General features: G+C 39.8%; 3 protein-coding genes across 8 annotated transcripts in view; 2 read left to right on the plus strand and 1 right to left on the minus strand.

Moving 5' to 3' along the window:
* Nucleotides 1-12,515: 12,515 nt before the first annotated feature.
* LOC119723604 (microtubule-associated protein 11-like) lies at nucleotides 12,516-30,285 on the minus strand. Its single transcript, XM_038194338.1, has 10 exons — nucleotides 29,836-30,285; nucleotides 22,974-23,190; nucleotides 21,440-21,526; nucleotides 20,727-20,853; nucleotides 19,792-19,936; nucleotides 18,678-18,838; nucleotides 16,542-16,636; nucleotides 15,625-15,758; nucleotides 14,390-14,730; nucleotides 12,516-13,952 (listed from the first exon to the last, which is right to left on the minus strand). Exons 1-10 carry the CDS (start codon nucleotides 30,262-30,264, stop codon nucleotides 13,829-13,831), a joined length of 1,860 nt encoding a protein of 619 aa, XP_038050266.1. The 5' UTR covers nucleotides 30,265-30,285; the 3' UTR covers nucleotides 12,516-13,828.
* Nucleotides 30,284-56,225, plus strand: LOC119723603 (glycerophosphodiester phosphodiesterase domain-containing protein 5-like). 4 transcript variants are annotated; one of them, XM_038194336.1, is made up of 17 exons: nucleotides 30,284-30,473; nucleotides 36,837-37,404; nucleotides 38,449-38,552; nucleotides 40,131-40,224; nucleotides 42,061-42,219; nucleotides 42,782-42,875; nucleotides 43,379-43,524; nucleotides 43,751-43,833; nucleotides 44,929-45,079; nucleotides 45,927-46,148; nucleotides 47,132-47,289; nucleotides 48,859-49,006; nucleotides 51,235-51,317; nucleotides 51,844-52,006; nucleotides 53,464-53,505; nucleotides 54,353-54,447; nucleotides 55,713-55,846. In XM_038194336.1, exons 2-16 carry the CDS (start codon nucleotides 37,279-37,281, stop codon nucleotides 54,413-54,415), a joined length of 1,836 nt encoding a protein of 611 aa, XP_038050264.1. In that variant the 5' UTR covers nucleotides 30,284-30,473; nucleotides 36,837-37,278; the 3' UTR covers nucleotides 54,416-54,447; nucleotides 55,713-55,846. The 4 variants fall into 4 exon arrangements, with proteins under 4 accessions (XP_038050264.1, XP_038050262.1, XP_038050265.1 ...); XM_038194334.1 differs by lacking the exon at nucleotides 54,353-54,447 and having other exon boundaries at nucleotides 55,713-56,225; XM_038194337.1 differs by lacking the exon at nucleotides 53,464-53,505.
* Nucleotides 56,226-61,599: 5,374 nt separating this feature from the next.
* LOC119723605 (cytoplasmic protein NCK2-like) overlaps nucleotides 61,600-72,089 on the plus strand; it is a 19,004-nt gene continuing 8,514 nt past the window's right edge. Inside the window, exon 1 of one of the 3 annotated variants that reach the window (XM_038194341.1) lies at nucleotides 61,600-61,657. In XM_038194341.1, the coding sequence (XP_038050269.1) occupies nucleotides 61,615-61,657 (43 nt within the window). In that variant the 5' untranslated portion in view covers nucleotides 61,600-61,614. Of the gene's footprint in view, nucleotides 61,658-63,578; nucleotides 63,740-68,898; nucleotides 68,980-72,089 lie in introns of those variants that run through there. The other 2 variants (XM_038194343.1, XM_038194342.1) reach the window with 2 other exon arrangements.

Below are 72,089 nucleotides of genomic sequence, written 5' to 3' on the forward strand. Positions count from 1 at the left end.
AACGCACCTTTAAAGAATACATAACCAGATATACAAACAGCCTTTAAAAATGTCGCTCTCTCCATTAGATTGGTGCAGAAACATTTCCTTGCGCCCAGCAGCCTTCATTGCATACAGTGAGTTAGCAAGCACTCAAAACAATATACCTGGATGACTTGACCATGATTACCTCTGTAGTCTGATGATGGCCATAAAATGCCATCTTCTGTTCATACATGCGAGTCCATTCTAGTTAATGGTCATCCCTCACATCACAACAGAACATACTTGTTTTCGGGTTAATAACAGATGAACTTGACAATCTTGATAAGGATTAAAATGAAGAACCTGAAATGTCATTACAACATATGGAACTGCCGAAGGTGTAAGTGACTTGGGCACATACATGTACGTTATACATCTACATGTATGTGCTTAACAATGTAAATAGGTGATGCTTTGGGTTGCTTGCCTTATACGTAGTTGATTTGAGGCGTAAATACTCTCTTCCCCTTTGTAGAATTTGTGACCTGACCATTACGTGGTCAAGATAGCTTCTTATAAATGTAAAGTACCTGTTTTAATAATAATAATAATAGTGGATATTTATAAAGCGCACGTATCCACCAGGACTGGTGCTCAAGGCGCTACATCATTATTACCCCTGCTCATTGGGCACATGAAACATTCCCTGTTTTCTACAGCTTTCATTGTAATTGTTCATGAAAACGTACATGTAGGTCTTATACTCTTTACAAAATGTAATCAAGATACGTTCTTATAAATGTAAAGTACCAGTTTTCTACGGCTTTCATTGTAACTTGCTAATGAAAACGTACATGTAGGTCTTATATACTTAATGTAATCTAGATACGTGCTTATCAATGTATAGTACCGGTTTTCTACGGCTTTCATTGTAATTGTTCATGAAAACGTACCTGTAGGTCTTATACTCTTTACAAAATGTAATCAAGATACGTTCTTATCAATGTAAAGTACCGGTTTTCTACGGCTTTCATTGTAATTGTTCATGAAAACGTACCTGTAGGTCTTATACTCTTTACAAAATGTAATCAAGATACGTTCTTATCAATGTAAAGTACCGGTTTTCTACGGCTTTCATTGTAACTTGCTCATGAAAACGTACATGTATGTAAATCTTACTCTTGGTGAAATGTATAGCGCGTATATCATTTTTTAGCTGGATCAAGATACTTCTTTTAAGTGTAAAGTACCAGTTTCATTGTACATGTAATTGTTCATGAAAACGTACATGAAGGTTTTACTCTTCATAAAATGTATATCTTTTTTTCCCTGGATCACTATAAGTTCTTATAAATATGAAGAACAGGTTTTCTGCGGCGTTCATTGTAATTGTTCATGGAATCTTACATGTAGTATGTCTTACTCTTTATAAAATGAAACTACTTTTTTTAAAGGCCGGTCGGGCTTGGCATTATTAGGAGCAACAAGCCTATTCAACCAGTCATTGAATATGAAAAAAAAACCTATCATTTGTATTTGGGCATGGGTATAGTGGCCTACTACATTGCACTGTATTCAGGTTTTCTATACACCGCGATAGCGCAAAGCGTGATATAGGGGGATTTCCCAGTGGGAGAAATTTCACGGGATTTCCCAGTGTGAAGTCAAGTTCTCGTTCAATCTCGTGCGTCGAATGTTGAATATGTGGTATCTTTGACTTCAATCAAATAAACTTTTGAATTTTGTTGATAGCTTGAAAAGTTCTCACACCAATGTGACCAAATCACATGATCTGCGATTTAATTGTGCTGTGTGCAACTTTGATTTACAGACCATCAAAGAAGAGATATTCGATCATCAACCATAGTTTTTTGCCAGTTGGAATATTCTTAAACCCAAAATAAAAAAAATTAAAAAAAAGGAAAGTTTGGCACTTTATTGTCAGTTGCCCTTTTTTTGTTGACGCAGTTCATTGTTCCCTTCCTTTTACAAATGTTGCAGGTTAAAGCCCTTGGCATTTATAGAACACTTAGTGCAAAACACTTCAGCAACCCATATCAATTGCGGCATGCAAATGTTTTAACTGGCGCACTCTGCACGCAGTTATAGCTGGCAGTTTCGAATATCCAAATATTTGGTCAAATGCAGTTTCAAGCACTAACCCTAACGTACTTTAATCCATCAACATCCACAACCCTGTTTGGGAGGATTTCGGCGAATCAGGATACCTCCATATTGAAAAAGTTGAGGGATTTTGATAGATTCAGGACATGAAGCCTAGCGGTACGTGCAGGATTTTGATGGATTCAGAATACCTCCATATTGAGCAGTTGGGGGACTTTGATGGATTCAGGATCTCAACAGATTTACTCCCACCTAACTGGTGGATTCAAATGCACTCACTGGCCACAAACATTTTTTTTGCATGGCAAAATTATGGATTTCGGTGGATTTGGGGGGGGGGGGACACCTCCCTCATTTTTCAATTAATCGAGAAACTAATTAATCGAGAAACTACTTTTTTTAAAGGCCGGTCGGGCTTGGCATTATTAGGAGCAACAAGCCTATTCAACCAGTCATTGAATATGAAAAAAAAACCTATCATTTGTATTTGGGCATGGGTATAGTGGCCTACTACATTGCACTGTATTCAGGTTTTCTATACACCGCGATAGCGCAAAGCGTGATATAGGGGGATTTCCCAGTGGGAGAAATTTCACGGGATTTCCCAGTGTGAAGTCAAGTTCTCGTTCAATCTCGTGCGTCGAATGTTTCTATGCAACTCCTTGGAGCCACGTTGCAAATGTTGTCCAAATAGTTTCTTTTAATTGTTCCCAACATTTTGAACAATTAATCCGCCTTTCGCATTGGGGGAAAAAGGGAGATGCCTCCCTGACTTTTAGGAGAAATTTCCATCCGAAGATGATCACCTCTAAAAATAGTCCTGAAGCCCATCGCCATTTTGAAAAACAATGGCTACACTCCATTGCAAAAAATAGAGCGCTTTTAGGGTCCAAATTACATCCAAATTACACACAACTGCAAGCTCCCAGTCCTGTGCACGGCTTCCACCCATATTTTTTACAAACCCTCAAGTTCATGGCCCACAATACTCTCAAATACTGAAGATTTTGAGGGCTTGCAAATCGTGATTTGGCCGGCGTAGGCAATTTGGGGCCTATTTACTGGTCTGCGACCTTTGGAGCAACAAGCCCTATTGACATTTTCACTCAACCAGATATTGAATTTGAATAAAAAAAAATTGTTTGCATTTGGGCGTTGGCTGGCCTGCATAATATTATCGCACTGTATCTATAAGCGCAGCAATATCCAGGCCACACTAGTGGAGCTGCAGGCGTTGGCATAAGTTCTGAAATAGGCTGTTCCTTGTTCGGTTGAAGGCTGGTGAGTTGTACGTATAACTTTATAGTCCATGATGTGTAGAATCCAAGTTCAGTCAGTCTTTACAAATGATACAAAGCTGTTTTTAATAAGCTGCTGGTATGATACGCATGTACTCATTGTAGACAGTAAACGGTAATTCTCAATTTTCTTTTGTTTCTTCTTCTCTTTTTTGAAATGAGCCTAACACTGTCAACTCTCTACTAATTTTACCTTTTTTTCCAACTGAGTTGTTTTAGATTAGCACGTGTTGTGTGTGTTGAGCGCAATCAATGCATCTGCGCTATCACTTGCATGGTTGGTCTATCAGGAAATCGAAAAAAATACTTCCCTTTTTCAAAACGTTCCTCGAGAGCCACGAATTGAAAAGAAACATTGATCGACTAATGGCATCGCAATCAACCGATGGCAGCAGGCAGGGGCGTCAATCGCTTCTCAAAAGTGGGGGGGGGGGGGGGGACACAAGGGCGGATCGGGGGGGGGGCCAAAGGGGGCCATCCCCCCCCCCCAAAAAAAACCAATTTTTTTTTTATTTGACGTCGCAATAAAGGCAGGCAATGAGTACACCACCATCTTTTCCTCAACAAAAACATTGGTTAAAGTGGTCAGAAATTACCTTAGCCCGACTGCATCTGGCCGCACAGTACTATCGCAAGCTCTGTAGTACGGCCAGACCGCCAATGCGCCCCGGTCCTACACGCTAAAGTCTGATGTAGCGATTTTGCTACCGATTTTGATCTAGATTATCTTTTCATCCGGGACAGAAATTTCCAAAGTTAAGGTTCCTAGTCGTAGAGGAACTCATACCTTTTCGAAAAAAAACCGTTCTTTTATCCCAAAATTTTCATCCATCTGGCCAAAAGATGACATTCAGTCATCATCGCCCACGAAAATCGTCCCGAAAATTTTCCTCCATGCGATTTCAAAATGGCGGCCGCATTGTAATGTATGCATTTGCGGGCGCGCTTGGGCAAGATTATGAATATGCATTATTAAGTTCATGACCTCGTGTTTGTATGGCCAGCCGCGCCGCGCGCCCGACAAACGTCATGAAATGCAATGCATATTCATAATCTTGCCCAAGCGCGCCCGTATAACGAATTGAAAAGAAACATTGATCGAATAATGGCATCGCAATCAACCGATGGCAGCAGGTCAACTGATGTCGGCATCATCAACTGACATAATCAACTGATTATGTAGTGCGATTGCCGGTTGTGAATATCCACACATTGCAACATGAATAATCTCTAATATAAGTGTACATACATGTACATGCACTGTCTGGCTGTTAATGTTACGTACGATGTTATTTTTTCTTTGCAGGTAAAGTGGGCCAGGACCTCATAATCTAGACAGGGTACCAGACCAAGATGGCTACCTTATCATCAATGGAGATGGAGCAGTAATAGTGGTAACGGTTTAATTCATTATATCAGGAAGATGATTTATGAGAACAGAGGGCCGGTCCACGGGTCACGTTTTCCATTGCAATAATTAATGTTTTTACTCTATAAATTCATCTAGAATAGATTGCAGAATTTATGTTTTTCATATTTTGATGAAATTGTTGAAATAAAAATTATGGTAAAGCTTATAGGGCCAATATTTGTTCCAAATTTCACTTGACAAACCGAAAGTATACTGCTTGCAAAAAAAACCCCACTTTCTGTAAAGGGAATGAAGAATGTTAGAATACTTGAATTAGGAAAAAAACAACACTTTTTAAACAGCCATTTATTTGATTTTCCCCCAGTCTTCTGGTGATTTTGGACAATGAGAGAATAGCTGGCATGGTCCGTCTTGCGCAAATTAAATCCAGACAAACCGGAACTATTCAAGAGATTTCAGGTAGAGTATTTGTGTCATTAAAAGATATTTTTATGTTAAAAGATGCTACTTGCACATACTTAGTCCAATTTTTTTTTAAGGAAAGGTAATTTTTGTCCATTTTTATCTGTGGTGCATTTTTGTGTAGGATTTTTTCCCTTTTTCAAATACCATATTATTTTACCACCCCAAGTATTGTTTTTGTCTCATAATGTTATAATTTTCAAAAGTCATGTTATGTTCTCTGTGAAAATGTCATCATCATTATCTTTAAGGGGGGGGGGGTATTTTGTAACGAGTGCCCCTTTCTCACGAGTGCCCTTGTGAATACTCATAAAATAAAATTGGTGGCACTCGTGAAAAAAGGGAGTTTGTTTTCACGAGGGCGTAATTTTCATGCGGCGCTTTTTTATTTGGCGCATGAAAAGCGCCACCTAATGCCCGATCACTCCGATGGTGTCGTGTACAGCTCTTTACCTCCCCCCCCCGCCCCCATTCAACCTTTTCAGCACGTATACGGCGAGTTTCCCTTTTCACATCTAACACCCCGCTCCCCCAATCAACATGACCTATAGCCATACGCCCCTGAACTTATGTTTATTTTTCATGCCGTTTGTATTTCAGATGTTTTTGATGACTTCGTGAATGTAGCCACCATTTCCAGCAGCAAGGTTTATGTGAGTAAACGACGCCACAACCCACAGGAACCTGTTTTGGCAGTGTATTATAGTTTCTATTCAATCGCACCATCTTACCTGTTTTGTATACATGTACACTGTACGACTTCAATTGGTATCTCAAGATACTTTGTGTACTACGAACAGGTCTAAAAAAAAAAAATCATCTGATTATTCGCATTTATCAGTGAGGAAAGTTTCTTCCATTTTATAGTACTCAAGACAAACTGTTTAAGCTTTTTGATTTATTGCTGTTTGTCTGCAAAACAAAATTCAATTCCCATGGGCACTTTTGTTTAAGAATTCTATATCCTTCAAAATTCAACATAGATAGTACACTAGATCCAACTTATCATGAAACACTGGACTTTGCATTATAGGAGGATTATAATGTGCACATTGAACTGCATGTAAAAAACAGTGATTTACAGTGCTATAAGTTGCCCTCTGTAAAACCATCTAGATGTTATCCTTTGGTACTATAAACAGCCTGGTAAAACAGTGACATTGCATCATTTGGTCAACTACATACACACTATAGCTTCACCGTCTACCTTGATGAGATCAAACTAGTTTTAGAATTCACACACGTTTCGGAGACCAAGACTATTGCAGTTGGCTTACTTTGTACCTTCCGCCATGGCATCAAATCGTGACCCTTCCAAACATGAGGGAAAAAAATGCAAAATGTGTGAAAAATCTGACAACTTGAACCCACTGGTCCCCCCACTTACGCCTGATCAAGATGAGCTGTACTGCTCTAGGTGCTTGCTTGTAAAACAAATCGAGAAGCTCGATGCGGTAGAGAAGCTGCGTCATGAAATGAAAACAGAAGGGACTGGATTTCTCAGTTCACACTGGATTTCTCAGGCTTTCACAGCCCAAAGTCAAGAACATAGGAGTAAGGCCCGTGGTGCTATCACATTAATGATGAGTCTGCATGTCCCAAAGCAAAATGAAGAGGAAGTAGGAAAATTTGAGCCAACTTTTGGGGATGTTCAGGTGATGGAAGCACTGGCTCCAGATGTTTGTCTGAGACTTCGGAAGGGCTCAATCCGTCACTTTCACTCAATACTTCATCCTGAGTGGAATGGCGAAAGCGAATTTGAAGGGACACTCTTTCAAGTATCTGATTCAAAAAAAAGATACATGGAGGAATACAATGACCAATACAAACGGGGTGAGAAGTTGGTAGAAGAAATGACAAAACGCCACTCCAAGAAGGTATTCCTATTGGATGGTCATGGCAGAATGCTCCTGTCAATCGTACATGCTATGCTTGAGCGAAAATTAGATCCAGACTCGTACAAGTTTGTAGTAGTTGATAAAAGCAAGGAGTGTCAATGCTTTCACAAGCATTTGTTCCCCCAGTCAGTATCATGCAGACGCATGAATATTTTGGACATTGAGCTCGGGGAAACTGACATGCTTTACATGAACTTCTGTAGTATACTTCCAAGGGATGCATATATCTTCTTCAATAAAGAAGAAGTTCTAAAGTGGGTGTGGGAACGCATGAAAACCATGAAATGTGGGATAATGATCTCAGCAATGATTCGTGATGCACGAAAAGAGAACGATAAGAAACTGAAAGTTGTTGGCCCAAGGAAAACGGACTTTCACCTTTGTCCAGCAGGTTTTGAAGAAGTTCTTGAACGTGTACGCGTTGGAGAACAAGACCTTTTTGGTGCTGGGGTAGTGTCTACGCGTCAAAACTTTAAGACATGGCTCATCACACCTGAACGCTGCGCTGCAAAACAGAACCAGCGGCAAAATGTCCACCCAGACAATCTACAACGCTGGTTTACACAGGAGAGAATCACCTGGGATTACAAACTTGAATTGGTTCCTGGTGTTTGTGTAAGTTGGGACGGAAATCCTCATCAAAAATATCGCATTACAGAGCGAACACCATGTATGGTGTATCTAGTGGAACATTCCCGCAATGGTCGGTGTTTAGGGCGTAGAGACATCAAGCATGTTCACATATGGAAAGAGACAATTGAAGAGGTCTTGAGACGCAGGTTCCAAGAGACTGAGCAGTAATAGTGAGACAATACATGTGTACTGGGGCTTAGGCCTACAGAAGGACCTGACGCAGAAAATTGACACAGGGTTACAGTCTGTAATCAAGAAAACGCGTCTATTAAGCGCAATGCTAGTATTCAACAAACACAGCCGTTCAGTACATCGCATATATGGGCGTATGCATTTTTAAAACACTCATTTACCGGTCGAATTTGTGGCATATCAGTTTTGATAACGCAAATTTATATAGAATACAAAACCAAACGTGCAAACAGCCTTCTTAAAGGTTGCTAGGTTCATATCGTACACAACCGTTTGATTTTTACACAACCGAAATAACAGACGGTGTATAGTCGAGTCCTTTTTCCCCCGAGTACCGAGTACTGCCATTAGGTTAACGAGTACGAGTACGAATACAAGTACTTCCGAGTAGAAGTACAGGTCTCCGAGTACGAGTATTTTATTTCCGAATACGGCCATACGGCAAATGGTTCATTGTGCGTCATTGGCCCAGGCCCAGTCAGACCGATATACAGACCCTCTCACAGCTAGATGTTAAATGTGTTTGTCTGGAAATGAACAGATGGGAAAAAGAAACTTTGATTTCTCCGCCAGCCAATCAACCATTTCAAAATGAAAGTATCGATAAAATAAGGCCTTGGTAATTCAAGCTATACCATTTTATTTTTTGAGCACTGCTATTCGAGTACGAGTATTTTGATGCTTGAGTACAATTTCGGCACGGTCGGGTACGAGTACTTTGCTGGCCAAGTACGAATACCGTCATTTCGAGCACGAGTATACTTTCACATTAAAATAAGAAAGAAGTACTACAACACTTGATCTAGGGCCACCAAGTGTCATCTATACAGTGTTCATACATGGGAGTCCATTGTAGTTAATGGTCATCCCTCACATAACACAACATACCGTAACTTAATTGTTCTTGGGTTAACAGACATTATGAGCTTGACAATCTTGATATGAATTCAATGATGAACCTGAAATTTCATGATAACATAATGGAACTGTGCGAATGTATACTACACGTGACTTGGGCACATGATTTGAGTCGTATTATACTCTCTTCCCCTTTGTGGAATTTGTGACCCGGTTGGGGGATGGTGCAGGTGGGGGGATGTTAGATGCAGACCCAAAATACCTGTCAATAATGTGAAGTACCAGTTGTCTACGGCTTTCATTGTAATCGTTCATGAAAACGTACATGTAGGCTAGGTCTTACTCTTTATAAAATGTATACATTAATGTTTACCTAGATCAAGATAGGTTCTTAAAAATTTCAAGAACCAGTTCTCTACAGCTTTCGTTGTAGTTTTTCATGAAAACATATATGTAGGTCTTACTTTTTATAAAATGTATATGTCAAATTTTACCTGGATCAAATAATTTCCTATAGTTATAGAGCGAAGTACCACTTTTCTACGGCTTTCATTGTAATTGTTCATGAAAACGTACATATAGGTGTTGCTCTTAATAAAATGTATGTCGATTTTTGCCTAGATCAATACGAGTTCTTACAAATGTGAAGTAGGCCTACTGGTTTTCTGTGGCGTTCGTTGTAATTGTTCATGAAAACGTACCTGTAGGTCTTACTCTTTATAACATGTCAATTTGTGTATAAATAGCAATGATGTGAAGCTTTAAAAGCAATTTCCAACACAATAACTTAAATGTTTTTAAACTTTGCGTGATCTTAAACAAATTCTCTGCCATCATTGTTAACTTTTTATTCTCTATGGAAGCACACGTAATTGTGATAAAGTGCCTTGCCTAGGGACACACGCACCCAGGGGAGTCAGAAACAATAACCATTTACTTTGTTGGAATATAAGTGATCCCATAATCTGTAAAAGTTGTGAGCTTATCTTCAAAAGTTTTACAGAGGCCAATCCGGTTGTGACCCTGATCATATGACGTTCCAACGATTACTCCTTGGACTGAAATAAAGTAGTGTTTGCTTGTATTTTATCAAATAATTGACCAATTCAGATAAACTGTGTATAGGCAAATGCCTGGTTTATTACTACAAAGATGTGAATTCATAGCTTGAATATGCATGTCACCTCAAGTACAAATCTACATGTATACACACTGTGCATATTTTTGTATCAATTAAACAATGTGTTTCTAACAGGTGCATTGTCAAGATAATTGCAGGTGCGAAAGTAACTGCTAAGATGCAATCAGATGAAAGGTCTAGGAAACCTGCACTAGAGAAGTCTTGCCTTTCAAGTTTTTGTGTGTGTATTGAATTTGTGGTATCTTTGACTTCAATCAAATAAACTTTTGAATTTTGTTGATAGCTTGAAAAGTTCTCACACCAATGTGACCAAATCACATGATATGCGATTTAATTGTGCTGTATGTAGCTTTGATTTACAGACCCTCAAAGAAGAGATATTCGATCATCAACCATAGTTTTTTGCCGGTTGGAATATTCGAGAACCCCCCCCCCCAAAAAAAACAGGAAAGTTTCGCACTTTATTGTCAGGCCCTTTTTTTTGTCAACAGCGGTTCATTGTTCCCGTCTTTATACAAAATGTTGCAGGTTAAAGCCCTTGGCATTTATAAAACACTTAGTGCAAAACACTTCAGCATTCCATATCAATTGCGGCATGCAAATGCTTTAACTGGCGCACTCTGTACGCAGTTGTAGCTGGCAGTTTCGAATATCCGAACATTCGGTCAAATGCAGTTTCAAGCATTCGAACAGTCCATTATTCGAATAAAAGACAGCCCTACATGGGATTTGGTCACATATGGGAGTAGGCGTTAGTTTATACTGTATGGTACTCCTTTTGAAATTTTAAAATATTGCAGTGTATCATAGCTTCAAATTGATTTTTTTTTTCAAGTAAATAGTGAGTATACAGTGTTTAAAAACGTCGGTGAAGGGCAAAACCTAATTTGATAAATGGTGATTACTTTATAACCGAATTACTCAGATCTGTTGTAAAAGACAAAACGTAAAATAAATTGGTAGAAGATATCTTATTCTGTCCTGTGGTTTGCTACGTTCTGATTAATTTGTTGTCATGTGTAGATTTCCTTGCACTTCATGTTAAAAAAAATGGTTAAAAAACTGAGTTTCAATTTAAAGACAAGATGAAGACAGCATTTAAATGGCTCCAGCAAGAATATGACTTATAGGTGATATGCAACATTTGCAAACACCAAAAAATAAAACTATTAACTTTTTTTGTATATTTTCTTTTAGTCCCACAATTTGCCCTTGGTGATATGTATGTGGCCTGTTTTCGAGTAGTATAATAGGGGTGCAAGTGGCGCCACCAACGTCAAAATAGGCCGCCCCTAAAAAAAAAAAAAAAATCTTTTTCTGCGGCCAAAATTTTAGGGCAAATTTTTAAAAAAAAATTCAACTTTTAACAAATTTGTAAAAAAAATTTTTTTGAGCCCCCCCTTAAACCAAATCCTAGGTAGGCCACTGATTGTTACAAAATACCTTACTTGACTGTAAGTGGATAATAGTCTCAAGCATGCTGTGAAATCATAGAAGAAATTTCAGCAACATGCGCACGTCGGTTTAGAACATTTTACACTCTGTGTGCGCATCTACCTGATGGCTTTGAATACGCAGTTGTACTGTGCCTACCAAGATGGCTGTCTATGGGAGGGGTCTTTTCTCTATACTTTGATTTGGACTTTCTTTAGCCACTTTGAGTATGGCAAATCCCACGTTTACAGCCTCATTTTAACATAGTATCGTAATGTTTGTTTAGCATAGAAATAGTTCCAAAGTTAATAGTTTTAGTTGGATTGCCTTAAATTCAATCTCAAATCTTACAATCTGAAATTTCACAACCAAACAAACACACAAGCATTCTTTGCAAGATTAAGAGTTCATCCGAAGTATGTCTCTTAAAAATAGAGTTCCTTATTTTAAAGTTATTATCTAAATATACTACATATTGCACAGTGCAGCTGAATTCTGTCACTAAGTTCAACAAACAAAAAGACAACTTTCGAAACTAGAATTAAAAACTACTATAATGTTATACAAATAATGAATGTTTGTGAGTGCAATGATTAGAGTAATTTCATGAGCTGACGGATAGGAGGTTCCATTCCTCACAAATGGGGAGGTTCCATTCCACAAGGCGAGTGGAACGTTCCATCGGTAACCAAATGAAATTATTCTTCCCATTGCATGAATAAGAAACATTTATTAGGCCTATTTGTTTTATACAACACCTGAATAAATCCTCGTCATCTGATTAGTCAGAGTCAGAGACACCAAAAGTATTTAGATGTTATAAAGCCTGCAAATGGAACTTCCATTTAGAATGGAACTTGTATTTTTGGCCAAGTTCGCGCAAGGACTATAGTTGACCAATGGTTAACTAACGTTTGCCCGAACTCTGTCTAGTCGACGATGGTTGACTACGCTAGTCGACTATTCGGAACCAGCCTACTGGGGTTGGTTGCTTCGCTGGTAAGCAATAGCTGCGCGCATTCATAACGCTAGCAGAGAGCCAGGATCCAGACGTTTTGCGATGACATTTTGACCAGCGTTTGACTAGAGACGTTCGCACGTTGCTACCAGTGCGCAGGCGTAAGGTACGTCACAAATCAACCACTAGTCGACTAATGGTCCTTGCCCGAACTTGGCCTTTGCTGTGCGTGTCTTGGGACGAATAATTCAACAACACATGATCAACGACGCACTACGGGGATTTATTCAGACGGTGTATAATAAACTTTACAGGATATTCATCCTAACTAAATGTAAACGGACTTCACATCCGTTTAACTAAACGTAAACAACTTCACGTGTATCAAATTTGTCTTTTATCTTTCCAGCTTGAACATTTCTCTCTAGAATTCTCAAAAATCTTTGAGAACCTTGATATGTTTTGAAAACGCTTGCATAAGTGTCATTGCACAGTCCCATATACATATATATATATATCCATCTTTTATAAAAAAGAGAACACGTTTTACATTTGTAAATGCTCTTTCATGCATTGTAAACTGCAAACCCTGGCATTAGAAATATAAGTTGCGATGTCTTTTTTGTTAAAAGTGCATGAACATAGGGAGTAACACAATGAATACAGACAATCTGGCCTTGTACATTTTGACCAACGGGGAATTTCAGAACTCCACATTGGTCTCCAGAAATACAGATATCCATGTTGTAGGACAAGTAACTGACATGTGGCCCTTGACATACATCATAGTGGTCATGCCAGATGTATGGTCAGACATCAGACATCTTCCTACTGTCCAATGAGTACCCGGTGGCTTACATCTTACATGGTGTCAGAAGTGGGATTCATGGTGTCAGAAGTGGGATTAAAACAAAAAATAAGACTAATTTGCCAAATGCAAGCACTACAGCTGCCAAAACAGCTACTCATTGCTGAAAATCTAGCTGAAAACTGGAAACAACTGGAAACTGTCACAAGAATCATTTAGAAGCCTTGATTACCCCAAACTAAATTGGAATACTTGGAACTTTGGCTTGGCCTCTGACTCATAGCAAATTTGACTTCAGAACATGGACCCATATTGAACTGAAGCTTTCCCAAGTCTTTCAAGGTCTGAAATCCCCCGAAACGTAAGACCCAGGTGAAACAAGTAGAACAGTAGGTTTTAGGGGGTAGTTGGTTGTTGGGTGCATGCTGTGTCTTGACTGGACTATTGGTTAAGCTGTTTGACCCGAACTTATGACCTTTGACCTCATGACTGTGACCGGGCACTGGAGAGGTCATATAACGTAAACTTTACTTCTCCTCTTGGCAATCTTGTCGATACTGACAGATGGTTTAGGGGGCGGTTGGTTGTTGGGTACATGCTGTGTCTTGACTGGACTGTTGGACTGACACTGTTTGACCCGACCTTATGACCTTTGACCTCATGACTGTGACCTTGCATTGAAGAGGTCATATAACATAGATTTTACTTCTCCTTTTGGCAATCTTGTCGATACTGACGGATGGTTTAGGGGGTGGTTGGTTGTTGGGTACATGCTGTGTCTTGACTGGACTGTTGGTGACACTGTTTGACCTGTTGATCGAAAATGAAAAAAAAAAAACATATTAGAAACCATGGCCGTGATGGCAGAATGGAGACATAAACTGTTTAATTGTAATGACCTGACAACTTGGAGGGTCGCTAAACCACTTTCAATGGGGGAGGGGTGTAAACATTTGCCAACAGACCATCCGTGCTAAAAGGTAGACACAATTTGTTTCCCCAGTCACCCGACATCTCTAAACTTGAAAAGCTAGGGTTTTTTCCCCCCCAAAGGCGGTCGGCCGACCATTGTTGGAAATTGAAACAAATATTCCTCTTTTCTTGAAAAATGACAGCACACCAGGTGCTCTGTTTTCACAAGTTTAGACTATTATTCTCTTACAGTCAAGTAAGTTATCGCATAATAATTTTTTGAAGTTTGCAAATGTCGTATATTACCTTTAACGAGCATCGAAACAATGACTCACCCATTGAGCGATGAACACGACGCTGCATCTCCCCGTTCAGTCAGATCCCCCGGCAGCGAGTGAGTGTCGTCGTCACTGGTGAAGGAGTTGGAACGAGACCTGTTGCCCGCTATCTGAAATCGCTGATACAGCGACGAGAACGAGTGCTGACGAGGTAGCGTGGGACGTTTGAAGCGGCGCCGCTCGCGCCGTGGAAACGTGTTTGTCTGCGACTCCTCGCCAGAGGTCGCCATGGCGACCGGAGGTAGTTTGGACGGCGAGGAGGGAGCGGTCGTCGGTTGGGGTGGTTGTTGATTGGGCGGCGTGGCATACTGCAGTTTCAACTTCATAAACTTGCCGATCTGAACGACCACGAAATGAAGACCAACTAGTCACTGGTTGACTGCCATTTTACGTTTTAGTTTGCATTATGGGACTGACGAGTATTATTCAGCGTTCACAATACGGGCGATTCCCAATAGTGCGCCACCAATAGGTTGCCACGGATAGTCCATTTTTGCAGTGCATTGTGGGAGATGGTCAACAAATTCGCCGTTGGCGCGGAACACCTATTATTGTTACGTTGTCTGGTCACTAGTTTCGTAAATGATTAAAATATATTAACTTTTTCTTTTTATCAAGATGGCGTTCTTTTGTGAGGCGGCAGAATGCCATGCCCCGATCTATCAAACATTTCCTCAAGTTTCGTTCAAATCGCGGTTAGTCGGCCACGTTTTTGTCGACCGCATAAGGTTGACAAATGGACTCTCCTTGGCAGCCTCTTGGTGGCGCACTTGGGAATCAACCGTATTGAAAGCTAACACCGAGGATGAACAATGTTCATTCACAGGTCATATGCATGCACTCCGTGCTCTTTAGACCAAAAACCTTTCTTTAGTTTGTAAACGTTGAGCGTCATTTTGTGTGGGCTGTCACCAGGGCACAAATTGAAGCCGTGGTTGGCAACAGATTTCGCCAACAATTGCATATACTTCCTCCTATATATATATATAAAGGCATTCTTATTTAGTCTTTGATAGCCTTTGTAGTATATTTTGTAGCAATGATGTTTGAAAACAATGCTAGCTATGACCTTAAACCGTCCATAGTTTGCCCAAGCCTGGTTGGCAACCAGTGCCAACCACGTGCTGGCACAGAAAGCTCTTTAGGGTTACCGAAAATATATGCATGTGCCTTAACCTTATCAACCAGTGCAAGGTGTGGTTCCACAGATGAAATACAATTGAGCTGCCTACCTCGTGTACGCCGGATCTAACAGCCTGGAAGGTCACCGACACGTCGGTCGTTGACCCTTTGTGACAGACTCCAAGATCCATCTTAGGTTGTTCACATACTACAGCCTCTTCAATAAATCGGGATGATGTCTCGTCTGGAAAACGGAGATCACAATCGGCAAATCACGTAATCATTACAATGCGCGTGAATTTTACAGGATCCGGAAAATAATTTGGGAGGTAGTGCTGAATTCAACGGTTTTAAAATTACAAAAAATTTAGTAATTCATTTATTAGCCCTAACCTTCCCAATCCTGTTTGCAAACTGGAGGATTTTTCAGGATTGAGGCTATGTGGCAAAAATGTGTGTCTGATTTTGGAGGATGCACTGTGTCACTGTTAAGACCTTGTGTTGTTTATGCATACGGCCGTGTATACATTTAGGTCTAGATTATACTTGAAATCTTCCGCACTGCTCCAAGATGTCACTGGCTCTGCCTCAACATATTGACAGTGATTGCTGGAGAATTTTGCAGGATTGAAGCAGTGGTCGTCCCTCGTAGGACCACATTTAAGAAATAAGGGTTGATTTTGGAGGATGGAGGTTATGAGCAATTTTTACATGAAGGCAGTTGGAGGATTTTGCAGGATTGAGGAGGCATCCTAGCCAAAAAATGCCTAGGGAACTAGGGTTAGGGATTAAAATTGGACCAGACAATTCAAAACGTTTAGCATGGACTCTGTAAAAGGAACACTTCTAGATTCTGAGAGTAAAAAATAACCTAAAAATCCCAAAAACGTAAAGCTCATTCTTGGGTGTCCTAAAGACATGTTTTGTGGCTATATTCCTTTCTATCAGTCAAGTTGTTAGTGAAATACGCATGCTACCAGAGAGGTTAAAATGGATGTGAACTACACGTTCTATAAGCTACCAGTACCTGTGTCTGTCATGGAGCGATTGCCGGGCATCCATAGTAATGTTATTCCCAAGAAGTCCTGAAGGTTGTTTAGTAACGTGTAGTTCACGTTAAAACTGTTATATGAAGAGAATGATGTGTGCAGTGATTAGTATTCAGCAAGCATTAACTGGATATAGAGTTGGGCAGACAGAGAGGAAAGTTAAAATATATCCCTTCACCTTCCCACAAAACAAAAAAAGACAACGAGAATGCTCTCCACGACAACGCACCAGACGAAAATTGAACTCACTTGCGGCGCCTGAAAGCGGTGTGGTACCCACATACATCGCGCGCGCAGATTTTTTTCGATGTCATCACGTGGTGCATACATTTACATAAATAGCAAAACAAAATGGAAGACAGCCGTTGGAACTGGCGTTTTTTTACAGACAAGCCACCGAAATCGTCAAGATTTTTCACATTTTTTTTTGGGTGGTCTGTTTCAAGTCGATTGTTAGGCTTCGTAAATGACTGCTGAATGTATGAGGTATGTAAATGAACTCTGGGGTGGGATATTAGAGGTGAAAATGAACAATCTTTGAGAGGCCATTTTTTTTAGGGTCTCTTGCTACCACATTCTAACGAACAGGTTATGCCTCCAGCGTTACATGTGAATATGGAGCATGTCAGCTGGAGTTACTCAAGCTATAAACAAATGTGTTTTGCGGTCATGAAATGCAAGCATGGTTGTGTTACATATTTAACAGACATACATGTGCCCCATAAAAAAAATGGAAGAATGTTTGAAGTGATGATGAAGCTGGCAAGTGGACAGATGTAGGAAGCTAAAGCTAAGACGGATTGTCAAGTTGACAATGATAGATGGAGAAAGATGGAGATAGCTAGCATCGGGGGTCCGAATGTTACGAGGACAGAGGGTTAACCCTAAAAGGGCCGGGGGGGGGGGGGGGGTGGGGGGGGGGGGCAGAATCCGTGCCCCCCCCCCCCCCACCATCAACTTTTTCCACGATAGCCTTAAAAAAATTTCGAGACCCGTTATGACTTTTTATCCTCGAGCCTTACGCATCTTTTGATACCAAAAGCATAAAAATTGGACCAGGGGTTGCCGGGTAGCGAAAAAATTTCCGGCGCTATGTGTACACAGAGCAGAATTACCATTCATACAGATGAATAATTAATTAGCCATAATTCCAAAACCCTTTGACCCATAGTCATGATGAAATTTCTTGGGTATGTTTATGATGAGTTGCTCTATGCATGTACTGAGTTTCAAAATTGTTCGTCACTCGATGGCCGAGATCTGGGGGGGGGGGGGCGGGAGTCAAAATAACCCGGCCTGATTAGGGTTAAACATGTGGTCAGATCAGTGTAATAATTATGAAATTAAGTACCGTTCTAGACGCAGTGCTACTGCCGCGCCGAACTTCATTGAAATGAGTGCGGCAATAGCTCATCTATAGCACGGCAGTTGCTCTAAACACCGAATGAAATAGTCAAACCTTAATGAATCTGGAGTAACTGGCCAGGTTGAAGCAGTTAAATGAACTTTCAGCGCGATCAAAATATTCGTGCCAATTTCACTCCCCATGATGGCGCGAAAACAGGTATTGTGAGCATTTCGCATTCCTAACATGTCTTCCCCAACTTCAAGTTGAATTAATAAGTTCAGCACAGCAGTGACGCAGTGTTTCGAACAGTGCTGTGCCACTGCCATTCTTTCGGCAAAGAATCATACCACATGGCACAGTGGAGACTCATAATGTTTCTAGTGAACCTACCGGTACATGTTACAATGTATACATGTTTTTCATAAGATGCCTTAACTGACCCGATCCGACCCGACCCGACCCGACCAGAAAATTGTCAAACGCAAAACCGAAACTGACCTGAGCCGACTGAAAAGATTGAAAAACCGACCCGACCCGACCCGACCCGAAGTCAGTTTCGGGTCGGGTCGGTTTCGGTTGCGAGTCGGGTCTGCACAACGTTAGCATACATCATCTCGTCAAAACTGTAATAAATACTTGTGCATGCTGTCCATAGGCTGGGCAATTTTGGGGTACAGTGACTAGCTATACTTATCAATGTACATTTGCTGTTACAAACGAAAAGATATGAAGACTGACAACACAGAGATGAGCCTGATTGACGAACCTGTTGCCAACCTGTATGGGTGACGGACACTGTGCAGACATGATGAAGGATGGGAAATCCAGTCTCAGGCTAGGCAGTGAGTAGTGAGTGCAGACAGTTTGCCTACTGGCCATGGACTGAACGTACCACGTGATACTCAGTAAGAGAGGCAACTCAATGCCCTGGATTGACACACATGATTCAAGAGGACGATGGCGTTAGTGTGCAATGACAATATGTGGGTAGCAGAATGAAGCGTTAGTTGAACCAAGTTCCAAGGTTTTTCCCCCTAAGATGGTCGTCCAACCATCGTTGGAAATCGACGCACAATTTTTGCTTTTCTTGAAAATGACAGCACACCAGGTGCCATGATTTCACAGGATGCTTGAAACTATTATTCACTTACAGTCAAGTAAAGTATTTCACAATAATTTGGTTGTTTTTTTGTTTTTTTTGATGTTTGCAAATGTTGGTATTTTACCTTTAAACAATGACATTAATAACGCTATAAAATATATCCAGTTGCATGGAGCTACTGCCAGCAGAAAGCGTGGCTTAACGTGAAAACTTAACCTAACCTTCCAAAATCGGCCCGAATCCTCCTTGCAAAATCAGAAGCCGGACATTGAAGGACTGAGGTTGCATGGCAAAAACCTGAGGCCGAGTTTGCAGGATGCAATGTGTCAAGGTCTTAGGCTGGATCTTGTGTTATTTTTGGCTCAGCCGTGCATAAATTTAGGCCTACAAGTAGATTATGCTTGAAATCCTCCGCACTGCTCCAGGATGTCACTGACTCTGCCTTGACATATTGACAGTGATTGCTGGAGGATTTAGCAGGATTGAGGCAGTGGTCACCCCTCCAAGGACCACATTCAAGAAACAATGGATGATTTTGGAGGATTGAGGCTGTATGCAATTTTTGCACGGCAGTTGGAGGATTTTGCAGGATTGAGGTTGCATCCTAGCAAAAAGGCCTAGGGAGTTAGGGTCAATCAACTGGGACCAAGTCAGTTGCAAATACCCATCAAGTGGCAATTTGGCCAGTATTAAAGAACTGATAATGAATATTACCAAAAAGAATTCCAGAAACGTCATCTCTATAAATGCCAGTCTTGAACTGGCCAGACATGCATACCTTAGCTGGCTTGCTTCTCCAGAACTGGCTGAAGTGAAGCTGGAAGACGAACGCGTGTTGCTCTAAGGGTTGAAGGGACGATGGTGTGTGATATGACGGACTAGAGACCAACTCTATGAATGTATTATCCATCTCATCTAGAATACTGAAACAGAATATCAACAACAACAGCTATTATCATCCGACAGGTCAGTGGCACACCCAGGATTTGGTTGGGGGGGGGGGGGGGGGTCTCACAATTTTTGTTCTCCAATTTTTTTTTAGAAATTTGAACTTAAAAAAACAAACGTTGCCCAAAATTTACGGCCGCAGAAAATATATTTTTTTGGAGGGGGGGGGGGGGAATGGACTATTTTGACATCAGTGCCGATATTTACACCCCTATTACATACATATCAAAACGGTCAAATCGTGGGACTAAAAAAAATTCTCAATGAAAAAAATTATCAAAAAAAAATGTGACACACTCTCACAAATCTTGGGGTGATCGATCATTTTTCTTACGCAGGTCCTCATCTTTGGAACAAACTACCCCTCGCCATTCGCAATATCTCATCGCTTTCTGAATTTAAAGTTGCCCTGAAGACCTATTTGTTTCAGACCACTCAGAATATTCTTGTTTAGTTCAATTTAATTGTGTTGGTATTTTCTGATTTGATATAATTTTTGTTTTGCCCCATGAGCGTCATGTATGACAGATACTGGCGCGGTATAAATTTCCGTTATTATTATTATTATTATAAGTGGAAGAACATGTTCTTTTAAGACATATTTTATAAGCGTATCAAATTTGATTGCTTTTTAAGACAAAAATTAAATCAATAATCCAGGTCACTTTCTTTTTGACTCACCAAGTATACTTCTACTAATAATCAATGAAATGACTAAGTGTCCTAACTCACATCTTAATCTCGGATAGACAATCTGGTACATACTCGTTAACTGAAGCTTGATCAGTCTTATGCGGCCAGGCTGGATGGGGTGCGTGCTGCAGACTGTGGTTCTTATTCCACAACACTTCAACCTGGTCTAGTATCAGCCTCTCTGCATAGTCGTTGTTAACTGTAATGAAGCAAAAGAACACATGCAGTAAAAGGAGGTAGGTTTTACGTCTGAAGGTGAATGAGAAGGGAGAAATTTAGAATTCCAGATTCCAAAAACGTTATTTAAACTTAAATTAAAACTCAAACTTTAAACTTAAAAATACACTGTGGATTTCAGATTTGATATGCAATTCTTGATCCGTAGATTATCTTAAATACATAACATTTATAAAAGTAAAAGTGACGAAAACTTTCTGTCTTCACCACAATTTATTAACTCTCCCTTTCTGGCTGGCAATTTCAACAAGGCCAGCCAAGCAGGCAAAATAAAATTTTTTACAAGTTGAGTGCTCCCTGCATTCACAAAGCAGGATTGACTGGCAGTGATTGTTATGAAACCTGATGTAACTATGCTTTGTCTGTAGGAGATTGATAAGCCAGCTACGCCTACTTTTGCCTATGGATGAAATTTGACTAGTCACAGTGCTTACAAGAAATAGGATCTGACTGTTGGTGACTAGCCTGTGTAAAAGGCATGGCAGGGGAACAGGCTTGGATTTTTGACTGTCTGTGATTGATCAAACAAAAGGAGGGTTTTAACTCACCCTTGATAATAAGAAAATGTTTGCCCGCCACGGCCACATGTTGGCATCGAATCTCAGGCGGAGGTAGAATGGCCAACTCTGCTTTCACTGCAAAATAAAATTAATAAAAAAAACCACCCCAAAAAAACAGATATTCAGTAACAATAACTATCAAATGCAAAACTGTAAAACTCAAATTGTTGCTACATGTGCAGTATATGTAGAGCAATCCTGGCACGCTGGCATTTCTATCACAAAGGCCCCCTTCAATGGCAGAAGCATTGTGCTAGCTATTGTTCAGATAATCTGTGACAGGGCAGCTGCTTTGTACAATAGCTTGCACAATGCTTTTTCGCCATTGTAGGGGGCCTCGATTGTGTGTAGAGTGATCAAGTGTCCCGATGTTTATAAGCACCAGAAGCTGTACTTTTGCCACTTGGATGAAACAAAAGGACTTTTTCAAGACACTCCAACGATGAAGTCCAGAATTTTGAGCAAGGGTTTGCCTCCGATGTTTACACCAAAGCACAGTCTGATGCAACTCCAACTTGTCAAGAGCAAGGCCAAGGAATCCTGGGTCCAGACCCATGCCGAGTTGGGTACGGACCATATGGCAAGGGCATTTCAGAAGCATGCTGTGATGGAATTCTTGTACAAACTAAAGGCCCCAGAGTGTCCAGATTTCTGTCAATTTTTCTTATTAGAACAATTCTATTCAGCTAGCCATCTGGAGGTCATATCACACGTGATCATCTTGAAAGGTCAAAAGTTCATCAACTTTAAAAGATAATATATGACATTTGCTTTCGTTGTAATTTTCAGAAATGGATGGATTTGGGGGTTAATATTTTATAGCTACATGTAATATTGTTACGCTGACCTGTTTAAGGTTTTGTGTTCATGTATGTAGATGCTGGAAAAACCACAAACAAAAGGTCTTGTGGTCAGGTTCCCTGTCCCTACTTTAGACAAAACGGAGGGGAATTGTCAGGTCAGGGAACCAGACTATCTGGCTTACATGTACTTGCACCTGTTCACGGATGTGTTAACCGATTACAAACAAAATGTGGACCAACTAACTTTGGTAAAATTGGGGGCAGTATTTTCACAAAGTCCTTTTTTTCTAACAATGGTCGGCCCATCGTTGGAAACAAGTGATACAAACGTGCCACTTTTCTTGGAAACAATATCACACCAGGTGCCATATTTGAGATTATTATTTATTTACAACAAGTAAGGTATTAAGTTCTGTGAAAAGTAGCCATTTTGAAAAAAAAGTACCCATTTTGAAAAAAGGGATCCCTCCATAACATAGCTAGAATAGCATCACTTTCAGACCTAATTGCATCCAAAATGCTCAGAATTGGAAGCCCAATTAGTCCAGACCCGAGGTGCAGTGCCAATTATGTCAAGATTCAATCCTCAAATTCCATGGCTCTCAGAACTCTCTATACAATCATCTGAATGTATAACAATTATTCATAAACTCGGTGGGTGGATTTTCGGCCTAATTACTTTGCTGCACCCTTGACTTCTGATTCTGTGGTATTCTCACCGGTGCATTTCAACAGAGGGCGCTGTAGCTGAAAGACGTCTTCCATGGGTAACTGCAGGAGTAAATCCAGGTAGTTGTTTTCTCGTGGGTATCGGCGGGACGTGGCCTGACTGGTGATGTGCACCGACACGGTCAGCGTCCGCAGGGAACTTGGCAAGGTGTTCAACGGAGCACTCAGGGGAAAGATGACGACATCATCATGTATGATAGGCTCACTCTGTAGGGAAAATGGAGGTAAACAAAAACAAGAACCTGTTACTTTCACGGCGATCGTGTAGTATAGGGCCAGGTTCCTATAAGGGAACAAAATCCACTTTAAAATTATTAAACCTACCAAACTAGTTGGCGACATTCTCAATAAACAGGTATGTCATAGATAGAGGGCAGGGTTTTGATTTTTTTAAGGGAAATTTGGGAATAAAATGACGATGACGGCAGGACGACAACACACTACCCGAAAATAAAGATGGTGATCACCGCGCGATGTACCGTGAGCACGCACGGCGCGCTAAATCGCAAGGCACAAACCGCGCAGGAAAATCGTGATTTCTACCCCAAGAATCTGTTCAAAATTGCAAAAAGGGTGTCATTAGAATTGAGAAAAGTCTGCTTTTGATTGTAAAGGTGATGTTTGAGCAATAAAAAAACATTTTTGACTCTAATTTGATCAAAACAAAACAGGGGCCCTACACTTCACGATCGCCACTTTCACACATGTCAACAAACTTACTTTGTGACTAGACTGGAATAATTTTCTGAACAAATATCGGATATACTCTCAGGCATTCAGTACTAGTGGTCACTGGTGGGATTAAATCCGGATTTTATTTAAAATCTACTAAAATTTAATTTAATAAAACAAAATTTGAAATCTACTTTTCGGTTTCGATTTTGGTAACAGGTTGTACGAAACCAACTTTAAAAAAGTGAAGCCTTCCATTTTTTGTGACACAGGCTAAACAAAACAACTGGAACATCCTCCAATTTGCCCCACGGTCTCTGATTTTTGTAACTGCGTTCATTTGCTGGTGGTCTTCGTGGTGTATGAATGGCCTGCCTATTTGACATCAGAGAGTTCCTGTCTATTTTTTGTTTCAACGTTACAGCTCTGGAGTGTTTTTGTAAAGGCCCAGTGGTCATTGAATCCTGCAAACTATAGGCCTACCCAGTCATTGGGAGGGCATTGTACAACAATAATAAGTACATATGTAACAATATTAACCAAAACTACATTCATTTCTGAAAATTACAGCAATTTAAGCAAATGTATACTGAAAAAAATCAGTCATACCGGTAATGGCAAGACCTCAGTTCAATGCTCAAGGCCCTTTTTTTTTAAAAAGTGGATGTTATAAATCATATTGTTTGCCTAACCAGGGTTGTTAAAAACATATTGTGCACTACAGTTGTTGACAGTTGATGAAACAAGTATTCTGCGTCATTTTCTTTGGAGTTCCAAAAAAGTCAAAATACACAATACATGTACAATGCTTGTTTTGGACAAAACAGGTTTTAGGGTGATCATTGCGTTTAAAAGGTGGATTGAGCAATTTCAGTAATTTTTTCATCTTAAAGTAGCTTATGAAATTGGCTTTCTAATCATAATTATTTTTGGTGCTCTATATTTTTTTAAAATATGAAATATATTTTGGGGGTTTGGGTTTCGCCTTTTGTGACTCACCCTCTATACATGTACCTTTCATCTACATTTCCCCGACCGTGTATCAATTTAAGTATGTGTACACGCACTGACCAAAACAACATTATTACACCTTTGCTGAAGAGATTTCAACGTTTTGCCTCAATGTATGCACCTCAAGATGTCTCTTTAAGCACCGTAGCCTCCTACAAGCCCACACAATCCTTATTACATGTGTATCTAGGACAAGGGACTCTCCAGACGAGATGCCCTGCGCATTAATCCTACGAGCGTGATGACTCATAGCGATAGGGTCACACAGAGAGAGGTGCATGCACACACTGACACACCATCTAGAGACAGGTGTGCTGTATCAGTAATAGATCTATCATGGCAAGACTGACCCATGGGGAACTAGGTATGATGTGGTGAGATCGCGCGCAACACATTGACATTTACTCATTTCATTCTGTGTTAAATGAATTCCACAACTTAACAGTGAATCTATCAATATACGATTAGTTATTGATTCAGTTCTAAAGGTCTACGCCCATCAAATGTACGTCGCCCATTTTCATTGAAATGCTAAACATGGTATTATTTACTTGAGTACCTTTGTATTAATTTTAGTGTGCACATAGTTTACAACACAAAGGGTCCAAATACATGTATTGACAGTGCATTAGGCCAAAAAAAAAAAAAAAGGTCTGCTTCCGGTTACCCTACCTACCGGAACCCTATTTTTGACAGCCCCTACCCTAATTTTTTGGGGGGAAAAAATGAGGAAAAAACCCGAAAATCATCAATTACTACCTTTTACCCTTGACTACATGCAGACATCTCCGTACGATCGTAAAAAAAAAAAAAAAAAAAATTGCCAACAAAATTTGTTTTCCCTACCTACCTACCCTATTTTCAAATGTCATGTAAAATTTGGAAGCAGAAGTTTTGTTTTTTTGGCCTTAAGCAGTGCCCACCAAGAGTTTGTCACGGAGAGTTCATTTTTCCCAGTGCATTGTGGGAGATGGTTGACAAATTCGCAGCGCGGAACATTTGAAATTGTTCGTTGTTCCGGTCAGTAGTTTCGTAAGCGTATAATTTGAGTATCTTCTTCAATGAGGTGTTTTTTGTATTAAAACCCAAACTCCCCAGCCTAATTTACATGTACTAGGAACCATACCCATTCAGGCAAATTCCAACACCCACATGGGAAATTGTACACACACACTGTTGGACTTAGTTTCTGGAGGTATGCCAACCCCAGTGTAAAATCTATAACAAATTAGCTCAAGTTATCTACTGACACTTATTTAAATGGGCCATGTTTTGTCGACCGTAAACTTGAAAAATGGACTCTCCATGGCAACCTCTTGGTGGCGCACTTCATTGTGAATTGCCCGAATTGCACCTCTCATACAATTAACATTATGTCGTGTGCTTGGACACTGTAATTTCATTGGTCGAGAACTGCCAGGTGTGCAGTCTGTAAATGCGCGTTGCGTGTTGCGCTCGCGCATGCAGAACCTGCGCTCGCATGTGTAGAACCTGCGCACGTGCGCTTGCGAGTTCTACAACCGCTCAGACTCATGCATGTATGTCCGGCATGAAAGCCTGCAATGCAGTTACCGAGGGTTAGGCCAAAAAAAATAAATAAGTCGGTCTCAATCATGCGCGTTGATCTTTTTTTTTCTAAAATGTTCAGCGGTAGCTCCAACAGCGCCCTCTATTTCCGCACCTCCTCAATTTGTTTTACCAAAGAGCACCAAGGAATGGGAAATTGCACCAAGGCAAATGATTGAAAGCACCAAGGCAAATTATGGAGGACACCAATGTACATGAGGACACCAAAAAAGCAAAATAGTACCCCACCTTGTCTGTACAATCCAAGCTTGAAGAAAAAAAAAAGAAAGCCAAAAAAAAAGAAAAAAAGCCGCGTCGCCGCGTCAATTCCGGAACTTTGGTCTGACCAAAGACCGAATATTTTTGGGGGGGCCTTACACCGCAATGATTTAATTTATTTCATGCATGGTTAGTTACAATCATTTATCGTTTTGACTAATATTGGCACAATATGCTGTGATGTGGGATAGATCCCACATTATCACAGCAGTCAACAATTGGGACCTGCATATAAGCCCCACAGGGGGTGGCTCCAGGCATAACTAGAAAAATATGGGTCTAAAAATGATCAGTATTTGGTTCATGAATATATCGCAGGTTGTTCTTTGCAAGTTTTATTGAAAGTTTCACGTGAAATCTTTTATGAAAGTCTTTCAAAACCAAATTTCCAAATGCTTTGTAAGATTTATTTAACAATTAAAAATTCAATCTGTACACTAGAGTTAGTGAATTTGAAAATAACTTGTTGCTTCTTCAAAAATAAAAAAATATATAACTAAGGATTCTTTTGTTTTTGTTTGTTTTGACAACTGAAATTAAAATGCAATATCACCACATCTTGATGGATTTAAAGGCCAGTATTGCCTAGTCCGAAAATTTGGGACTCTCAATACTGTGTATGAGAGACCCAAAACTTACGGTATTGAAAACATGCAATACAAGAAATAGATTGGCACATGAAACAACCAGTCCAACAACCCTTCAGTACTGCATCAATCAATTATGCCAAAAGAAACGTCTGGCATCTACAGGTAGCTCTATTTCTACACATTATCGATGGTCATGTCACCAGACTACTGAAGGGTCAATCTTTTCAAACAGTTGGACATGTACGAGTCTAGTCTTTAGCTCCAAATTGAAATCACTTGGCTTCACTCTCAGGTGCAAAATGTTAAAGAAAAATCTCCTTTAAAAATTGAATTGATACTCCAACTTGGCTGGTGAAATACTGAGGACCTTGTCTTTGCCCCATGAACATTTTAGAGGATTTTCCTGATGAGTCTCCTGACGATGACTAGAGCAGGCTAGTCGAAACGTTGAGACCAAAGACAAGTTCAACTTAAAGCAGGACTGTTCTTATCCGAACAAAAACTACTTAGGGTTACAGACCAGTAAATAAACTTCCAAGGCCCCAATGGTAAATGCTCCCACTTCAGAAATTTGGGAAAAATACTCACAACTCTCTAAGGTGTTCGAAACACACATCAAATTAAAGCTTATTTCATCATCTTTCATTTTCTTTTCAATTTTCGGGGGGTCAACTGATGACTTTTAGGAGAAATTTCCATCCGAAGATGATCAACCCTGAATAATACTTAATAGTCCTGAAGCCCATCGCCATTTTGAAAAACGATGCCTACACTCCATTGCAAAATAGAGCGCTTTAAGGGCCCCAATTTCGTCCAAATTGAACGGAACTACAAGCTCACAGTCCTGTGCACGGCTTCCACCCATATTTTTTACAAACCCTCAAGTTCATGGCCCACAGCATGCTCAAATACTGAAGATTTTGAGGGCATGCGAATCGTGATTTGGCCGGCGTAGGCAATTTCGGACTGATTTACTGGTCTGCAACCTTAGCGAAAGTTGATAATAAGCAGGACAAGTTCTTTTCAAAACTAAATATCTTCTAAGCAGAAGTTTACCACATGGTGTTACCGCAAACCGAAACGATACTGATACTCCACCATGCAAAGCCTCAAATCTTAGAGAATTTTGTTGGCAAAAGAGTGAGCAAAGTTGGCATGATCTTGTTTTTCATGTTTTTCTGCACTCAATGTCCCAGTCTGAGGGCTGCCTTGATCCACAACGACAAAAAAAACCCTGTCCATTGCTTCTATCAAGCCTGTGACATTATCTGGTGAGCTATCAGATAGATCTATAAGAATCCAACACATGGCATACCAACTTGCCCGTTTCATTAACGCAAGAGAAAGCCCATTACCGTACAAATCAAATTATTGATAGAATCTGCTTGGCAACGGTAACCAGGAGCGTTGATGGCAGCATTTTGCTGTCAGCGAGGAAACTCGGTTTTAAAAGCCCAAGATATTGATCTGTTTTTGAGTGTGAATCATGGAAATCTTCTGCAGCGTTGCACACTGCGATCAATTATGGTACACGTATCGAGTGCAGTACGTACAAGTGGGCACGTTAATTGATCAAGTATGTAAGTTGTGCATATTAACAGTCAGACAGTAAGAGGAAATGATTTTAACAAAACCATTCTTCGTAATTCTTCGTAAAAACAATGTGTGCGCTCACTGCACTGTGCGTGTGCACCATGTCCGTGTACTAAGAATTTACGCGAGTATAGTAATAAGATGAATTTTTCTTGTTTTATTTTATTTATTTATTTATTCTTAGTGTTCACGCCAAGAGTAATTGACCTATTGCCGTTTGCGAGTTAGCCACGCCCCTTTACATAGACAACCCTGGAATTTTTGTTTGTCTTAGATTTTGTGCGTTCCCCATCAATTTGTGTATATCATGTGATTGGACAATATTTTGGTTGTGTGGTATGAATTCGGAAAGATTTCCAGTATACGAAGTTCACTCAACACCCTGTGTACAAACCATAAGAGATTGGACTGAAAAATTCTAAGTGTTTTCTAAGAAAATGCTTGTATTTTCTCACTGCTCAAATTGACTTTGATGACATGAAATTGCTATCTGGGGGCTTGTTAGTCAATACAGAGGAAAATTAGTGAACTTCGTATATGGAAATCTTTCCTGAATCTGGCGTGTGCGTCACTACAGGGTCTACAAGGTCAAGGTCAAACCTCAAACTTGATGCCTCGAAAACAGGTATACGGATGATATAGGCCTATAAAGAATAAACCGCGGCTAGCTGTGCACGGCCGGCCACATATGCACGCAGCACACACAGCCGATCGAGGGATTTTACGGTCATCTAATTTGGAAGTGAATCCCCACTGATTTCTCCCGAACTACTCACGTTTTTACCAAACCAAAAGGTGGTTTATATTCTCTCTGTACCTTAAGAAACATCGTGTGAAAAATTTCATTGCCGAACTCCATTGGGTTTTGAGAAAAAAACGTAAAAAATCTCGGACTTACGTTTCTCATCATAGACTTGCACGTAAATTTCAGGCAATGTTTGTCATCCACTCCCATGATGCAATGCAAATGTCAAATAGGTTTGCACAACATGCTCGATCGACCGATCATGCCGATCAACTGATCGATTGCACTTAACTTTCATGACTTTCCACAAGTTCCACAACAAAATAGGCCTACATTTGTAATTATTTATAAAAAATAAACTTAAAATACAATCAACCAAATGAACTCAATTCTTACCTCTCTCACTGTAGCTTTTCCTGTGTTGAATGTTTCAAAGGGTTTGCAAATCCTAGCTGATCTGCTTAACGAGTTGGACGGCCTAGAGGAACCGTGACTCCGCCCCCCTGACTTCGATCTGCCCGGCGATTTCGTAACGCACGTAACCGCATTGTTGTCGGTTGTGCTGCAACCGATGTGCGCCTTGCAGTGCACGGAACGTACCGCCGACTGCCATTCCTGCACCCGTTCTTTGCAGTCATTTTCACCGACATATTGCACTAAGAGGGCGAAAGTGACCCGCTCCCCGGAGTAGATTTTACATCTAGGTGGAATGTGTTGAATATCAAGCCAGTCCGTCGGCTCTTTCGAAGGGAAAAGTAACTCAAATTTGCAGTCTTTTTGCAGCACGTCCAAATCGTCCGCCATCTTCAATATATTTTCACGCATGCGCGATGCGACGCGATGATATCATATCATATCAGCGCGCGATATCGGCACGTACCGTACCGCGCCGGTACATCATCATATCCGGAAGTATTTCGCTGTAAATTGCAGGCTAATCTTCTCTCGTATATTCCTCTGAAATCTGCCTTTCCATACTTCGGACTTTGTCATACTTGTAAACCGTCGACACTTCTGCGTACTACTTGACGAAGGTAGGTTATTCGAAAGTAATCTGTTGTAGTGTTGGTGTAAATTAAACATTGAAAAGATTCATGTGTTTTAATTTTTTACAATGTGGCAAGTCTGTATACATGTGTGTGGTATGCGCGCGCTAGACCCATGCATGCCATGGCGTGTACATGATTTGATGAGATTTTGCGGTTTTTGCTTTTTTTTGGTTAACAACAAGTGGTGACAAAAATTGAATATAGGCCTGGCAAGTAGCATATATTATTATAGATATACTCACATTAATCAGCCTCTGAATCTGATTATCTTTAACAAAAATTATTAGTATTCTGACCAAACACAAAATTAATTTTAGGGGGAAAAACGTGTCATTTTAAAGACATAAATATAAATAATACTGAATAACGTGTTTCATGGTAATATAATGTGCCATCTTGTTCACGGGGCAAAAAGAATGGGCGTTGCTAGACGTGGGCGCATTTTGGATTGAACGCATGATGACTTGGAAGCGCAAAAGTGTTCCATTGATGATGCGTACACAGCAACGTGTGTAAAATTGCCCCACGGCACGGCAAGATGGCGCATATTACCGTGAAACATCTTATTTTCCCCATAAATGGCCAATTTACTGAACCACCTCCGTAAATAAAGGCCACACTTGGATTGTACGCGAATATGTAGAACTTTGTCAAGTTTTTATTTTTACATTTAGACTTTGTTTGTAGTTTATTTATGCTGTAGAAGCACTCTCACCCGTTTTAAAGCGATAACAAATTATTGCCCCTTTTTCAGACATCTATATTTCATGTAATTTCCAGTTTTATTTTGCACACGTTAGTGTATCTAAATTCCAACACGAAATTGCATGACTTTCTTACATATATACCTGTTTCAACAGTTTTCATTAAAGTTATTAATATAGAGACTAATAGTAGGCCTAATATGAGTCATAACAGTTCAAACATAAATCAAAACCCTACTGCTTTTTCTACACAATTGAACGGGATCATAAACTGCACTTTTACAATAGGCCCAGACAGAGCTCTTGAGTGCAAAACTAAATCAGGCCCACTTTACTCACAGTTTAGCCAGTAAATTTCTCCAAAAATTCCACTGAGGGAAAGAAAATGTCCTCAGTATTTTACCAGTTTGCAGACTCAATTCAATTTTAAAGGAGACTTTTCTTCAATATTTTGCACATGAGAGGGAAGTCAAGTGATTTCAAAATGGGGTTAAATACTAGACTGGTACATGTCCAGCCATGGTCCAACTATTTGGAAAGACTGACCTCTTCATACAGTGTCAATAGTCTGGTGGCTTGACTATGGAGAAATGTGTAGTAAATTGAGACTAGCGCCCGCTTCATGCCCCATGTTTCTTAAATTCTTTTGACATGGTTGATTGGTGCAGTACTGAAGCTGTGTTGGACTGGTTGTTTTAGGTGCCAGTCTATTTTCTTGTTTTGCATGTTTTCAATACCTTAAGTTTTGGGACTCTCATACACAGTATTGAGAGTCCCAAATTTTCAGACTACAATAGGCCTTGCATTGATTTTTTTTTTCATCAACCACCCCCTTCTTTTTGCTGTTAACCCTTTCAGGACACTTCACACAAAGTTGACCCCGGATCCCTGTATCCCCTGTCCCTCAATGTGCCCTCAATTTCCTGTTCTGCTTTCTGTCAAAGTTGGTAGACATCACTGGGTCTGGCAGCGAAAGGGTGGACAGAAATATCTTAACACTACAGCTAAGATTACATTGTTACATTTTGCAAGCGTAACATTTGCCAATCGGTACCAATAGTAATACATTTCCCTTTCATGGATTCGCCCAATTACAAACCAACTACAAACGGAAATTTCCAAAAACGCTTCACTTGACTCATCTTTGGAAATGACTTTCTTTTATTGTTTTCTTCAAAATGACAGCATATGCCAGAAGGGATATTTTCACAGGGAGTTTAGTGCTGTTACTATCTTTAAAGCTGGAGTCCATCATTTGCAGCTATCCAAAAAGTGACTGGCGTAAATTTTGTTGAAAAACATACTTGGTTGAAAGATAGTAAGGGGACTAAACTCCCTGTGAAATTATTCTTTCTGGAAAGCTGTTATTTAGAAGGCCTTTTCAACGGTGCTTCTTAAGACGCACTGTAGGAAATTTAAATTAGTAGTTCGTTTTGTTTTGCAGCAAAACGCGCGCAAGCATTGGCATGACCCACAGGCGCGCGCGGCTGCTATAATTCGTCGGATCAATGCGTGACATCGCGTATAGCTGCAATCGGCTCAGTGAGAACGCATCTCGGACGCTGAATTCAGGCCCAATTCAAAACATGATTCAGCAACTTTTGATTTGAAATTGAGAACCTAGAATGCTGTTTTTCTCGGAATATACAGCTGAAGCTGAGCTGAAACTTCATCAGGTTAGTTGTTCAGTATCCTTCATTAGATTTTGAACACTTTTGTTGCTTCAAACGAACAAAATGCACAAATTACAAATGAATGATGGACTATATCTTTAAAGTATTTTGTTTCATTTCAAATTGATGTACCGTATGCTCATTAGTTTAATGCGCATGCACGTTTACACATGTTACACACGTCACTTTTAGTTTCATTGAATACGCCATTTCCTCGGATCAGCTGATTTCCTCTTTTTTTTTTAACTTCCCACACGTCACATCACGTCAACTGGTTTCATTGAAAGAGTTCATGGTCAGTGTCAATGAAAATTCTCTGACACTAACAGCAGGGTTCGACTATAGCAGTAGCCCGCTAGCCAAATGCTAGTCAAAACAGCGGCGGGCTGGTCAAACTATTCCTTAAGTAGCCCAGCTGGCGAGTCCAACATTATTGGGATGTACGGCAAAGATGAAAGGACAGGAAGAAATAAATAAGTAAATTCAGAAAAAAAACCTGTATCACTTTGTGTCTAATTTTATTAACTGTTTAGGGTTAAATTATTAGATCTGTTTACTAAGAACACTGACAATATTGCCTCAGGATACATATTTTACATGTATGTACATTGTTGTTTATGAGACACTCTATCAAAGAAAAAACATGCAGGCTAGTGAAAATGCCGGCGGGCTAGTTAAGAGTCTGTTTCAGTAGCCCGGCTGGCCATCTGCGTAGGAAAATTACAACTGCGTATTCAACGCCATCGGGTACTGTACGCACAGTGTGCAAAATGTTCTAAACACAAGCGCATGTTGTTTGAAATAAGGCACAGTCAATGCGCATCACGAAAATTCGACTAAGAATAGGCCGATGCACGTGGCAATTTGTGACAGTGACGTCATTTGCGAGAGATCTATATCGGCAGTAATTTTTGCAAGACCGGGGTGAATTGATCAAAAAGAAAATTCAACTAGATGGGACTGGTACATGTACATGGACGTTCGCTATCCAGTCTTTATGTAGAGGTCGGCAGAGTAAACCTCTTTGTGCATTCATTGTTAATCAATTAAAGGGAAGATACAACATTTGCAAACATCAGAAAACGGAACGATCAAGTTATCACGAAATACCTTACTGGATTGTTAGGGAATGACAGTCTAAAGCATCCTGTAAAATCGTGTCTCCTGGTGTGCTGACATTTTCAAGAAAAACTGTATTTTTCCAATGCTGGTTGCCCGACCAGCGTTGGAGAAAATTGACTTTTTTCAAAAACTGCTTCTAAATTTTTATATTTAGTTATTTCAAAATTTTCTTTGCAATTGATTGCACACCTGTGAAGGGGTACAAGCCTGCTAGACTGATTATCTGACCCTACAATTCCCCAAAGTCTGTAAATTGCTTTGTTTCACCTTAAGTGGGGTCAGGGAAGCAGACTACAAGAATATGATTGGTTTTCTTGGTTTTTCCAGCATCTACAAGCCCAAATGTGAAACAAGTCAGTTTAACAATATTTTCTATCACATACTTATCCTCCAAATCCATTGAAGTCGGAAAATTTTAGCAAAAGCAAATGTTGTACATTCCCTTTAAGATAATAAAGAATTACTTCCATTCGATACCTTTTGAGCGGGTTATTTTCATTAATTAATCGTTTCCATATCATGACCCTTGAGTCCATTCGTCAGTGGCAGGTGGTCCGATATCCTGCTGAAAAGGTTCTTGTCCTTTAGTTATTTAAACGAAACAAAAGGTTCTTGCTCTGTGGTTACCATCAACGAAACAAAAACGATTTGAAATCCAGCATCAAGACTCCTGCAGTGATACTACCACTAAACAGCACAGGTCAAAAAGAAAGTGATTGAATTAGAAAAAAACTATTTTTGAAAATATTTGGCACGCTCCATTTCATAAAAATAACAAAGGGACAAAGTGCATGTTATTGACTAGTAATTGTGAACATTGCGCTTAATGTGCATACTCTTTTCCTAAGTTAAGACTATTTAATGAAAAGAAGATCACAAAATTTAGCTGTCCACCACGGATCATTTACCATTCTACGAACTGATGAATACCCATTAAAATACAATGAAACGTGGATGTTTTCCCACCTCCATGAATGAATGAAAACTTGCAAAGGAAAACAGACACAAATCGCCATCAATATTTCAGAAACACAAAAGTGGACTTGTTCCTCATATTCAAAACACAAAACCTGACGGTAAAAATGATGTTTCAGTCTTGACTCAAATGATTGAAATCCTGATTTGTATTTTGAATGGGTGTGTGTAATCTGTAATTCTCACTCAGCTCAATAGCTTCCAATGGCATTCCATGGACAGCTATAAAAATAGGTTCTTCTATACTATAGTTTATTATAAACATGCATAACTTCTAATGGCATGGATCAATTTAAGTAATTCTTTTTCTAGACGAGTGGAAGAACATGTGTGCTCTTTTGATACAAACATGTACTTCATTCGTGTATGAAATTTAATTGCCTTTTAAAACAAAAAATCATTAATCCAAGTCAGTTTCTTTTTGACTCACCATAATAGAGAGAAGGTGATTTATGTTAATTCATTCCATTCTGCTATGAGTCAGCTTCTCCTTGGTTGATAAATGATTCTTGATTGGTCACATGACCATCGTCTTGCAAACACACGCACGACGTCCTCCATCACAACTTATCGCGCCGAAGGAAAAAAAAAATCATCTGTGCTTAGTCAGAAGCAGGTCAGGGAGATGCAAACTTTTCCTTGGAGACATTGGGACCAAGATTTCTCCTTGATTTCTTCCTGTTGAGGCTCTGTGGAGAACTGCTGAGTCAAAGATGAATACAATTATTTGGTTAAGTTTTTGTCATTGCTACTTAACTGTATAGGAAATGAAAGGCAACTTTATGCTACACGTGGTGCAAACTGGGACCTTGAGTCCAAAAAAAACATGCAAAACAAACTCGGGCCAACTTTGCTCACTCTTTAGCCGACCATATTCTCCAAACATTTTCATGAGGCAGTGACAAGGTCCTCAGTATTTCACCAGCCAAGTTTGAAGTCTCAATTCAATTTTGAAAGGAGACTTTTCTTTAACTTTTTGCACCTGAGAGTGAAGCCAAGTGTTTTCAATTTGAAGCCTAAGACTAGACGGGTAATGTACAATTTTTGTCTGCGGGATAGCAGCTCAATAAATCATCATGTCTCTCCGTTAGTTAGTAACAAACATTGGCATTGTCTATTGCTCCTACATATTTTGACCGATTTCAACCAAACTTTGTCAAAAGTATCAGACTAGCCCAGCCCCACATGTCACATGACCAAACTGGGGTCAAAGGTCATCATGGGGTCACCGGGGTTAAAAATCAGATTTTTTTCTACTCAAAACACTACTCCTTCCAGAAATTACATGGCACAATCACGTGACTCATGCGTGAAATTGGATTTGTTGGCCCGCAGCTTCCGAGATCCGATGAAGCTTGTTTGAAAAGATTGACCCTTCAGTAGTCTGGTGGAACGCGTAAAGAGAATGTGTAGAAATAGGTACCAGACGTTCCTTTTGACAGAGTTGATTGATAAGTTGAAAGTTAAAAGAGTGTTGAACTTGTCATCGGTGATGCCTTTGGATGTAAACTCATGTACTGCAATGTTTGTGTTCATACGAGGCACAAATGTGATGGCGAATGTGAATTTTTGGCAATACTGCAAATTCACAAAAGTTTAAGCCTCATCCAACTCCTACAAATTTTGTTGCAAATATTTGGTGACATATCCTAGTTGTTTGCATTAATGATTCGCTTGCACATGAAGCACAGGCCTGACGTTAATCTTGCATGCTTTCTATTTATACAATGTAGAAGTTGATTGTATTTATAAATTAAGAAACATTTGGTGTTTGTATGTACTTCATGACAGAAATGTGGTCGTGTATTTTTGGTTGCGCTTTCGGTATTTTTGTTGTTAATCTATGTGATTTCGTTTCTATTTCGTTCCGGCAGACAAGCCATGTACGGACGGGGAGAGCCTCTAACCCAACATGACAGGATACCTCGACATCCGCTAGCACTGCACGCTGAGTGAAATCCGCCGAGACCTAAACACACTCGAAGCCCAGACTTCAGGAAACCGGGGATTGATGACGTCATACCAGCCACGGGGGTGATGAACGGTGTCTGTGCAGACGATCATGAGCTAGTCTTTGGATTATATATATTACTGTACCCTGGACGAATCCTGCAATATGTACATGCGGACTTGATTGGAGTTTGAACTCATCACAAATTACAGTCATTAACGGATGAGACAGCGGATGACCTGACGTGACCTCAAATACACAATACTTGGATCTCAGCGCTGAATAACACCACTCGTCGTCCGACTATCAAGACAACATTTATCTCTAACTCATTACTTCGCCATTGGTACTGCAAGAACTTCAAGATGGTTTCTCACATCCGTTTGGAGAACACTCAGAATTACAAGCAGCAGGTGTGTTTGTCCGTCATGACCGGCCTGTATGGATGCAGGTGGAAACGATATCAACGATCAACAGAACCTACTACAAAGGTACGCTTGCCTTTTTTAAAATGTATTTGTTATTTTATTTTTTTTCAAAATTAACCACAAAGGGAAACTGACTAGTTTTGTTATAATTTGTCAAAGTTGAACAAAGAAATTGACTGGAGGGGGTTTGAACCTGCGACCTCCGGATTACCGTTCCGGTGCTCTACCAACTGAGCAATCCGGGACCCTACATTGTATGTTGGTATTTCCACAATTTGTCAATGTCTTTGTTTAAGGGGCGCTAGACACATTTTCGGAAATTTCCGTTCGTAGTTGGTTTGTAATCCGGCAAATCCGTGAATAGGTGTGCGCAAGCGCTGACACAAGGCACACGCGCGTGTGGTTGCTATTATTCGTCGGTTCTGTGCGTGATATCGCGTAGCTGCAATTGGCTGAATGAGAACATGACCCAGATGCTGATTTCGGGTGCAATTCAGAACATGACCCTGCAACTTTTTTTATTGAAATCGAGATCCTAGAATATTGTTTTCTTGGAATATACAGCATTCACTGAGCTAAAACTTCATCAAACTAGTTGTTAAGCACCCTTTTTTGAATTTTGAGCTCTTTTGTTGCTTCAAACGAAAAAAAAACTGCACAAATGACACCGGTACTTTTATCTTTCTTACAGAAATTAGCGAACATTAATAAAATAAGCAAAACGTATAAAATTTGGCAATGAAACTAATTGTAGTGTATGTATGTTTGTCTACAGTACCGTACTTACACAATATACATTTTAAATATTTGTTCATTTTTCTTTTTCACAATTTTACATGTATAAGACATGTTGTTTTGTTTTTGCCTAAAACTAAATTTGCCTAGTTGAGTATGGAACATATTATACATGTACAGCTTCATTGAAGTTCATTGTTGTACTGTAGGAAACCTTTTAAGATTTACGTGTGAAATCGTCAAACTCTCAATGTTCTCTGTTGCCTGAGGCACTTAACCTTCCAAGCCTAAAAAGGTTTTCACACAGCGTGTACATTGCAAAGTGAATTATCCACCGTATTCAATTTGGGTTGTTTTTTTTTCCTGTTTCAGTTTGAGAAGCTATGGGCTGTCTTAGTGGTCGTGTGCTTCGCCTTCATCGTGATGTGGCTGTATTACTGGGTGATGGCACAAAATGACATTGCAGATTTCAATTGGTAAGCTCGGGTTTCATCCCGCGTAAGTCCAGTTTCCGACGTCGTCTTGTATATATCTCTCAGCTGTCGAGTCGATCTCATCAGAGGAAGCAATTAAATTCCGACAGTTTGAATCAATGAGCATAAAAAGGCTGTGGATTTCCGGGAAGAAGATATAGGCCTTGTCAAATCTCTGGGGTGACTCTAAAGGTTTATTGGCTTATGGTCAGATTGTACTCAGTTGAGATCGTACCCCCTGTAGCACATGTCATGGGTGTGGGGAGGGCGGTGGGGTGGGGGGGAGGGGGGGGCTAAATGGAGACTCGGGCTTCGTAGTCAAGACTGATGATATTCTCACCGTGCCCCATTCCTCTAAAATCTTGGTGCCACGGAGGCACGGATCATATTACAAAGTGTGTCCCAATAAACATCGTGCATGAAGAAATCGCTGATTTTCTCCAAAGTTGGTCAGACTAGCTACATATAATCAAATTTTATAGCATTTTCAAGCCAATGGTCTTGTTTATGATTGGTGCAAAAATCAAGAAAATCCATCAATGCAAACCAGAGATATCTTTAAAGTAGTAAGGCTGTGTGTTTTTCGTCCTGCATTATGTCATTTCCACACTCAGTATTTGCTTGTGTGCACTAATGATTGGGTTATTGGTATGTGTTACGCAGTGCTTGAAATATTGCATGGTCTTTATGTTGCATTTGGATAAGGGCGTTCACAGATAACATTTTGGGTATACCATTATATAATCAAATCTCATACCACTTGGAATGCTTAATCAGGTATTTAGTCTTTGACAAAGATTTTGAAAGGACAATGAACTTGCAACCTTCTTTGAAAGCTGAAACTTATTGGCCTAAGCTTAACTGCATGTACAGGATACTACGTTTGTAATTGTGCAGGAGGAAAATAATCAAGCCTTACAAAATCAACGATTTCTCTGGTTTGCATGGATGGATTTTCTTGATATTTTCACCAATTATAAACAAGACCATAGGCTTTAAACTAATATAGAATTTAATTAGCTAGTGTGACCACCTTTTGAGAAATTCTTCATGCACAATGTTTATGAGCGCCCTTTTACCTAGCAACGACGTCCCATGGGCGGGACATTTTGTTGATTGACGCGCACCGTTCCTTGTGTGTGACGCGCGTACACCAGGGGATTTGTTCTATGTACACGCAGTGGCCGCGCTTTGCAGCAAATGAATTGCAGTCAGGCAAGATGGCGTCGGTCGGTCACCCCCAACTGTACTTCCTTTGCCGGTGAGGGGGTACTTGTGAATGGAGCGGATATAACATTTATTGGGACACGCTGTAGTCACCATGGATGTCAATTACTGGATGTAATACAATTTTGAATATATATTTTCTTGACGGTTACCCCAGGTCAAAAATTATGCGTACACATCACATGTTCACATGAAACAGAAAAATTATGTGCAAAAAAAAAGACATACCGTTACATGATCTTAGCCTACCCACAATGCTTTGTGAAGAACTGCATTTCCTGCCAAAAAAAAAAGTTTGTGAGAAAAATGGTCACGATGACGATAACATATTTCATACAATTGTCGTTTGTCCAGGTTTATTTACACCATGTTGGGAGGATGGTTTGATTGGTTCATGCTGCTGTATATTCTGACCATACTCACACTCGTCTATGTGGGAATACTACTGGTAAGTACGACTGTAAAACCTATTCAAATATTGACAGATTTACTACCTAGCCGGTTCTAAACAAGTACATTTAAAACCAGTTCAGGACCTAGATGGGATAATGGTCTGAGCCAAAGGCGAGGGTCATTATCGGCATGTAGGCCCCAAGCTGGTTTTAAAGGGAGTATACAACATTTGCAAACATCGAAGAATAAAACAACCAAGTTTTTACGAAATACCTTACTAGGATGTTGGTAAATGACAGTCTAAAGCATCCTGTAAAATAATGGGACCTGGTGTTAAATCATATTCGAGAAATTAATATTTTTGTATACATTTCCAACGGTGGTCGGCGGACCACCGTTGGAAAAACCTGACTTTTGTCAACTACTGCTCCAAATTTACCATTTTTTCAGTGCAAATTTTGTTTGCTATTGGTTACATGTTCACGAACAGGTGCAGGCCAGCTAGACTGATTCCCTTACCTTACAATTTTCCGGCATCTATTAATTGATCCATTTTATCTTTGGTGCAGTCAGGGAACCAGACTACTTGAACATTTTTGTTTGTCTTGGTTTTTCCAGCATTTTCGAGCACAAAACTTCCAACATTTTAGTGCAACAACATTGATCTATTAAACTAATCCCTCAAATAGTTTATTTCTGAAAATTGTAGCAAAAACCAATGATGAACATTCCCTTTAAAAGTACTAAGAACTTGTAAAAAACCGGCCAGGCGCATATTTACTCCCATTCATAAATACCTTTCATTTGAAAAGTCAAAACAAGTCAAAACTTATCAATTTTCAATGATTTTGTTCAACAATTTGACTTCATGTTTTGTGGAGCACGCCTCTAGCTATGTTTATGGTATGTGCCTCGTGCGAGTCGTACTAAAAAATATCCTGGAGATTGGCGCACGCGTGGTGCGTACTGCGCGATGTGCTGCAGAACGCAGCTAGCGATGCCGGTGCAGTGTGAATTCAGGACTATGAAATACAGACTCATTTGTGGTATTGCGCGTGCCTGAGTGAAGATAATTAGGAGAGTGACTTTTCATTTGTGACCGCTCAGCCAATATAAAGGAGTAAAAAGGAACAGATTTTGTAGGAGTCCAAGTTTTATGTGACATTGGAAACAAGTGTTTAAAAACCAGTCGGTGTTTTATCAACCGTTTAAAACCATCCACGTGACGGGCTCTCAACCAATAGGAACAGGTTTAACAACTGTCTTACATGTAGGTATTGAATGAAGAATGGATTTTTAAAGAGGTTGTGGAATGCTCAAAGACATTTCCGTCATATTTTGGGTATATGTAGCCTAAGGTGTGATGAAATAAAAATGACTATTGTTTCTGTCATGAAATGAGTACAAAGGTTACTTTTGAGAGCTATTTTTCAGGTCCTGTTTCGACCCGAACGTGCAATTTGTGTAAAAGTCGTCGTTGCGGGCAGCAAACAAAACACAGTAAATCGTGACGTAATAAGCAGGACTCGTTTATGCTACTCTGCATCGGGAGTCCTGTTTATTACGTCACGATTTACTGTGTTTTGTTTGCTGCCTGCAACAACGACTTTTACACAAATTGCACGTTCGGGTTGAAACAGGCATGACAGGACTTGAAAAACAGCTCTCAAAAGTACCTTTTGTACTCATTTTATGACAGACACAATAGTCGTTTTTATTTCATCACACCTTAGGCTACATATACCCTAAAAATGACGGAAATGTCTTCGAGCAATCCACAACCTCTTTAACCCATTCTTGAGTCCGTCCAGCGTATCCCAATCTGGGAATATAGGGCCCATCTAATGAATATCACTCATTTGTGTTGTATTAAATTACTACCCCGTTCTAGGTATTAGCCATTGCTCACTGCATAACAGGACGGCAGCTATACCTCCATTGGGTCCATAAAATCCCTGTAGTCTTGGTGCTTGCTGCGTGTGTGGTTGTTGTGATTCTTCTCAGCGAGCTTTGGAGGAGTGAATGGGTCTTAGTTGGAATAACATTACAGGTACAAACATAAACCTTTATTTAAAGGTAGGATACAATGTAGGTAATTTGTCATAAGATGGAATTTTGCGTCGGGGTGATATAAATCAAATTAGGTTTTGCCCTTCACCGACGTTTAAACACTGTATACTCAGTGTGTTACCTCCCGATTGAAAGTTGGAAAAAAAATCACTTGGGTGGGACTCGAACCCACGACCTCCTGCTTTCTAGTGCAGATGTCTTACCACTCGACCACCGAGCTAACGGGATCGGTTGGCCGGTTCGAATCTGATCTACATAGCAGCGGGTACCGCATAAATTATTATAAGATGAGTTTACAGTGTTTAAACGTCGGTGAAGGGCAAAAACCTAATTAGATCATTTGTCGTTTGTGTATTTTTTTCGTTTGAAGCAACAAAAGTGCTCACAATCTAAAGAACGGTGCTCTGGCATTTGCCTGCCAAGCGGTTGAGGCAGCAAGCTGGCTACCTACAAAGCAGCGAAGCCACAACCATAAGTGGTGAAAAAAAAAATTTTAAGTGTGAGAAATTGTTGAAACATGTCATGAATTCACCTGTCTCTAGGTGACAGCACCTGTTGTTCAGATAGTTGCTGTGGTGATCCTGACGGTATTAGCCTGGCCGCTCTCCGGACTGTGGTGGGGAAGTCTTCACATAGGTGAGTCGTTTGGTACATTGTGAAGCAGTGCATATTGTTTTGTAATGTGTTGTGACAATTGATAGTGGGGTTTTTTTTGGTGTCAGGAGGATAAGGTCGGGGAGTTAGGTTGGCGTAGCGGTACTTTCCTCGCCTTCCACCGCTGTGACCCGGGTTCGAATCCCGCCTGGGCCAATATGTGGATTGGGTTTTCAGTCCCTGCCTGATTCCGTGGGTTTTCCCCAGAATATTCTTCTGGGCTTTTCCTCCCACCTCTAAAACTGTAATTTCTTCTCATTGTCTTCTCTCCACAGGTTTCTTCAGGCTTGCGAGCTACAGTGTCTAGGGCGCTTTTGAGGAATCCTTGGTTTCATTACCAGAAATGATTAATAATAATAATAATAATAAGTGATCCTAGCAAAAAAAATCAGAATAATTGTTGGTGTTTGTGTTGTTTTATGTCGGACATTCGATTTCATTTGTTGTAATAAGACAACTTCTCTAAACTTGTGTCCTCTGTGTAGCCTACCGGTGCGTTGCCGTCATAGCATACGTCCTCTTGCTGCTGTTTGTGTATCTGTCTCCGCTAATCATGCAAAAACCGTGTGTGGTCAGAACAGAAGACCTACCAACTAAGCCACCAATCATAGCCCACAGAGGAGCCCCACAGGTCAGTCTCATTTGCATAAGTTATGAATATTTAAAGTTTTATATGCAAACGTACTAATTCGATTGGTTTGGGTGACTCAGTTCATTTGAATAAGATATGAATGTTTAAGGTATACATGCAAATTTACTCATTTGCTTGGTTTTGGTGACTCTTTCTAAAAAAAAATAATAGCGTGACCCCAGATGACACGACCTGACCCGGGTCATGGTATTTTTTTTTCTTTCAGCTTGCTCCTGAGAATACCAACATTTCGTACCAGACAGCAGCTGAGTATTCTGTGTATGGATTTGAGACGGACGTAAAAATAAGGTAAGAAATACACAAGTCGTAATGTCGTCCTTTCATCTTCCTCACATCTATCTTCAGTGCTCACTTTATAATGCATCCTTTGCTACCAGTCAGGCTGTTTACAGGTCTGTTTATTGGTCTCTGTGCTTGTCTCTATGTCCACTGTTTTATTGGCCTTTTGCCTGTTCACTCTACTCAGGCATGCAACTTTTCCTCGGATCCGCTATTTCCTCGTTTTAAACTTCTCAAGTATGCCATTACAATTCGAAAAACACTGTACAAAATGTTGTATGGTTCGGAATTTCCTCGTTTTTTGTAAATTCCCAGTTGCATCCATGTCTACTTCCCCCTCCCCCCCCCCCCCCCCCCCAAGCGTCTTATTGAATTCTCAGGAAAAATTCTATGTTAAGGTTATTCTCGGGTCATGCACAGTTACTGATTTCAATCCTACTGCATAGTAATTACTTTATCTGGTTGTCACTTCTCTGTTACGATGACATATATGTATACCTCAATCAGTTTTTCCAACCAGTCAACAGCTGATCTTTTTCTTATAGACTTGATGCACAGCGGCCAGTTGTTGAATTCCATCTAATCACGCTTGATTCTCACACTTGACAAATCTCAGGGTTGACGCAGGGTTGAAGAATGCGGTCTTTCACACTTAAAAATTTTCTACCCTGCGTCAACCCTGAGATTGCTTTCTTCCAGGGTTGAACTCAACCCTGCTCCAGACCAGGGTCGTGATTTTCGACCCGGGTTGAAACTCTCGCCAGGGTTTAAAACAGTAGAAACCAAGTGAAAGAAGCTCGGTTTGCACAAAACAAGAGTGAAACGATGCGGGGTTGAACGCGGGGTTGAAATTTTTTTTACAAAAATCAGCACGGGACGGCACTGGGTTTACCCAGGGTCAAGTTCAACCCAGGTTGAGATGCTCTAGTGTGAAAAGGCCTTAAATGTCTGTAATTTTTTATGTCAGGCATCAATTGACCTTTTCCTCAATCAAATCACAAGTCATTTCCCCCCCCCCCCCTCTCCCTCGAAGTCTTAAGACGTCCGCAGATTAAAACCGTACTGCATCAAGAGTTTTACATTCCTTTTCTCTCTCTCTTCCAGCTGGGATGGTGTGCCCTTCTTAATGCACGACAGTACTCTTGCAAGAACCACCAACGTGCATGAAGTGTTTCCAAACAGAACGGACAAATTGTCGGAGAGCTTCACCTGGGAAGAATTACAGCGATTGGACGCTGGCTCCTGGTTTCTGCAGGTATGACATCGCACAGAGACTAAAAAGGATACACGAAATGAATTTGTCTTAGTTATTTATTGAGTTATGGCCAAGGGCGGATCCAGAACACAATTTTTTGGGGGGCCCAAAAAAATTTTGCTCCCCAAAAAAGTGGGTCAAAAAATTTTTGGATTCTAGATGCTCTGTGACGCGATCTGAGGCAATTTCTGACCACTTTAACCAATGTTTTTTGAGGAAAAGATGGTGATGTACTCATTGCCTGCCTTTATTGCGACGTCACATAAAAACAAAACAAAATTGGTTTCGTTTTTTGGGGGGCCATGGCCCCCTTTGGCCCCCCTCCGGATCCGCCCTTGGTTATGGTCAAGTAATTGAAATAAAAGGCTGAAATTTCATTTTGACCACAGTTTTAATTGTCAATTTATCAGGAATATAACCCTAACCCTATCGGGTATTCTGCTAAATGCAACAATATCCAAGTCCACTCAAATGAGAACCCTGCTAAATGCAACAAAACTGCAACATTGGATTTTGTTGCATCGTGCAGTGAACCCTGTTCTTATTGTGTCGGTCACATAGGGATGTGTGTGAATTGTTATCGTTTTGCCGAAAGAACGCACACCTATTTTTGTGATCCGTGGACAGAACTTTAAAACGGTGGTTGTGTTTCAAATTCCGTAACTTGACAAGTACATGAGTGATTTGAATGCTTTTTTGTACTAAAAGAAAGCTTATGAATTGTGCTTTCATATCCTAGAGTTGCAAAGTGCTACATGCAGAGCTTCACTAAAACAATAGTCCCGACATTTGGGTTTCCCTTTTTTTGACTCGCCCCTTTCTTCATTTTTTCTCTGTGTAATTTCAGCGGGACCCGTATCACAAGCTGAAATACGTGCCTGAGAAGACCAAGGAGAAATACAAACAGCAGAAGATTCCAAGTTTTCAGGACTTCTTGAGGCTGGCTATCCAGTACAACAAGTCCGTCGTCTTTGACTTGAGTAAGCCGCGGGAGGGACATCATTTCAGACATAATTACACGCAGGTGGTCGTCGACATCATCCTGGCTTCGGGAATCCAACAAGAAAAGGTAGGTGAATCAAACCGAAACGTCCCGACTCTTCAGATTCGTCTGGAACACGAATATATTTTGAATTTTGGTACAAGCGTCTTTAAAAATCAGTGTGGTAATTCGATAAATTTGGACGTGCATGTCCGACACTTTAATGAGCTGCTGTTGGAAAAGTGAATGTGATACATCACGTATAAAGTGACATATAATGAGTAAAAAACAATTTCAGACCAACCATCAAAACTGATTCCAATGTAGCTGCTGGCCGTATGTTGTGTCCTTGGGCAAGCCACTTTACCCCAACTTGCCTCTCTCCACCCAGGAGTATAAATGGGTGCCAGCATTAGCTGGGGAGTAAACTGCGATGGACTAGCATCCCATCCAGGGGGATTAGACATATATTCTCAGTCGTTTCATGCTACTGAAACCGGAGATGAAGGCCGGTCTGATGGGCCGTATTAGCTCGTGGCAGACTTTACTTACTTTATACTTTATCTTTGTTACAAATTCGTTCCAGATAAATTTGATAAATGAGTTGATTAGCAGGATTTTGTGTGTGTGTTCTATACTATTTTGAGGCCGGGTGCTGTGGTCCAGTGGTTACGGTGTTCGATTCGTGTGCCGTGGTACATGAGTTCGAATCCTGACCATGGGAACATGGTGCTTGTGCTCTTGAGCAAGGCACTTTATCATTATTGCTCTGTCCTTCGGATGGGACGTAAAGCCGTAGGTCCCGTGTGTTGTGTAATGCACGTTAAAGAACCCAGTAACACTTATCGCTAAGAAAAGGGGTTTGCCCCGGTGTTTCTGGCAGTGGCTGCAATATGTGCCGCAGCACCTTGTCAACCCTTATAAGGTGCTACATAATGGGTCGCATATTTCTCATACACTTTATTTACCTTTCTTTAATAATAGACATAATTTCCAGCGCCTTGAGTACCTAATTGTTGGTAGATACGTGCGCTATCTAAGACTCCGTTATTATTATAATATTATTTCAGGTCTGGTGGCTACCGAATGAAAATCGGACTTGGGTCGAAGAAAAAGCACCGGGATTCATACAGACAGCTGAAGGCAGATACGATGTTAACATACTTCTTAATGAAAACATCGGTAATGTCAATGCGATGTATTCAGAAGTCAACCAAGATGACATCAGGTTAGAGAGACTAATAGGAGTTATAAACTTCTTAATGAAAACATCAGTAATGTCAATGCGATGTATTCAGACGTCAACCAAGATGACATCAGGTTAGAGAGACTAATATGAGTTATAAACTTCTTAATGAAAACATCAGTAATGTCAATGCGATGTATTCAGAAGTCAACCAAGACGATATCAGGTTAGAGAGACTAATACGAGTTATAAACTTCTTAATGAAAACATCAGTAATGTCAATGCGATGTATTCAGAAGTCAACCAAGATAATATCAGGTTAGAGAGACTAATACGAGTTATAAACTTCTTAATGAAAACATCAGTAATGTCCATGCGATGTATTCAGAAGTCAACCAAGATGACATCAGGTTAGAGAGACTAATACGAGTTATAAACTTCTTAATGAAAACATCAGTAATGTCAATGCGATGTATTCAGAAGTCAACCAAGATGATATCAGGTTAGAGAGACTAATACGAGTTATAAACATCTTAATGAAAACATCAGTAATGTCAATGCGATGTATTCAGAAGTCAACCAAGATGACATCAGGTTAGAGAGACTAATGCGATTTGAAAACTGGATGACACCCCTCTCCCCCCCTCCCCCCAAATGGCGGCAGGTTCACTTTTTCCTCGCAATTGATATTTAAGTTTTACTCAAAATGTGTATGTTTGCGCCATCTTTGGGAAAAAAAATTCTTTGGTCATGCAGGGATACTTCGACAGGAAATATTTAGCAGAAGCTCCATCATGCACTACTTTATAGCCTATGTATTAGTCGTCACATCGCATGTCGCGGTGTCGTTATTCTGGTCTGCTCCGTAGTTGTAGCGGTGGGCGCGGCGTACAGCTAGTTGCCCGGTCTAGTCTCCACGCAATCTATCCGAAAGATCAGGAAGGCGACGTCGTGTTAGTACAGGGCCCAATTTCACGGCGCTGCTTAACAGTTAGCAGGAAAGTTGTGCTTAGCATGGTAGAAAAATGTTGCTAACCTTAAGCACTATTTCACGGCGTGTGTGTGTTAACGGTCGTGCGTGCATGGAGATTTCTATTGTTCCGTAACTAAGTTAAGTACATTTTTCCTCTGAGGTAAGCGTGCCTTTTGCTTTGCTTATGTTTACGGTCTCCATGAAATAGACGAAGGGTCTGTCGGCAAAAAATTGTGTGCTGAGCAGCGTCGTGAAATTGGGCCCAGTGGTACAGTGTATGTGTAGCTACTGTGTACATTGTATGTACCTAGCTAGTTGCAGCACTTGGTCAGTCGAGTGAGATGATATACAAGTAACGAATGTTTATGAGTGCAATGGTGAGTTCGCCTCGTTGAATGGAACATTCAATCTTTCAACTCATGAAAATATTCTCACCATTGCACGAATGCAAAACATTCATTATTTGTTTTATATAACATCCAAGTAGATCTTTGTCATTCGATTTGAGGATAAAACTTTAAGAACAAACAAAACTCACAAATTGTATCATATCCACTACTTTTTTCCAGGCTAGCTACGGGCTTGGGAACGAACACCTTCCTTATTGTAATAATGTTTATAATATTTTTGCTCGATAGATTATATGCGGAGAATAGCATCAACACCAGTATCTATGTCATCAACACACCCGGCTTATACTCGGTGTATTGGTGTGTCGGTGCACATACGATCACCAGCAGCGCGAGCCAGGATCTGTATGACATTCAGTCCCCTATTTGGCACATGGTAAGACAACTGAGGGATTCCTGGAAGCACTTCCTACTTACTGGAAGCGCTTCCTGCTTACTGGAAGCGCTTCCTGCTTACTGGAAGCGCTTCCTGCTTACTGGAAGCGCTTCCTGCTTACTGGAAGCGCTTCCTGCTTACTGGAAGCGCTTCCTGCTTACTGGAAGCGCTTCCTGCTTACTGGAAGCGCTTCCTGCTTACTGGAAGCGCTTCCTGCTTACTGGAAGCGCTTCCTGCTTACTGGAAGCGCTTCCTGCTTACTGGAAGCGCTTCCTGCTTACTGGAAGCGCTTTCCTTAACCCTAACTCCCCAGGCCTTTTTGGGGAATGCGAGATCGTTAAAGTCAAGTGTCACTCACCCCAATTCTGTTCCGATGTTTGTGTCTGGTACTGTCCAACTGTTCTCCCGCACGGCGGCTGGCCGAAGATGTTGCCTCGACTACCGCGAGACAAAACCGGTGCTAGTCCCGCGAGTATATATTTACAAACGTTCCCAAGGTTACCGACGGACGGACGGACGAAGACGACGAGAATTAACTAACTAGTATAAAACTTGGAATTGTTGACGAATAACGATGATAAACTGGCAAAAACTTGGCACTTCAAAATTACAGGAACACGACGATATTAAGACGTTTGAAAGAAGGGCCTTTCCTTCGCACGTGTTTGTGAACCAACAAAAAATCTGTGTGAAACACGTATTATGTACAGGTACCAGCGACACGCGAAAGTGCTGACAGGTCAAAGTATGACGAAATGCTGACAAAGGTCAGAGTTCGCGCGGGGTGGTCACCACACCTTTTTGCTAGGATGTAGTCTCAATCCTGTGAAATCCTCCAATTAGCCTCATGGAAAAATAGCAGTGGAGGGGTGATCACTGCCTGAATCCTGCAATATCCTGCGGCAGTGACTGTCAATATGTTGAGGCTTGACCAGTGACATCCTGGAGCAGCATGGAAGATGTCAAGCATAGTCCAGGCCTATATTTATGCACGGCTGAGCAAAAAAAACACAAGGTCCGGCCCAAGACCTTGACAAAGTGCATCCTACGAAATCAGTGATGCACTTTTGCCATGTAACCTCAATTCTCCAAATTCCTCCACTTTGGCAAAGAGGATTTAGAAGGATTCAGGGCGGTTAGGGTTAAATCAGTTAACCCTTTCCTCACCATGGGCGACTTTTGTTGACAAGGAATTACCCCCTGCTGCTTACCATAAGCAAGTTAGTCGACCAGGAAGCCACACACAGAACACCCTCAACACAGATATATTCACTGCTTTTCAGCAAGCTGGTATGTTGGTGTGTTTGGCCACCCATACATCAACCCTATACCAGCTGAAAGAGTGTTTTCAGATCGTTCTAATGGCGTAGTTTATTCATATTGTTAACATTACACAAATTTAAGAGAAGAGTGATGCGATCAAGCTAAGTGAGTCGTCACTTCGACACTGGTCATTTTTTAAAAAAGATTTGAAAAGAGAACAATATCAGCATTACTGCTGTGAAAACTGCATGCTGATACCACATTTAGTTCCAAAATTATGCAAGTCGGAACTTCAAAAGATGTGATGAAGTAATGTGATGAAGTGGCTATATTTTGGCCTGAATCGCCAAATGAAAGTTCCCAACAAAAAACGAATTTAGCTTGATCGCATCACAAATGCTTCAGAAGTATCCATGCGCAACTTGAGGTATGGAGTGCCATTTGGTCATGTGGTGAACTGGCTTGCAGTTTGATACCTGGGAACCGATCAACAAACGGGCATAACTTCCCTACTTTTGCACATTATGGCCTTGATTTTACATCACATAAAAGAGTAAAGTTCAAGGAACAAAGCTTAGGCCAAAAAAAAAAAAAACTCGGTCTCTGGTCAGACCAAAGTTCCGGAATTGATGCAGCGACGCGGCTTTTTTTTTTTTTCAAGCTTGGATTGTACAGACAAGGTGGGGTACTATTTTGCTTTTTTGGGTGTCCTCATGTACATTGGTGTCCTCCATAATTTGCCTTGGTGAAATTTCCCATTCCTTGGTGCTCTTTGGTAAAAAAGAAATTGAGGAGGTGCGGCAATAGAGGACGCTGTTGGAGCTACCGGGGAACATTTTGGGAAAAAAAAGATTGACGCGCATGATTAAAAGCGACGTGCGCGCTGACTAAAGACCGACTATTTTTTTGTTTTGGCCTTACCCACATTACCTTTTTTCTTCTGTTTTTTCCCCCCATTTGTCCAGACGCCGACTGCATTCCTAATTGTGAGCATAGTGATTGGCGTGGCGTCTGCTGTCTGCGTTCTGACTATATTTATCGTTCAGAGGTAAGTGTTTCTGTAGAAATCAGCTTCATCTGTTACTGAAAGAGGTGATTCTCACGCCGGCCTCAGGTCGGCCTTCGGTTTGCTTGCGCAAAGATGGAACTGTCGGCGTCAAGCAGAAAAGTAACGCTCATGTCACAGTTTCCCTGAGAAATCATGTGATTCTCGTGGAGCAAGCGGCATCTCGACATAAAATAATTGCAGCCATGCTCATATCAACCACAACGCAAACAACGTTTTGTCCTTGGGCAAGCCACTTCATCCCCACTTGCCTCTCTCCACCCAGGAGTATAAATGGGTACCGGCATTAGCTGGGGAGTAACCTGCGATGGACTAGCATCCCATCCAGGGGGAATAGAAATATTCTCAGTCGTTTCATGCCACTGAAACCTGGAGATAAACGCCGGCCTGATGGGCCACATTGGCTCGTGCCAGACTTTACTTTTACTTTTTGTTTTGAACATTGAAGATCCGTAATTTTTAATTCCTGTTTCGTTTTTTTTTTTTTTTTTCAAATTTCTGTCCTAAGATGTCGTCATCCTGCCAGAGAGGTCAACCCTGAGTCCATATCACTCCATTCCCCTCGGCATTTTGCCAGCAGCACCACGAAGAAGAGCGATCGCGAATTACTCTATCGCACAAACGAAGACACGACGTTTAATCCTGCGCACGCACCCGGCAAAAACATACAGGTAAGTCAGATCAAAGATGGCAGCAGGGTCAGGCAAGCAGTTGTTTTTTTTCTGCAACCTGGTATAGTCAATGACCATAGTGCGCGTGCGTCAGTTGGTAACGAGAGGTTCTCGGACTTAAATGTAGAGTCCATCATTTGTAATTTTGTGCATTATGTTCGTTTGAAGCAACGAAAGTGCTTAAAATCCAAAGAAGGGTGCTTTACAACTAACCTGATGAAGTTTTAGCTCATGCTGTATATTCTGAGAAACCATATTCTAGGATCGAAATTTGAAATCAATAGTTGCCGAGTCATGTTTTGGAATGTGCCCGAACGTCAGCATCCGGGACACGTTCTCATTCAGCTGATTGCAGCTAGGTGATGTCGCGTACTGAACCGACGAGTTATAGCAACCGCGTGTGCGTCGTGTCAATGCTTGCGTGCACTTCGCCCAAGTTAAAAACAAACTGCTAACGAAAATTTCCAAAATTGGGTCTTTAAACACATCTTTGGAAATGGCCTTCTTACATTGTTATCTTCAAAATGACAGCATGCCAGAGGGAATAATTTCACAGGGAGTTTAGCGTAACTACTATAAACTAACTAACTTTAAACCAAGTATTCTTTTCAACAACAATTTTGTCAGTTACTTTTTGGAGACAACTTGCTTTTGGGGGGGGGGGAATGAAAATGTCAAATTGCCATCGGGCACTCTACATCACAAATGGCAGCCATCTTGAAACTTTAAAGATAAACCATTTCATGCAAATTGATCGTACTGAATGCTTGCATTCTATAAGTTTCATTCTGTTTTCAATTTTAAAAACTTTACTTTTTAATGTCGTCATGTGTCCTTCCTTTGAATTTTTCCAGTTTGTTTGTATTTCCACATTCATTTCTTGTTTGAATTTATTTGCAGATCTATTCCCTTGTCAGGTTTTTTTTTAGTCCTTCTTAATTGTGACCTGTTCTGTCAAAATCAGACTTTTCTGGGCATAAGGTCAAAAATGAGATTTTTGCATATTGTTAAAATATGTTCTGTTTCCTTTTAATAGGTGGTTTAATTTTTGAAACCGGTCATTCCTGCGCAAAGTTATGCTATTTTGAAGTTCATTGGGTCGAAAAGTAGAAAACAGAGAAAATGGACACGAACGTCACAAAACAGACATTTCTTTAATTGATATACCTTAACAAATCATCAAAAATACTATAATTGAGATCAAATTAGGGTTTCAAACTTTTATAGTATATTTTAGACATGCTCAGGATTACAAATATGCAAAAATTAGAAAATGGAAAAAAATCACCCCCACAGCGTTTTTTGGCCCTATCTCAATTTCAACCTCTGCCCAGAAGCGTCTGCTTTTGACAGAACAGGTCACAATTTTGGTTCTTTGTGATTTACTTTCAGCACTTTTGATTTGATTTTGTTGTATTTTTGTTTGCATGGTGTATTTGTTTTTGTTTAACCAATAGATAGGCAGTATTCCTAAGGATGGGGAGACGCCTCCAACAGTGGTATGAACCTTTCACAATTGAAAGCACTTTTCACGTATTCCTGCTTAAAATGTTCCTAGTTCAACCAAAAGTTCCAGTGATTGAATCCTTAAATAATAAACAGACTGGTTTAAAAAGCTGAGGAGAGGTATCTTGCTATTATAAACGCTGCAAACTGAGGCAAAACGTCTTTGTGAAATGACACTGCCTGAAACATGACATTCACAAATGAAAAATCTTTTCCATGTATAAATTCATTAAAGGTAGAATAAATCAAATTACGTTTTGTCCTTCACCGACGTTTGAACACTGTATACTCAGTGTGTTACCTCCGAGTGAAAGTTGGAAAAAAAATCACTCGGGTGGGACTCGAACCCACGACCTCCTGCTTTCTAGTGCAGATGTCTTACCACTCGACCACCGAGCTAACAGTGGTCGATACCTAATTTGATTTATATCACCCCAACACAAAATTCCATCTTATAAAGGTAGAGTAGATCATAAGTAATTTCTGCATATTTTTTTCTTCTCTTGAGCCAACGAAATTGCTCGAAATCTAAACATGGATGCTTAGACCCCCAAAAAATAATAGTTCTGCTTCCGGTTACCCTACCTACCCTTTTTTGACAGCCCCTACCCTAATGAAAAATGAGGGGACCCCCCCCCCAGCCCATGCAGTGCCACCACCCCACCCCACCCCCACCCCCCCCCACCCCACCCCCCCACCCCCACCCCCACCCCCACCCCCACCCCCCCCCCCCCCCCACCCCACCCCCCCACCCCCCCCCCCCACCCCACCCCCCACCCCACCCCACCCCCGCTCTTATCATTGTGTGAACCTCTCTTTCATGTCTTTATTTCTGTGAAGGTTTTGCATGCCGTTGAGAAGGATGAACTCTTGAAAAAGCAAGACGCCTGCACTACCTGCTAATTATGCAAATCATGCAAATTATGCAAATAAGGGTAGAGACACATTTGTTTTCATATTCAGTCGGGGTTAAGTTTAATTTTTTGTTGAAACATGTATTTGGTTGAGACACCATCAAAACAATGTGCTCTGAAAATCTGCCTTAAAAAAAATTGGGCCTATAAAAGTATTTAGATTTGCAGATGAATTTACTGTAAGAAATACAGGGTGTGTCAAGAAAAATGTAGCAGTCAATCCATAAATATTAGAAATACTAGCATTCCTTTGCAAAACTTATCTGTAGATTCTGAAGGTGTAGTAAATACTCTACACAATGGTTTTTATCCCATCTCATTTGGACAACCTAGTCCAGGGATACAGCTAATTAAACGAAAGGACTTGAACTCCAAGTTGGGCCACTTTTTATGTCCATTTGCCAAATACCAGTCTTAAACTTTGTGTCGTACTTTATTTCAACCAAACAAGTGCAATTTCATTTTATCAACTTAACATTCACGTAAAAAACGTGACTGTTGTTACGCTTTTGAACCAAAAAAAATGGACTTTAAAGTAAATAAAGTAAGACATAATGGTGTTCATGTCACAGAATTGCAACTCATAAAGCTGTTGTTCTGAAATCGTTGTTCTGAAATCGTTATCAAATGCTGAACAGATAAAGATTTCTGAACGATACAAAAGTGGCCCAAACACATTTTGACGGTCTTGACAAGCTTGGTCGTAACTTATAAAACAAAAGGTCCAAATCACACATAACAAAAATCCTGTCAAGGGAAAAGAAACTCTCTATCATCTCATAGTAATGTTTTTGCCAACAAAAATGAAAAAAACAAACATTTAGTTTTCCCAGAAAAAAAATGGTGTTTGACTGCTACATTTTTATTTTGGGAGACATGCTGTATGGGTGCAGTTGTTTTATCCTGCTTTGATAATCACCACTGATCAAATTGTCCAAATTTGTTGTCATTTTTTTTTGGTTTTTGGGTTTGTTTTTTTTACTCCACGTGAATGTGTCAGTTGCAGTTGAGTAGTTTTATTTCAGCTTCTTTTCTTTTTCTTTTTTTCTCTTTTTTTTTGTGCACTTTACTTTCAATTTCATTAGTTTCTTTTGAGCTGTATCTTTTTGCTGTTTCCTGTTGCCCTTGTAAATTTATTGCCATGTTTTTAAAAAGCAAAGCTTTCACTGCATTTTCCAAGCTGCTCTTGTTTTAGCGTTTGAAAGTAACGGAGGTTAGTTGTTTTACCACTGTTTACTGTAGATAACTTATTGCATTTGTATGTGTTTACCTTTATTTTTCCCCAGCTGGAAGAAGAAGAGCCACCTGTGTACGAAGATGATTTGGAGACAATGGGAGTAAGTTCAGCTGCTGGACCAGCCAACATTCACCAGGAGGTCAAGATGCAGTTAGAGTGAAACGCCAAGCATGGTCCTTCCAGTAATGGTTGTCACTCCCTGTGGTCTCTCTGTTTGGAGGCTGTTCGGTACTGGAATGTGTACTACAGCGACGAAACCATTTGTGACATCATCATGACATCATTTGTCAACTACAACAATTACGTTCCTTGCCAGAAATGTCATTCCCTCTGTTCCAAATGTGCAAATTCCTGTCATTATTGTGAAATTATGTGCAAATCTCCGTCATTTTATACCGCATGTTTCCAAATTACAGATATCAAAATATTTAATACACTTTTGAGGCGAAAGAGAAAAAGTCATATGGCAATATGTAATTTCATTCTTGTTCCAGCCTTTTCCTGATATATTTTTCAGCATCCTCAAGGTGTGTGCATTTTTTTTGAATTATTTTTCAATTTTATATGTCTTAAGAAGTTCAGTAAAGTATACAGTTGTGCACTGCATGCCAACCATAGAGCTAAATTACTGGACCGCTAACTTGCTGAACAAAATGAAGCCTGCTGGGCCCGTTCATGTTTGTGCACAAACCTATGAAAAAACCTGGTTTTAGCACAGGTATTTGCATATCTGCCTTTATATCCTATACCGGTCCGTTATCGAAGCCGATACGCCCGAAACCGAAACGCACAATCAGTAAATGAGCGTTTCCTTTTGCTCTGCGCAAACAGTGTAAATGCAAACATTATTCTTGCGCGTTGCATTTTGAGTACATTATCCGAAATTCATTCCATCTTTGTTATGTTCTGCAAACACGCACATGAGTTCAAAATGCCTGCGCTCGGGACGGCTTCAAAGTATCTCCGCGGGGAATGAAGAGTTAGCGCTCTAATAATTTAACATAGCACTGTGGTGCCAACATACTCCTTTCAACTATTAAAGGTATAGTCCATCATTTGTAATTTGTGCATTTTGTTCGTTTGAAGCAACAGCAGTGCTCAAGATCTAAAGAAGGGTACTGAACAACTAACCCGATGAAGTTTCGTCTCAGCTTCAGCTGTACATTTCGAGAAAAACAACATTCTAGGATCTCGATTTCGTTTTGAATTGGGCCTGAATTCAGCGTCCGAGACACGTTCTCACTGAGCCGATTGCAGCTACGCGATGTCCGCACCGATCCGACGAATTACAGCAACCCCGTGCGCGTGTGCGTTGTGCCAATGTTTGTGCGCGCTTCGCCGAATAACAAAACGAACTACTAATTTGAATTTCCTATGGTGCGTCTTAAGACGCACCGTTGGAAAGGCCTTCTTTTGTTGATTTCTTCAAAATGACAGCTTGCCAGAAAGAATAATATCACAGGGAGTTTAGTCCCCTTACTATCTTTCAACCAAGTATGTTTTTCAACAATAATTACGCCAGTTACTTTTTTGGATAGTTGCAAATGATGGACTCTGGCTTTAAGTAAACACAAATGAGTAATTTCAAGCGTCACAAGAAAAACTGCAATTATTAAAATAAAAGATGCTAACCTTTTTGTTTTTAGCTGGCAGTGTACAAAATTCCCGATATCCGATCATGTCGAAACAAATTGTTCACCTAGCACCTTTATAGTCAGCAATTATGTATTTCAGTAGAAAAGTATGCAATGATCTTAAGATATTTATTATGAAGTAGTTATTGTGAAACCATAACCGCAGATTTTTCGACAATTTTCAACTATTTTTGTTACGGGCAAGCAGAATACTTAATATATTATAACTGAAAGCACCTATATGCATACACATAGCATATCTGAGTAATATATTGTTTCAGATTATTCCTCCTCCCGTTTGATAAGCTCCGCCCATAATGAAGGCCAACTCTGTTCAATTACTTGTGTCTCTTTATTATGTAGGGTATATACAGGGTGAGTTAAAAAAAAAAAAAAAAGGACACCCAATGGCGCCCCTTAATTTTAAAAGAAATTCTGCATGTAGCACTTCTCAGGATGTGAAAGCTCAATTATAATTTAAATAAGGTTTCTTTTAGTCAAAGAATCATTCAAGTCACTTATGAACTTTTCCGGTTACAGAATTTTGAACACAAACACAGTTTTTAAGTTTTGTCCACAGATCACATTTAAAGGGAATATACATCATTTGCTTTTGCTGTAATTTTCAGAAATGGTTGGAATTGTGGGGTTCGTATTATATAGCAAATATTGTTACAGTGACTTTTTTGAAGTTTTGGGTTCGAAAATGCTATAAAAACTAAGAAAACCTTCATTTTCCTGTAGTCTGGTTCCCTGACTCCATTTAAGAAGAAACAGCAGTTTATGTACATTGGGGAATTGTAAGATCAGGGAACCAGTCTAGCTGGCTTGTACCTGTTCATAGGTGTGTAATCGTTTACAAACAAATGTGATGGTCACTTGGGGCCAGTATTTGAAAAAAAAGAAGTTTTTTTCCAACGCTGGTCGGCTGACCAGCGTTGGAAATTGATACAAAAAATACCACTTTTCTTGAAAATGACAGTACACCAGGTGCCATGATTTTACAGGATGCTTTACACTGTCATTCACCAACAGTCAAGCAAGGTATTTCAAAATAATTAGATAGTTTTATTTTTTGATGTTTGCAAATGTTGTATTTTCCCTTTAAGGTACGTGATATTTCAGTAAAATGAAACCATGTCGCATCATGAACAACGATATCAGAATGATCCCATAAGTCTCCGGGGTAGCCAAGTAGAAGGCAGGGCAGGGCTATAAACGCTTGACATTATAAAGAATGTTGTTTTAACATTTGGAGCAGAAGGTGTTTAAATAAAGGTTATGATAAGTGCCAGTTATCGTGGTTATGAGAGTGTTCTGTTATGAGAGTGTTTTTGATATGTTAATTGTTTTTATTTTGCTGAAATATCACTTACCTTTTTTGTGATCTGTGGACAAAATTTGAAAATGTATTTGTGTTTTAAAATCCATAACTGGAAAAGTACATGAGCGATATGAATTATTCTTTTACTAAAAGAAAGCTTATTAATTGGGCTTTCATGTCCTAGATCTGAAAAGTGCTACTAGCAGACATTCTTTAAAGGGAATGTACATCATTGGCTTTTGCTGTAATTTTCAGAAATGAATTATTTAAGGGGTTAGTATAATAGATCAAATATTGTTATACTCACATGTTTGAAGTTTTGTGTTCGAAAATGCTGGAAAAACCAAGAAAAACAAAACTGTTCAAGTAGTCTGGTTCCTTGACTCCACTAAATATAAAATGGATCAATTTACAGATGCCGGATAATTGTAAGGTAAGGGTACCAGTCTAGCTGGCCTGCACCCGTTCATGAACATGTAACCAATAGCAAACAACATTTGGACTGAATTAATGGTAAATTTGGAGCAGTATTTGAAAAATAGTTAGGTTTTTCCAACGGTGGTCGGCTGACCACCGCTGGAAATTTTTACAAAAATACCATTTTCTTGAAAATGACTTCACACCAGGTGCCATAATTTTACAGGATGCTTTAGACTGTCATTAACCAACATCCTAGTAAGGTATTTTGCAAAAACTTGGTAGTTTTATTTTTCGATGCTTGCAAATGTTGTATATTCCCTTTAAGAAATAGGGGGCGCCATTTTGGGCTTCCTATTTTTTTTTTACTCCTGTACACACACCTGTTGTTACCACACACAAAAAAGTTTTATAAATAGATTGCTTTTAATAGTTTTCTTCATAGAGGTTTTCTTTAGGATGTAACAAGGTATTCCGTTTTTTTATCTTCATATTGAAGGCTTCATAAAATAACTTCATGGCTTTTATCTCAGGTGCAGATTTTTTTTTTTTAATTTAAGGTATGAAAATGTCGAATTTATTTTTATCACTTCCATTTTTGTATGTTAATGCTTTCATTGTTGGGGGTATTCTTAGTTAGGCCAAGTAAAAAAAAAAGAACAGTTTCTCGTCTGGACTTTTTGAGAAAAGGGAGGAGGCCCTTTTTTTCTTCTTCTTCAAGATGGCGGATTTTCCATCATTGATTCTTCTACTTTCTAGACTCTTTTACTGACACTTTTGCGTCCAGTGAGCCGTCCAGTGTAATGCCTTAAAACAGGTTCTTAATTTGCATACAAAGCTACCATTTTACTGGAAGGACGTAAACAACTAAATACATGTATATTGCAAATGATCAGGCATGCAACTTTTCCTCGGATCTGCCGATTTCCTATTTTTTTTTACTTCTCATGAATGCCATTACAAATTGAAAAACATTGTACAAAGTTGTGTGATTTGGAATTTCCTCCTTTATTTCTAAATTCCCAGTTGCATGCCTGAAATGATTGATTAAAAAAAAGTTGCAGCTGGGAAAGAAAGGAGAAACTGGTTTATTTTTTACTTGGCCTGATCTTAAGATATAATTGTCATAAATTATTTTGTTTACTTTTTCTATCATAAAAAGCTTCATACACGAACCACACAAGGTATTTGGAAATCATGTATCATACATTTGTTAAATTTTAAAAAATCAATTGATATTTTCAGCTGACATGTACAGTGATGTTTGGTATAATAATGTTTGTTATAACAACATCAAAATTATGGATATAGATACAAATTGTCATACTTTCAAACATTTTCGGCAATCATAAATATTATTATTGCTATAAATTTGTATCTACTTAAATTTGTAAAATTTCAGCCAGTGCACGCTAGCAATACACGGATGTACATTTTCCCTTGTCATGTAAACAATATCTTTTAATTAATTATGCAAGAAATCTACTAAAATGCAAGATAACATTTTTGTTCGGGCCTTTATCTTAATAAGTCCACTTTGATTAAATCAAGATTATAAAAACTAGCTTAGAAACTTAGGCAAGATTTCAATCATTCTTCAAGTAATTATGATCTGTGAAACGAAATATTTGAAAAGCAATTTTTTTTTATGAAACAACTCTCATAAAAGGGACTCGTCATGTGTGGGATTGTCGCAATTTTATTTTGCTGATAGCCGATAGAGGGCGGTATTTGGACCACGTGAATTTTCAGACAGTATCCTCGTAGCGCACGAACTTCGCATTTCAGGTTGCCTGTATGATTAATTAAGGAAATTCACCATTTTACTTGTAACTTAAAAGATTCAAGGAAATCACTCGTTCTGTCACAAAATCAATTTTATTTTATGTTAATAAAATGAAGTGGTGAACTCTGACAAAATATGCGTTGCCTCATTGTTTTCAATCACTTGTTACTAAACAAGTAGTTTTTTGCAAGTAAAAGAATATAGGGCCTATGTATAGATTTTCCCGGCTATTTTAAAAAAAAGTTCACATGCTTTAACTAAACCAATCTAGTCATTTACTATTCAATTTCAAAGTTTGGTCACCCTCTTTAGTCACCGGGTCGAGAAAATTCATCATTACAGATCAAATTCGTCTAAGCTGTTTGCCAAATGGCAGCATTCAGAAATCAAATTCGTCTTATCAATTAGACGAATTTGATTTCTGAATGACACGATTCCGCGTAGGCGAGACGAAATCGAATACTCCATATCGACAACGTGTGCTCATTGTTTTGACTAAATTTGAATTGCCTGACAAAATTAAACATTGGAAGTGTGCCAAATCGATTACTGGACGAAATTGAATTTAAGAATCGGCGAATTCGAAGGAAAAATGTTTTAAGATAGCCGGGAAAAACATACATTACAATAGTCTTCACGTATTACTAGGGAATTCCCATTTCTAAGATAATTATGACCCAATTAATCATTCCGCCCTCACCGTCGGATACAAATTAGTAGCTTTGTTTCCTTGTTTCATTCACTTGGCATTTCTTTCGTTTAAAACAAAAGCTCTTCCGACAAAGGAACAATGGGCAACTCAAACCGCCGATATAATGTCGGGACCGAAAAGCGTATGTATACACCTTTCCCTCCTATACATTTCTTTGTAAACTAAATCAACTGTACGTACCGTACTTGCTATTTTATGGTAAGAAATCCACTGGATCTTCACCCAAAGACGAAGGTCTATAAACAACTTGCCATGAGTTGTATTGTCGTATTGACTGTCTGATATCGAAAGTAAATGTAGGCCATATATGCAGGAAGAACTGTTTTGCTTTATCTTCAATGATCAAGGAGGATTGCGTGACCTGATGATTGTTTTTCCGTGTGTCGACATCGCCCGGACATTGCGTACTTTTCACCATGCATATAGGTTTTTTTAATAGTTTACATTCAAAATCACTAACTGTAACATTCAATTGCGTCCGAGAAAAATTTCACGGCACCCTTTAAATTAACAAAACCAATTTAGTCATATTTTACCTTTCAATTTCAAAGTTTGGTCACCCTCTTTAGTCACTGGGTCCGAGTCGAGAATATTCGTCACAGGTCAAATTCGTCTAAGCTGTTGCCGATTGGCAGAATTCAGAGATCAAATCCGTCTTAAAAAAATCAATTAATTAGACGAATTTGATTCCTGAACAACAAAGTTTGGCGTGGACGAGACGAGAATACCTCGGGGCGAACTCAGTTGTGCTTATTGTTTGAATTTGCTTGAACTGAATTTGAAATTGTCTGACAAAAGACAAAATTAAACAGTGGAAGTGTGCTAAATCGATGTTGATGGACGAATTTGAATATTAGAACATTTTGTAATTGCCGGGAAAACCTATATTGCATAAGGAAACCATTGTTTTTTCTCGACTGTAAACTTGACCGTGTGAACTCCAACAATTTTAAATTTATGCCCGTGCTCCTCAGGAAAAAAAATCTAACGAATTTTCCATATTTTGTGTTATGAATTTCAAAACTACATTATTCCGATTTTGGGCGTCTGCCCCCTCTGAAATAGAATTCAAAATTTACACGTAAAAACAATTGACCCGCAATGCGAGAGCCGAATTATTGTCTGTCAAACAATAATTCGATTGTTGTGAAGAAATAATTCAGTAACTTAGACGCGGTGGAGTTTGTTTTCGTTAGATGTCTCATTCAAAAGTGAATGACTTAAATATTTCTAGGAAAAGATCAATTGGAAGGAAAACATCTTTTTTCGAGGTAAAACTCGAAAATAGCGCGCGGGAAAGACATCTTTAGGACCTAATGAGTCCGCCATGAAATGTCTATGAAATTCATTTACTTGGTTGCTCCCTGTATGGCCACTGTACCAAGGCATTCGTAAAAAAAATTTAAAAAAAAAAAAAAAAAAATGATCCATGTTCTGGCTTTATCGTTTTATCGAAATGTAAATGACCGTTCTTTTTTCTTCAACAAAATTCTGGTCCAAACAATCATGCGGACCGGGCAATGCAAGCCTACCCCTACCCCCATTCCACCCTGCCCCCTCCCCATCCCGCCGGCCGGACTCCACAAAATACGCGACTTGTTTTATCCAGTTCGTTTTCTTTCCAAATATAAATGTTCATACTCTGCTTTTTTCGCGAGGCTACGTAAGTAATATTTTGGTTCATAAATGTGAGGTCTCCACGTGCGAAAACTAGTGTAAAGTGTTCAGTCACGCGTGGCCATTATGTCACACCACGAAAAAAAGGACTTTCCTGACCTTTGTACACGGTGCAATGAAATAATTCATCAGCCAAAAACCGGAAACCATGACGTCATCGCTACCGACAGGGCAAATTTTACTCCCTCGGTAAATACGCAATCGAAAAATAGCCCTTTGAAAAACCGCCCAGATTAATATTAAGACATTTTGTTGTGATATATTCAACTAATGGTCGTTATAGAGGAAGAAAATGCAAGAATAAGGGGAAATCATTGTATATTCTTGAAGGATTATCGTGATGCGGATTAATATTTAGCCTTATTTCTTTGAAGTCTGCCATTTTGTTCTCGATTGTATATCGCGTGCATATGTCCCGTGTACACACGGCTTCAGGTGAACCTTTGACTCAAAGTGAAATTTCCTCGCTTTTGGCGAAAGCGAAACTCCGTTGTTCTTTTTTGTCGAACAGAGCATCAGTGATATGGTATGTAGAACAACTGTGGTGTCTGTGTTATTATTATCGTACAGCAAAATACAAAACACTTCATTTTCTTTGTCATCATGATTCATGTCGTGTTCATCGTTCATTCATGTCATTAAAACGGGTACAAAAACTGAACATGGCATGATTTTAGGGCCCAGCTTCTTGAGTTTGACATTTCTGTCATACCTGATCATCATTATTTGTAATTAGCAAAGACAAGTAGAAGACTATAGTCATTCCAATTTATATAGAAGCATGAATTGTACATCAGTTTCTCATCCCCCAAAATTGAGCTGTAAGAATTTGAAGAAGAAAATTGAAAAAAGTGTATGACTATGAGTGTAGACCCTATTTTGTCCTCTCATCTGGCAATGTCTAGGCCTTTTATTTTTAAGACAATGAAAAGTGTTAGGCTATGTTATTTCCCATGTAATAGCTGGTGTAGATGAAATATGGGAGTGGAATGGCAAAGTGATGTCGGCAGATCATAAGGTAATGCAGAAAAAAAGGTGTTGAATGGGAATCGTGGCAACCTAAAATTAAAGTAATGATAAATTTAAAACACCCCCCCCCCAAAAAAAAAGGGGAGGTAAGAAAGCTATTTTTGGTCAACATATTAAAAATAATAAGGAAATGGAAAATTCCTTTAAGATTAAGAAAAGTAAGACTAAGAGGCCCTAACACTTAACAGTCAATTTTAAATTTAAGCGATAGGCTACAAGTACAAGACAAACATTTTTAAAATTTAAGACATGTAGGGGCCCAGACAGGGCTCTGGAGTGCTCTGAAACGTGCAAAACTAAATCAGGCCCACTTTACTCACAGTTTAGCCAGCAAATTTCTCCAAAAATTGCACTGGGGCAAAGAACATGTCCTCAGTATTTCACCTACCAAGTTTGCAGACTCCATTCAATTTTTAAAGGAGACTTTTCTTCAATATTTTGCACATGAGAGGGAAGTCAAGTGATTCCAAAATGGGGCTGAAGACTAGACTGGTACATGTCCAACCATGGTCCAACTATTTGGAAAGACTGACCTCTTCATTCAGTGTCAATAGTCTGGTGGCTTTACTATGGAGAAATGTGTAGTAAATTGAGACTAGTTCCCGCTTCATGCCACATGTTTCTTAAATTCTTTTGGCATGGTTGATTGATGCAGTACTGAAAGACTGGTTGTTTTAGGTGCCAGTCTATTTTCTTGTTTTGCATGTTTTCAATACCTTAAGTTTTGGGACTCTCATACACAGTATTGAGAGTCCCAAATTTTCGGACTAGTAGGGGCCTATCAAGTATCAATCATCATGATCGAAGTAATTACAAAAATGTGTAAGATGCATTATGTAACGACGTTTTAGGCATTTTTAACTATCTTCTGTGTTTTGTCACATGTAACTTCTTTTTTACCTTTCTTAGGCCTCCCACTTTTAATAATAATAAATAATATTAATAATAAGTAAAAAATAATAAATATTTATAAAGCGCACACATCCACGTAATAAATAAACGCTCCATGACACTACAAAAATAAACGGACAAAAGAGAAAAACTAAAAAAACTGAAGACAAGCACTACATGTATTCACAATCTGGTCTTATAAGGTACATCTAGGCAAGATTACTTTAGTGTGTTTTGAGAGCCGTTTTGAATGAACTGAGAGATGTGCTACTAGAGCGGAAGATCTGTCTCCCCGAGATTGATAAATTCTCGATACAGCCAGAAGTTGTTGGTGAGCAGAACGGAGGCCAAAAAGATTGGAATGTACAAAAAGACGTTTGCAGTATTCGTGGTAAATTAGGTTAACCCTCATATGCAAACATACATTCTGTGCCAAGTTGTCATTTCAGTCAGAATGAATCAAGTGACTGTTTTCAACAGTTTAATAAAAGCTCCTAGCCTACATAAAGCAGGATTGACTGGCCAGGACTGTTTTAAGTATTATGCTTTGACTCGGGGTGAGTGATAAAACAGCTGTGACCACAACTTGCCTGCTTTGTCTGTTGACCCAGTTTGACTAGTCACAGTGCTTGCTTGACATACATGTATATGATCTGACTGCTGGTGACTAGCCTTTGTTAATATTAGGGGTGTAGCAGGGGAAGTGGAAGTGAGTTTTGACTGCCTGTGACTGTTTAAATAGCAGGAGGGTTTGTGTAGTGGGGGATGAGAGTGACTTCCAAAATATTTTGTTTTTTAGCTGGCTCATTTCCTTAGCTTTGTTTGGTCCAAACATTTGTTGATCAACAACCTCAGCCCGCACACTGTGCTGTGGTCAATGTGGTTTGACTAGTGGATTGTCTGGTCTCTCCCTACAGCATGCGTGTATGGTTAGTCATCAGTCTAGTAATGTGGTCAACGCTCAGTGGTTGGTAGTGCCAGGATAACTATTGACAGGATTCCACAGAACTGCAATAAACGTCACTTGTCACATTTTCAACTTGGAATCATTCAGTTCAACGTACCTTAATTTAACCCTAACCCCCTCAAGTGATTTACTAGGATCCTTCCTCACTCTTGCGAAATCCAACACTTTGTAACTCAACAACCAAACCGTTGGACTCTGATTGTGGCGGTTGGCCTAATGTACGTACTGTACCCATCCTGACAGATTCCAACAAAACATGCCATTGGGGTTTGATGGGATGAGTTCTGTTAGGGTAATGGTTAATATGGTGGTTTGCCTGACCCCATAATCACTTTTTACTGGTGAAGTACTCACTCCGACAGAATCAACAAAACATGCAGTTGGATTTTGAAGGGCGGATTGGTTAGGGTTAACTGTTGTTTTGGCTGAAAACTTCTTGAATTCAGTAACTAAGTTGCAGGTATTTTTGACATGAATGAATTGGAACAAAACACACCCTTCAACACAAAGGATTTACAACCAAATGTTTCTAATAAGTTCAGCACAATTATGACTGTCTAAAGAAGTGGCAAGAGTCTGCCTGAGGCCCCTCACTCCCCCCCCCCCCCCCTTCTCGTGGTCTGGTCCCAGCCTCTCTCTCTTGTTCCAGAAGCTGCCTTTTGTATTGTACACTTAGCGTTATCCATTGTTTGGTATGGCTCAAGGATAGCCTGGTTTGCTTCAAGTCCGAGTCGGACACCTCACTGCTAAGGCATGTGTTTTCTTCTGCTTCACTGCATCTACTAGTTTCATATCTTCTCAACTTTCTGCACCTGCGGGACTGATCAATATGTCACTGTGGGGGAGGGGGGGGGGGGGTTGCCAGTAGCAACACATAGTAGTTGTAGTGCTCAAAGATGTAGTTGTAGTGCACAAAATAATGTAATTAAAAAAAGAAATAACAATTTCCACATGGTGATCATTTGTTATCACCACACTTCAGACATCATTTAACCCTAACCGCCCTGAATCCTCCAAAATCCTTTTTGCAAATTGGAGGAATTTGCAGGATTGAGGTTACATGGCAAAAGTGCATTGCTGATTTCGGAGTACGCACTGTGTCAAGGTCTTGGGCCGGACCTTGTGTTGTTTATGCTCAGCCGTGCATAAATGTAGTCCTTGATTATACTTGACATCCTCCGCACTGCTCCAGGATGTCTCTGCCTCAGCCTATTGACAGTCATAGCCGGAGAATTTTGCAGGATTCAGGCAGTGGTCACCCCTCCATGGACCATATTCAAGAAACAACGGAGGAATTTGCAGGATTGAGGCTATATGCTACTTTTCCATGAGGCCAATTGGAGGATTTTGCAGGATTGAGGCTACATCCTAGCAAAAAGGCCTAGGGAGTTAGGGTTAAAGAAAACTTACTTTTTATTACCCTCACCTTCCCAACTCCATCAAAATCCGTCCCCCGTTTGGGAGGGAATTTGGTAGGCAAGCCATGAGCACCAAGTCCATCAAAATCCACCTATACCTGGTGGATTTGCCCTGGATTTCGGCGGATTTGGTCCTGAAGCATTATGTGAAGCAGAGTCAGTGATGGATTTTGGCTGACTTGGTACTGTTCTTAGTCAAACTCAATAGGGAGTTAGGGTTAATGATTATACATTTAGCAAGTATTTTCTTTTTTTTATGTTTTATAGTCAAAAGGAAAGTGACACACAAAACAGGATATTTCCAAACTGGGGTTGGTTTACAACGATGACATTTCAAAAATAGTATTTAACTTGTTTATGAGAATGGAAAAAAAATAGCGTGCATTTGCTACACCTTCCCCACGCCACACCCAACACCTCCCCACTTCCAAGTCCTCAACATTTGCAAATTGTAGACCGAGTCGGTATATTTTTTTTGTAAGGAAACGGATAGTGGTTGGAGAAATTGGAGATTTTAAAAATCCGGTTATCCCCCAAAAATTCAAACTGAATGACGGTTTTTGATTTCACCAGAAGTTCCCATCCTGCTCACAGTCATGCCAAGAAAAGTGGCAAGGGAGGTACTGCATGAAATGCCCTCCTAATGACTGGGTATAGTTTGCAGGATTCAGTGACCACAGGACCTTTACAAAAACACTCCAGAGCTGTAATGTTGGGAAAAAAAATGGATGGGAACTCTATGTAGTCGAATGGGCAGGCTATTCCTACACCAAGAAGACCACTAGCGAGTGATTGCAGTTACAATCAGAGACCATGAAGCAAATTGGGAGATGTTCCAGTTGTTTTCATTAGCCTGTGTCACAAAAAAATGAAAGGCTTAATATTTTTTTTAAGGTTGGTTTCGAATATCCGGTTTCCGAAAACGAAACTGATTAGTGGAATTCAAACCAAATTTTTTGAAAAATCCGGATTTAAACCCCACCGAAGCAGGCCTACATAATATCAAGGCCATGTGGTCCGTGAATGCATGGAATCAAGGTCTCTGTACGAGCATCCAGCCAAGGAACAAGGCTTCCATAACCTGCCATGAATAATGTGGATTCCTCAACGAATTCATGTGCTGACTCATGCCTTGCCATCCAGTCAAAGGAAATCCTACTTAACTTTTGCCCCTTGTTTGGTCCAATGACTCATTCTTCAAACATATCATGGCCATCTCATACTAGGGGTTGGTTTGGTTTGGGTGTACGCTTACATCATGCTGACAAATTGACACAATTTTGTTCCTTAAAAACAAACGCGGAAATCATTTCCGTTACACTAAATGTTAATCCTGTGATGCTGAAACAACTTAATGTAGATATTCATGTCTATGTACAGGTACACACAATTTGTTAATATCATTCTAAGGCCTGCATAGTTTACTCGGCTTTCTATCAAGGAATAGACTAATGGTGGTTGGTAAGTACCTGAATGTTGAATTCTAGTTTTAAAAGGTAGAACTTATTTACACTGTTTTAAAGGTAGGGGAGATCATTTGTCAGTCATGCATTGTTGTTTGTTTGAAGCAATAAAAGTGCTCAAAATTTAAAGAAGGGTGCTTAACAACTAACCCGATGACGTTTTAGTTTTGGGAATGCTGTATATTCCGAGAAAACAATGTTCTAGGATCTCGATTTCAATTCACAAGTTGCCGAGTCATGTTTTGAGTTGCACCCGAAATCAGCGTCCGAGACACGTTCTCACTTAGCCGATTGCAGCTACGCTGTGTCATGTACTGAACCGACGAGTAATAGCAATTGTGATAACGCTTGTGCACACCCATTCACGGCTTCGCCAAGTTACAAACCAGCTACGGACATTTTTTTAAAAAGCGTCGCTTGACGTATTTTGGAAATGGCCGTCGTTTATTTATTTTTTTAAATGAATTTTTAAATGACAGCATGCCAGAAAGAATAATTTCATGGGGAGTTTATTGTCATTACTATCTTAATCAAGCAAACTTTTCAACAATAATTTTGTCAGTTACTTTTTGGATAGCTGCAAATGATCTACTCTACTTTTTATAGAAATTGAGAACTTGAAAATTATCTCATTTGGCAACTTGTACATTAGAGTGTCAGTCACCAAATACAAGAGATGGGAATTAATAAACTGATCTTGATATTTTAGACAAGACTTTTTCTATTTGAGTCTTGCGCAGTACAACAGTCGCAAATCCCATGCATGCCTATATATGCACAATGTAGGTTCACTGTCCTACCATCTGTGTTGAATCAGTAGTGTGAGAGTGACAATGAACTCATCCCTATTGAATCGAGTCGCTACCGTGTAATGTCCCCAGTAGCGTTGCATGATAATACCCGCAGGTGCTGTTCGACGTAGCTACCCCGCGCAATCAATTCCTCTCTAACGCTACCTTTTTTGCGGTTCTTTTCCCCCGAAGACCTGTCATTTCCTGTTTTGTTCGGTCTCCAACTCTCCATCGCTCACGTGATCAATAGAAAGGTTAGATATACGTGTACAGGTATTCCTCAAGCAGTATGGAACGCTGTGTTGTCATCTGCTTCTTCAACTTAAAAAAAATTTAAAGGGACGTTACGACCTGAAATCCCTGAAAATTATGTTTTAGATTGTTTACTTATCCTGTTCCAAAGGATTGGTTGAAAGGAAACTAACCTAATGTCTTATCCTTCCCTAGAAAAGATGAAAAAAGCCCTAGCAGTTAACATCAGACGCGGCAGACATTTTGTTCATGTGCATACTTTTTTCCAGCTGTGCCCATTCAATTTTACGATCTACTCGTATGTGTGACACATAATAATACACAGCACCAATACACAAATTATTTCTCGCACGTCTGCAAAGTGTGATGCGCTGATGGAACATGTGCAGCAGGATTCATGACTAGCACCCAACAGCTCGCATTTTGAGTGTCCACATTTTGGTTTACTGCTCAATCCAACAGGACCCAGCAGATATATGTACAATTGTTGGATCCTGTTGGAATGAGCAGGGTTAAGCCGGGTTCATACTTCACGCGAAAGCAAGTGCGAAGCGAAATTCATGTCATCAACAATGGTGGACGCGCTTCGAATGTATTATTGACGTCACAAATTTCGCTTTGCTTTCGCTTTCGCGTGAAGTATGAACCGAGCTTCAGGGTGAAATTAATAAAGGTCTTGAAGGAATAACATGTATGTCTAAAAATGAAAGCTGTGGTTAGGTACAGTTGGAAGCACTGTTTATTCAGTCATGTCAGTGGTACTTAAGAAGTCATTCATGTTGTGATATCTTGCAACACTATCCTATATTTTGATAACACGAGCTTCATTTACTGGTGTAACTTTACATTGATGCAAGTTTGTCCAGTTTACATTACTGCAATTTTTAATTTATGTTTCATGAATCCTCCAGCTGATAATAATACCCTTTTATTTCACACTATTCACAGTTACTATGTTTTCACATTTCCATATGAACCTGAATTTCTGAAATTAAATAAAGGGGCAATTCCACGCAAAAGTGGACATAGCTGAAAAGCGACAAATTTAACATTATAACATTAATAATGTAACGTCCGTAACAACAAAAGCATGATGTTTCCATAACATCGAAGTACCTTTCTGTAAAATATTGGTGTTTTTATGGAGTGAACCTATATCCACCACAACATTATTTCATTAAATTCTAGCAGGAAACTTCAGAGACTTATATCAATGCATATTGAAAGTCAAAAACCTATGACTTAAAGCGTAACGTCGTAACGGTCGTTTACAGTGCTTAATACGTGTATTTCATTAATTAATTCTGCTAGTTGTACATTATGGCCTAAGCTAGGGTTTGTTCCAAATGTATAAAACTTGCTTTCACTGCAAGTACTTGACTTGATTGTTTCAAATTGGTCTTAGGCTCTGAATGTAACATCTGTAACGATGGAATTGCCCAAAAGCAGTGTGTGGGACAACACTGACGCAGACTAATAATTATTGTCATTGCTTGACCTGTCTGCTGTGGAAAGGTGCAGGAGGTGTTAATAATAATAAGGCCTTTTCACACTAGAGCCTCTTAACCCGGGTTGAACTCGACCCTGGGTGAACCCAGTGCCGCCTCAGGTTGAGTTTTTTTATTTTGCAACCCCACAATCAAACCCGCATCGTTTCACACTTGTTTCTTCCAAACTGAGCTAATTTCGCTTGGTCACTGCTTTTTTTTTTTAACCCTGGTGAGAGTTTCAACCCGGGTTGCAAATCTCAACCCTGGACTCTGGAGCAGGGTTGAGTTCAACCAGCGGCGAAATCATTTTTTTAGGATTGGCGCAGGGTTGAAAATTTTCAAAGTGTGAAACGCTGCATGTTTTCAACCCTGCGTCAACCCCGAGATTTGTCTAGTGACGAAAAGGTCTTTAACCTCCAATCTTTTGTCTGGTTTGTGGTCCTATCATGCATGAAATGTCTTATTGAATCCTTCAAGGAAGTCTTCAGCAGGTGAACATTGTAATTGAGCTCACCGAGTCTGGATAGCACAGCTTTTGTACACAACATCACAAACACAATGCTTCAATCTTTTTG

This window comes from Patiria miniata, unplaced genomic scaffold, assembly GCF_015706575.1.
Source record: "Patiria miniata isolate m_02_andy unplaced genomic scaffold, ASM1570657v1 HiC_scaffold_17, whole genome shotgun sequence".
Taxonomy (NCBI): domain Eukaryota; kingdom Metazoa; phylum Echinodermata; class Asteroidea; order Valvatida; family Asterinidae; genus Patiria; species Patiria miniata.

What these genes read in the sequence shown, in the direction of transcription:
- LOC119723604 (XM_038194338.1), bottom strand. Translation starts at nt 30,264, where the DNA reads ATGCGTGAAAATATATTGAAGATGGCGGACGATTTGGACGTGCTGCAA. An exon ending in GATCAAGCTTCAGTTAACGA is followed by an intron (nt 19,937 to 20,726) that starts GTATGTACCAGA and finishes ATTCTGTTTCAG; the next exon opens with TATTCTAGATGAGATGGATA. An exon ending in TCGCTCCATGACAGACACAG is followed by an intron (nt 15,759 to 16,541) that starts GTACTGGTAGCT and finishes TCCGTTTTCCAG; the next exon opens with ACGAGACATCATCCCGATTT.
- LOC119723603 (XM_038194334.1), top strand. Translation starts at nt 37,279, where the DNA reads ATGGTTTCTCACATCCGTTTGGAGAACACTCAGAATTACAAGCAGCAG. An exon ending in CAACAGAACCTACTACAAAG is followed by an intron (nt 37,405 to 38,448) that starts GTACGCTTGCCT and finishes TTCCTGTTTCAG; the next exon opens with TTTGAGAAGCTATGGGCTGT. An exon ending in TAGTTGGAATAACATTACAG is followed by an intron (nt 42,220 to 42,781) that starts GTACAAACATAA and finishes ACCTGTCTCTAG; the next exon opens with GTGACAGCACCTGTTGTTCA.